Consider the following 60,779-nt stretch of genomic DNA (forward strand, 5'->3'; position numbering starts at 1 on the left):
CTTGCGGTTCTCTGCTTTCCGGATCGCTCTGCTTCGCTCTGCTTCGCTCTGCTGCTCTGCTCTCTGCTCTGCTCTCTGGGTCGCTCTGCTTTGCTCTGCTGCTCTGCTCTCTGGGTCGCTCTGCTCTGCTCTGCTCTCTGGGTCGCTCTGCTTTGCTCTGCTGCTCTGCTAGCTACCGTGGGTCTCGAACTTAAATTACAACTTCAGAATTTCCCCTTACTTATTTAATAATAATCAAAATTATAAACTTCATAATATACAACAAACTTCATAATTCCTCCATATGGTGTCCCTGCTCAATACTTAAATCTACCAATTATAACTACTTATAAACTATAAAAATTGTGAGTCGTCAAAAACTTTGCTATTTTAAAAAGAGATTTAAAACAGCTAGAAGTTAAGCCCAAACACTTTGTGATTTCAGCTTACCGTCTGGGAAATATAAAGCATTGAAATGCAAAAATTATGATTTTTGTGCGGTATTTTTTACGAAATTTTGACTTTAAAAACTCAGGAAAAGTCGAAAAAAAATTGTATCCTGTGTCCTCTATTTTTTTGTGTATAAGTGCTGTAACGAACTGTTTCTGTCCGTCTAAATCAGCGAGGCTGGCTCAGCGGCCGACGGTTCGTTGCAACAAATTTGTATGTTGCCTCACAGACACGAAAGAATGCACGGGTGGGTTTAATTACTGGCTGTGGGTATTTTATTGGTATCTTATACTTATGGGATCTTACGTTCTATACAACAATGGATCGTTTCTTCAGTTCTATACGCTCTCTCGCCACCGGCCCCTCAGGCTCCTCGCTGGTGCTGTGGCTATGCGTCCGACCTGGCTCACGCCTGATCTACACACACAACTCCGCACCCACTGAGTCGCTTTTGATCGCCTTGGCGGTAGCGGTACCTGTCGTCCCTCCTTTGGCACCTCGCAGACCTTGTTCCCCTTGCCGGGTCGTACTGCTGCCTGTTGGATGGGTCACTTTGATTCTTCCTTCGACTCTCACGTTGACTTTCCTTGTCAGTTGTTCTCTCGCACTCGCTTGTGTTCACGCTTTTTCCTCGTTGTTCGCACTCCACTGACTGTCCTCCTTCACTGTTGCCGGGCTCCTCTTATACCCTCGCTTCGACGCTAGCGTCCGCGCCTCTGCCTAGCAACAGCGGTAAATCCGTGCGCCGCTGGTAATTTTCCATCGGCCTCTTCGCTTGATTCCCTCACGTTCTTAACGGGACCGGGCTGGTGGCGTGATCTCATGTCCATACATGGACATGCGCTGGACCGCTGCCGGCCCGCTCCCGCCGTTCCTAGCCTGACGCGAGCGCCGCTCCTTGCGGGCTCCTCCATTCCCGACTCTCTCCACGGGCTCGTACCGGAGGCATGATCTCATGCCCATATATGGTCATGCGCTGGACCCCTGCCACTCTAACGGACCCCGGCTCCCGGCCGGCTCTCACTCTCTTGTGAATTCGCCGTGAATTCTCGTCTTAACCCTTACTTGGTTCCCTTCTGAGGAAACTCCATTCCTCACACTTTCCCCTTTCTTTATCAGAGGAAAACTCCCTTCGTTTTCCTTCCGGCCACCTTCCCATTTGAATTCAAGCGTGCGCGCGGGCGCGCACTCACGCTGGTTCCGGACTGATTCCTCCATTGCCCGATCGGTTCGCCACCTATCGGATCAGGTCTGCCGATGTAGTTCCGGAACCAGCCCCGTGCATGATTCTCCCGATAGGTGCGCGCTTTGCGTGCACGATAGGTGCGCGCATCGTGTGAACGATAGGTGCGCCTTTGATCGTGCTGCCAGACCCTTTTCACGTGTTGCTTCCGCTTGCGGTATCTATTGTATACGCTGGCCGGCCGCGTTTTCGCGTAAGTTTTTATGTTACTGCCCTCGTGGGCTCTGTGTACCTCGCGTTCTAACCCCACGACTAGCCCGACATCAAGCTGCCATGCCCCGGGGTAAGTTGTACTTCATTCTTTATTCTTTGATTCATTTCATTCACAAATTTTTCCCTCCCCCCTTTCATACCTCGACGGACACCTCGACCTGGTTTGCCGACGCCGATACCCGGTACCGCACCCCGCGCACCCTCACGAGACGCTTTACGCGTCGGCCGATCCGGCGTGTGCCTTCCACTGCCCGAGCCACTGCCTCCGGCCATTCTTCGATGTCCACGTGTCGCCAGCGGACATTCTCCCCCGTCGGCTCCTCCACCGACTGCTGTCTCTGCAGCTGCGGCCGGGCGACCTCAGCCCTGGGATCTGGACACGACGATTGCCGCATTAGGACAGGCCTAGCCTTGGCTGTAGCAGGTGAGGGCCACACCCACGGACCGCGCTCCCACCTCTCACCTTCCGTGTCCGCTGCCGGTTCTTTCGGCGCCGTCGCTGGCGCTGCCGGTTCCTCCGTCACCGTCGCTGCCGGTACCTCCGTCGCCGTCGCTGGCGCTGCCGCTGCCGGTATTTCCGTCGCCGTCGCCGTCGCTGGCGCTGGCGCTGCCGCCTCTTCCGTCGCTGCCGCTGTCGGTGCCTCTGTCGCTGCCGCCCCATCCGTCGCTGCCGCTGTCGGTGCCTCTGTCGCCGTCGCAGCCGGTGCCTTCGCTGCTGCGTGTGTTCCCGCTGCCGCTGCCGCTGGCTCCCGCGCCTCCGACGCCGTCTCCTCTGCCATCCTGGCCTCTGCCTGCCTCCGGTGCTGCCGTGGATCACGCGCGTTGCTTCGTGGGGCTGGTTCCTACTCCCATACCTTCCGTTCTTCCTGCGCCTCCGATGGTGCGGGTCCCGACGCCCACGTTATGTGTATAACTTGGTGGTGCCATATCATGCCATTCCTTACCGCCGTGTGCACGTTTTGTGCGACACAAATGGCCCGCACACCGCGTTCTCCGGACCACCCCACTGGGACTGCTGTGCCTCTTCCTGTGGCGACTCCTTCGGTGCCTCCTCCTGTCGTGACGACGACTGTTGTGGCGGTGAGTTCGGTGGTGGCGATTTTGGTGGCGGTGACTGCGGGGGCGTTGGCTGTTGCGTGCTCTGTGGCTGCGGCGGTGGCTCGGGATGCCGGCGTTCCCATAAGGGTGCCTCCTCACCCTGTTGGGGTCGCTGCTGCCCCGCCGGTCCGCTAAACAGACCCGTATTCACCTTGAGGAACTCGCGAGCTTCGGCTTCATGCCGCGCGGCCTCCATCTGCCGTTGCAGGGCGGCCTGTGCTTCCCGCATTATGGCCTTCTTCAGCGCCGCTTCCCTTTGCGCCTTCTCCGCTGCCTTGCTTCGGGCCTCCTCCTCATGTCGCCGCTCTTCCTCGCGTCGTCTCTCTTCCTCGCGTCGTCGCTCTTCCTAGCGTCGCCGCTCTTCCTCGCGCCGTCGCTCCTCCTCGCGTCGCCGCCCCTCTTCGCGTCGCGCCTCTGCTGCTGCTCGCCGGTTGCGCTGGTGGCCGCGCTGCTGGTGTCGCTGTCGGCTGTGCTGCTGGCGTCGCTGGCGGCTGCGCTGCTGGCGTCGCCATCGGCTGCTCTGCTGGCGTCGCTGTCGGCTGTGCTGAGGCCTGCGCTCTCCGTTGCAACGGTACCTCTGCCGTCCGTCCCTGCTGAGCTGCTGTTGGCTTTGACGTCGGCTGCGATGGCGTCACTGGCGGCATGGTTTTCATCGGCTGCTGCGGCTCCCGTTGCCCTGCAGCTTCGCGCTTCTGCTCACGCAAATAGCGCTCCGCCGATCGGATGGCGATGCCGAGGAACGCTGCGTCGCGTCGCAGCTCCTGCTCCCGTGCCCGCTTCTCCTCGTCGTTGAGCTGCATTCTCCGGAGCTCGGCTCTCCTTGGAGCCGGCTCGACGGAGACCACCACCACGTCGCTGTCTTCGCTGTCCTCCTCCTCCGTTGCTCCTGGCGACACTTCCGGCTCCCGTCTGCTTCGAGGAGACGCCCACGAGGACCACTCGCTCCTTGGGGATGCCATGGGGACTTGTAAATGGGGACGCCATGAGCTCCAACTCTGGAGTCTCGCTCCGCCGATCGCACCGCTCACCTCGCGAGGGCTCCGCCCGTCGCTGGCGCTGGATCTCGGGATTGCGGCTCCCCACACTTCTGGCTTGTTCCTCCAAGTAAATTTTCAACATGGCGTTTTTTCCTTCTTTTTTTTTCCTCTTTTTAAATCCGCGCTTACGTCTGTGTCTACCTCTGGCTCGTGACTGATCGACAGCTCCAGCCTCTGCCGCCGTCGAGCCCTTGCTGTTTTTCCCGTCGTTCCGTCGTACGGTAGTTGTTCCTGCCTCTCAGCACTGGGGCTCTTCGCCGCGTTAACCCTTCCGCGGCCGGTGGGGGTCTGCTCGCACCCGATCATACCTGATCCCACCCCCTTTTGTTTGAAGAAACTTTAAATATATATATTTTCCTTTTCACATTCCCCTCTCCACCGAACTGATCGACCCCCCCTTCGGCCCATGTGAGTACTGTGAATGTGCGCTATCCTTTAATGACTTTGGCTTCTTTTCCAGCCCATCCTGCATCCTCGGTCCGTGATGCCAATCGTCATACCTGCCCCTGACTAACAGGTCCTCCGACCTTTCGCCCGGCTGCATCATGACGATCGGCCCTGGCTCGTCACCTCATTGCCGCCTTCGGTTTGGCCTTTGGCGTGACCTCTGCCCCATGCAGCTGCTTCGGACCCGAGGATCATCCGACTCCTCGCCCGTCAGCAACGCGTGGGTAGTGTCTTCTGCCCGGCCAAGCCCGACGGTTGTAGATGACCCAGGCACCCTGGACCCCAGGACCCGGATTATCACTCCCACTTCACTGGACCCCCGAGGGTATCTCTCCGCCCGGGTCTCGGTCAGCCGAACGCCTTTGGCTTCTGGATCTCTCCTCCCGTTTCTGATTCCTTATTTTCCTTCGTCGTTTGCCTGTGGCTTTAGATCCCCAATATGTGCCGTCCGTGTATGCCTATCGCTGTCTCTACGCATCTTGCATATCACCGGTGACACGAAATCAGTGATCTGGTAGGGACCGGCATACCTTGGGGCCAATTTTGCTGCGAACCACTCGGCTGCGTTAGACAGGTGGTGCTGTTTAACACACACCTTTTCACCGACCTTGGGCTTCCAAGCTCTCTTTCGCAAGTTGTAATATCTTGCCTGATCCTGGGCTGCTCTTTCCAAATTCCGCCTCACCAGCTGAAAAAGTTCTTTCAGCTTTACCGCGTGTTCGTCCGGAGTGTTTGTCTCCTGACCCGAGCCGAGTGTTTCCTCATCGTACAACGCCTTCGGCAGCCTGGGCTCTCTCCCTTGCACTATGAATGCTGGTGCGAATCCAGTGGACTCAGTGACCCCAGAGTTCACGGCCAGCATTAACTCGGGCCACTTCTCGTCGCAGCATCTCTGGTCCCCTTCGGTGAACTGCGCGATCATGGTTTTCACCGTTCTGTTGGTGCGTTCCGTCGGGTTTTCTTGCGGCGTGTACGGTGCCGTAAACTGGTGTCGAACTCCCATCTGATCCAGAAACTTTTTAAACGCCCGACTGGTGAATTGTACCCCATTGTCGGTGATCATCACCTTGGGTACGCCGAACCGGGCCAATATTCGTTCTCTGAAAGCCTTTATCAGGGCTTCTGCCGTGGCCTTTCTCATTGGCACCAGCTCGGTCCATTTTGAAAACCGGTCCACCAGCACCAATAGCATGGCGCTGCCATGTTTTGATCTGGGCAATGGTCCCACAAAATCCGCGCACACCGTCGCCCATGGTTCCTCTGGTACTTGTGTCAGCATCTTCCCGGCCGCCTGTGCCTGACTTGGTTTGAAACGCATGCAGGTGCAGCTATCCTTGCCATCATCTTCCTGCCGCCGGCGTGACCCGCCTCCGGAATATCGTGGTTCTCCCTCATGACCCGCTCCCGTCGATCCTTCGGCACGCAAAGCTTCCAAGCTACTACTTCCTCGTCGCCGGCCCGGTGCGGGATATGCCGGTACACCCCGCCTGCCTCCTCCACATAATCTGGGAACTTGGCCGGCTCCTTTCTCATCTTCTCCTTGACCTTCTTTATCCATGAGCATTGCTCTTCGGGCTCCTGTCCAACGTCCTCCGCTCGCATACATCGCTCTTCCATGGGCTATCGAGATAGCGCGTCAGCCACCACGTTCTGCTTCCCCTTCTTATACGCTATTTCGAAGTCGTATTGCTGTAACTCTAGCGCCCATCTTGCGATTCTCCCCGGCGGGCTTTCTATGCTGTTGAGCCATTTCAATGCCATGTGGTCGGTGACCACCTTGAAGTGATACCCTTCCAAATAGGGTTTGAGCTTCCTGATGGCCCACACAATTGCCAGGCATTCCTTCTCTGTAGCCGAGTAATTCTTCTCCGCACTGTTCAGCGTACGGCTGGCGTATGAGATCACCCTTTCGCCCTTCTCCGTTTCTTGGGTGAGAATCGCTCCCAATCCATAGTCGCTGGCGTCCGTCTGTAGCACAAACTTCTTCGAGAAATCCGGGCAGGTTAGCACCGGATCGGCTACCAGCCGACCCTTCACGGACTCAAATGCCTGGTATTGCTCTGATGCCCATTCCCACTTCACCTTTTTCTTCAGCAATGTGCTGAGCGGCTGTACCATGGTGGCGAACCCTGGCACGAAACGTCGAAGCCATGAGGCGACGCCCAGATACTGGCGAAGCTCTTTCACGTTCGCCGGTGGCTTCAGCTCTGCAATGGCGGCCACCTTTTCCGGATCAGTGCAGATGCCTTCTCCCGTCACCAAATGACCCAGGTACCGCAGCTCTCTTCGGCCGAACTGGCATTTATCCACATTCAACCTTAAGTTGGCCCTTTTTAAGCGTCGGAAAACCTCCTCAAGATTACGTTGGTGCTCCTCTTTCGTTCGGCCTATAACGATGATATCGTCTTGGTATGCGAAAGCATGCGGCATCATTTCCGGACCAATAACCTGGTCCAACGCCCTCTGAAACGTGGCCGAGGCCGAATGTAGCCCGAACGGCATCACTTTCCATTGGAACAATCCCTTGCCTGGCACCGTGCAGGCTGTGAACTTCCGGCTATCCTTTTCCAGTGGTATTTGCCAATACCCGTCTTTCAAATTCAAGCTACTGATGAACCGTGCTTCCCTCAGCTGATCTAAGATGTAGTCAATCCGCGGCATTGGGTATGCGTCCTTGATAGACTTTGCATTGATTTGTCGGAAGTCCACGCACAACCTCCACTGACCAGTTTTCTTTTTAACCATTACGATGGGGGAACTATAAGGGCTCTTCGATGCTCGATACACCCCATTTCCAGCAGCTTGTCTACCTTTAGGTTGATCTCCGCCTGCATCTTAGGTTCTTAGGGTAGTATCGCTGCTTAACCGGTATCGCATCGCTCATTGTGATCGTATGCACCGCCACATTCGATACCCCTTTCATCCTCTTGAATTCCTCCAATTCCTTGGCCAGAAATTCTTCGAACGGGCGTTCCTCTGCATGTCGCGGCGCCTGCTTCCCGTGGGGTCCTCGGTCTTGAGCTCCTCATCAGCCATTCGTTCCGGGGTCTCCTCATTGGCCTCCAATACTGCCACTGACAGCCTTTCTTCCAACCGCCCTTTCCGTCGGCCTCTCGCAGGGATCACGACCCCGTGCCCCGCACAGGTCACCTCTGCTCCGACTGCGGCAATGAAATCCCAGCCTAGTACCAGCGCATCGATGACTCCTGGCATTACCAGAAGTGCCATTGAGACCACTTTGTCCCCGAACGCCAGCTCCACTTCGATTTTTGTATCGATGGTTCGACGGCGTCCATCGGCCAAACGCACCTGCTTGTCGGTTTTCTCCTCGCGCCCCTCCCCACGCAGCTGTTCCGCCAGCTCACAGCTGCAAAGCTGCTAGTGGCCCCTGTGTCGACCGTGGCCTTCCATTTCCTCCCTGCGATGTCCACCACGGGTGACTTCGAGAAGGGATTTGCCGCCTTCGCTCTTCCCACTGGACTCTCCTTCTGGAACTCTACGCGATCCCTCTCCAGAGCCTCGAACTCATCCGATAGCATCATCATGTGGTCCAGGTCCTTGCACCTAAGTGGCCTGATGAATATACGCAGATCTGGCATGCTATTCTCGCGGATGAGCTCCATCTGCTCCTCGGGAGTACATTTGAGGGGTCTCATGAGGGTCTGCATGTCCACCATGTAGTCCTTGAATGGCTCTCCCCATTTTTGCTTCCACATCAACGCTCGGCCCTTCAGCTCTGGGAATCAGATTCACGTCCAGACCGTACATATCGGCCGACCATTCGACCTGTTCCAGAAACTCCAGGGGCTTCGCCGTCCCATCGAAACGGAACGACCATTCCCTCACCTGTTTGGCTACGTTCGCGTATAGTATGCGCGACTGCCTCCCGGCCTGCGCCTCGGGAACTTCCCGCCCCTCTTCGTTGCGGCTCCTCGATGGCTCCCGCGTCGTGGTGTTCCGGGCCTCCGCTGGATCCACACTCTTTGGCCGTGGTCTACTGACGGACGGCCTCGGGGAGCGGCTCCTGTCTGGTATCGCCAGGCTTGCTATGAGGTCCTCTGCCGGCATTCTCCACACCGATGACGCGCCCGCCCCTCCCGGCAACGGCAGACGCTCGTACGCGTCGGGCCTATCTTCCGCTGGCAAGGGTGAAGCTCTACCTGCCCGGAGCTCCCAGGCCTCCAGCAGGTCTGCGCACTCTGGGTCCGCCTCGTGCTTCTCCACCCAGTCCTTAAATTGTCTCAGCATTTCGGACACGGTGCCTTCCAGTTCCAGCCCAAACTCTAGGGCACACCGGACCAGTTCTTCCTTCCTCAGGGAATGGATCCATTGTTGGCCCCTCATGGTGTATAGATACCTCGCTCAGTACCGCCCTTCCCGATGCACTCCTTTCTTTGCTTGTCGTGAGGGCCCACGTTGGGCGCCAGTTGTAACAAACTGTTTCTGTCCGTCTAAATCAGCGAGGCTGGCTCAGCGGCCGACGGTTCGTTGCAACAAATTTGTATGTTGCCTCACAGACACGAAAGAATGCACGGGTGGGTTTAATTACTGGCTGTGGGTATTTTATTGGTATCTTATACTTATGGGATCTTACGTTCTATACAACAATGGATCGTTTCTTCAGTTCTATACGCTCTCTCGCCACCGGCCCCTCAGGCTCCTCGCTGGTGCTATGGCTATGCGTCCGACCTGGCTCACGCCTGATCTACACACACAACTCCGCACCCACTGAGTCGCTTTTGATCGCCTTGGCGGTAGCGGTACCTGTCGTCCCTCCTTTGGCACCTCGCAGACCTTGTTCCCCTTGCCGGGTCGTACTGCTGCCTGTTGGATGGGTCACTTTGATTCTTCCTTCGACTCTCACGTTGACTCTCCTTGTCAGTTGTTCTCTCGCACTCGCTTGTGTTCACGCTTTTTCCTCGTTGTTCGCACTCCACTGACTGTCCTCCTTCACTGTTGCCGGGCTCCTCTTATACCCTCGCTTCGACGCTAGCGTCCGCGCCTCTGCCTAGCAACAGCGGTAAATCCGTGCGCCGCTGGTAATTTTCCATCGGCCTCTTCGCTTGATTCCCTCACGTTCTTAACGGGACCGGGCTGGTGGCGTGATCTCATGTCCATACATGGACATGCGCTGGACCGCTGCCATCGGCCTCTTCGCTTGATTCCCTCACGTTCTTAACGGGACCGGGCTGGTGGCGTGATCTCATGTCCATACATGGACATGCGCTGGACCGCTGCCGGCCCGCTCCCGCCGTTCCTAGCCTGACGCGAGCGCCGCTCCTTGCGGGCTCCTCCATTCCCGATTCTCTCCACGGGCTCGTACCGGAGGCATGATCTCATGCCCATATATGGTCATGCGTTGGACCCCTGCCACTCTAACGGACCCCGGCTCCCGGCCGGCTCTCATTCTCTTGTGAATTCGCCGTGAATTCTCGTCTTAACCCTTACTTGGTTCCCTTGTGAGGAAACTCCATTCCTCACAGTGCATAAATTTGGCGTCGTTCGAGGTATCGCTCATTAAAATCTATGGAGAGACTTTGGAGCTAAAATTCGTTAACCAAACCTAAAATATGGAAAAAATGAACAAAAAATACCTTTTGGAAGGTTGCGGGCCAAACTGCCAATTGGGAACAAAGCAAACGAAAAAGGGTTGAACATTTGGTACCTGATCGCGTTCCTTTGTTCCCAATGGGCAGTTGGGCTTTTCTAGCTGTTTCAATTATCTTTTCAAAATAGCAAAGTTCTTTACAACCAGACGTAAGATACTAGAGTTATGTGAAAAAAACAATCGCTACCTCTGAAAAAAGCTTTAAAAAAAATACCAGACTTCAAAAATTCTTCAAAAAAAAGTTCTGAATAGAAAAAAAACCAAATTTCTTTAAAAAAATTTAAAGCCCCATATCTATCAGAAAAAGTCGGTTTGGATCCTTGAGGAAAAAAAAAGTTCAATTTTGTCGAGTAGTGTTATTGGAGAGGTGCAAGCGACGTTTAAATCAAGATTCGCTAGATATATGACGACCGAGAATTTGTTTGTGCTAAAGGAAGTAACGCAGGATAACCCAACCAGCTCAGGGAGATTTCCGAAGTGGGTTCCACCCAAGGGAGTTACACGGGCCGACTCTACATTCCAGTCCGGGGAAAGTACTGCTAGTGGGTATCACTCTGTTCTTCAAGCTAATCGTAGCAGGGCAAATAAAACTAGAGCATACCTTCCAAGGTTTCAAAAATATCTGCTAGGCTGGGTCGTCGTAAGTGAATGCACAAGGCCATCTGGAGTATCACGGGTAGCAAGTGAAATTGAAGCGAAGGGTTCTAGAAATGAGCAGCTGCAAGAGCTCGTACACAAATTTTGGAAGTGCGAAGAAGTCCCTGAACCAGTCGATAAGTTCACAGAGGAAAAAAAACAGTGCGAAGGTTTTGTTACGCATGTTAAGCAAGAGGCCTCGGGACATTTAGTGGTAGCTCTGCCATTTATCCTACAATTGAATTAGGCGAAACTTTTCAAATCGCTCTAACCAGGTTCCTAAACTTAGAGAAGAGGTTGAGTCGTAGCCTATAGATACGTCTATATAGAGTCTATAGATACGTCTATAGATACGCTCTTTCTTACGGCCGATATCAAGAAAATGTTCGCACGACGTGGATTGCGCTTCACGAGAGCTGAACAGAGTTTTCGATCCGCCCAGTCAACAGCTCATTGACAACGAATGCAGTCAGCGAGGAGTCAAGTTTCACTTCTTCCCCCTGCGCTCCCCGCACTTTGGTAGATTATGGGAGAGCGCCGTGAAGGTGGCCAAAAAGCTGCTGGTGAACTGCACCAACAGTACAGCACTAAACTACGAGGATCTGTCGACGGCCATCGCACAAGTAAAAGCAGTGATGAACTCTCGGCCCTTGGAAGCGTTGACGCCCGGGCACTGTTGAAGCTGTCCATGAGCAACCATTGGAAACGCATCCTAGTAGAACACAACATGTTCTGGCGCCGCTGGTCATCGGAATATCTGACGTTGCTGCAGAAGCGAACAAAGTGGAACACTGTAGCCAACAACATTCAAATTGGCACACTGGTCCTTATTGCTGAGGACAATGCACCACCCGGACAATGGCTGCTGGGAAGAGTTGCAGAGTTACACACAGGAGCGGATGGGGCAGTTTGGGTTGTAACACTCAAGACAAAAACTGGACTCTTTAAGCGCAACGTACACAAGCTCTGCCCACTGCCGACCGATTCAGATGATCTTAATGTTGCAAGGAGCTTCCAAGGTGGGGAGATTGTTGACCAAGCTTCAAGCCCATCCTAATAGACTTGCGCAGTCTTTAACTTGGCACACTAGCCATACACGACTCCGGCGAAGAGACCTCCCCACCCAGCAATTATACTTAGCTATGGACGTACTCTTAGTAATTAAGTGTAATTAATTAAATAAGTATATTAGGTTAAGATTTATATAATTGTCGTCGGTCGTAGGGAAGATTCGATAAATAAAATAAGGTCAGAAATCAGGAAAAGTAAAAGAAAAATTAATAATATCCTGTGTTTTTTATTTTTTGTGTAAAGGTGCAATAATTATGCGTCGTTTAAGGTCTTGCTCATTGATCATACAAATCTATGAATAAACGGCTGAGCTCAAATTGATTGATAACCCTCCAAATATCACATATTATAGTTTTGATTGCCGACTAGGAAAACACTGTCAAACGTACTGATGACAACCGTCAGTGCTGAGCTGGCTGGAAATATCAAGAGATACATATACATATATTATTATATGTATGTACAGTGCGCACTTTCGGGACATTCTGTATAACTAACGCATATTTTGGGGAAATTTGCATTATTTGGGGACTGTGCTCAAAATGTTTGGGTATAAAACGTATGTTTTGGGGACATTTGTAATATCTTTTGACGTTAACAGTACAGAGGAAACCTATTGTGTAATTTATAAAATAATTATCTGTTTAAAGTTAAATAGACCATAGTTGTCGCTATTTTTTCTTTACAAATATTGATATTTTATGTGAACCGATTATTTTGGGGACAACAACTTATAGGACAAATAAATTACGATTTATCATCAAATAGTTTCAGATATTTGGTAGTTTGTTACTGTATGTAGTGTACCTTCATTTTAAACCATAGTTTAAGATCGTTAGATTCAATAAAATGTTGCTTTCTTATTTGTATATACTTGTTTTTGGTCGAAGTGGCAACGCCAAAGGTATATATACATTTTAAATTAAATGTTTATATAAGGGACATATGTATATATAAATATTTTATATTAAATGTGTATATAAGGGACATATGTATATATAAATATTTGAAATTAAATGTTTAGATAAGGAACATATTCATTTTTTTGTCAGTAGAATGATGACTGTAATGATTTAAAGTGAAGATTACTTCATAAACAAGTACCGACATCCAAAAAGAAGAAGGCTATATATTCGTAGTGTATGTATTTTTTTTTGGTGTATGTTCTTCGGTACTTTCGCCGATTTGAATAATTCTTTTTTAGTTTGAAGGGCTATACTCCTACATTGGTCCCATTACACTAGTCAACACGGCATTCTGAATCAGATCAGATCATAATTATAGCCAAAATGAAGAAATTCATTTTCAGTTGCTTTTTCCGCCTCCCCCTGCCAAAGACACGCTACTCATTCTCTTTCTCGCTGGCGTTCAGTGCGCAAACAACCCCGTGGGGAGGAGATGTAGAATATAAATGGTACATCTATAATCTATATGTTAGATGTAAGATATACATTATAGATGTAGATAACAGATGTAGCAAAAATGTAATGTGTAAACTTTTTTTTTTAATTTTAAAATTTTAAAAAATCATAAGCTCAAAAATGTATATACTGACTGAGTACGGGTATAAGTAGAGTCGCGTCCCCAGAAGCGATTCACACGTTCCTTCTCGTTTTATTTAAAGACATTTTTTTAAATCTGGTATTTTTTACTCGTTTTTTTTAAGAGGTAGTGCTTCTTTTTTTTACATAACTAAAGTACCTTACAGCTGGTTGTATTGAACTTTGCAATTCTGAAAAGCTGATAACTGCAGCTGAAAATCGGGCCCAAACACATTGTAGCTGCAGCTTACCATCTGGAAAATATTAAGCTTTCAAATTCGATAATATCTTCCCAAAGACAATATAAGTATAAGATGCGTAACGCCATACGAAATTTCTGCACACGAATTTTCGGGGCTGGCTCTAGAGCTGGCTCCAGGCTCTCTTGAAATTTTTTAGAGAGAGAGCGCTCTAGAGCCAGCCGCTCTCTTGTATGCATACAGCATACGAAGGCACACGAAGTTGGTTCTTTGCCGATGCGACAGCCGAGCCGAGTCGTCGCGACGACTGTATGTGTGCACATGCATACGTTTTTTACAGCGCTGTCGAAATATACCCTTCACTTTATAAGTGTAAGTTAATTTTGCAGGACGCTACCACCCCCAATATTAAAAAACTCATATATGTATTATATGTATATATCCCTCCAATGATAATTTCTTTTCAGATGTTATATTCGATAATAATGATATACATATATAAAAATACATAATATATTTAATACACGAAATTCCATGAATCACATCGGAATAATTGCCATTAGGGTATTCAGGATGCGACGTATTCAACGCCGGTATATAATTTCGTTTCTCAACTCGTAAAAAGGTTTCCGTCTCGAAAATCGTCCGCTTAGCACAAGTACGCACACATACGTACTTGCTGTTCTGTGTGTACTTACACATGCAAGCGGATTCTATTTTTAGATTCGCACGCTCTCAAATTTGTGCGAGCGAGATGGCGCGAATTTCGTCGCTGGCCGCAAAATTGTCTTGCATATGGCAATTGAAATGTATGAGCGTTACGCATCTTATACTTATATTGTCTTTGATCTTCCGGTGTATTTTTCCGAAATTTTGACTTTGAAAACTCAGGAAAGTCGAAAACAAATTATTTCTTAGACTGAATTTTTGGTTTTAGATATTAACATTAAAAATCTATGAACAAACGGCTGGGGTGCAGCCGGTTGATCAAACCTTTAGTGCCACACTTTGTCGTTACAATTTCTAATCATATAAAAATATCGAGTTTAAGATTATTTTATCGATGCTGGAAAATAATAATACCAACATTATTTGAGCCGACGCTAATTCACACAATGCAACGAAAGCTTAACTTCACAGAGCGCGATCGATCCTGAAAAATGTATTTTTTAATAAAGTGCCAAAAGTTCTATGTATTTAGTGACAAAAAAATTAAAAATATAAATAATGCAAAATGTTTGGCTAAATTCAAAAGCGGTTGTTTTGAAGCTGAAATAATTGATTCTTCCCGTAAGTTCATATATTTCATTAAAATTTATACTAAACATTGATTAAAATTAAAAAAAAATTTTTTCAGATAGCGAAAAAACTTTACAAATAAAATGCCGGAAGTTTAATGATGATCTTGGTGAGTTCTTTTAAAAATAAAATATCAAACATTAATATATGTGTACATTGTTATTTCGTTCAAATTTCTTGTCTGTGGGTATAAACATATATGTACAAAGTGACGGGCCCTACAATTAAAAAATCGCGCGTGTTTCTCGTCTGTCTCCGTATAAATATATGCGCACATAGATATTTCGTCCAAATTTCTAGTCTGTGGGTATAAACATATATGTACATAGTGACGGGCCCTACAAATTGAAAAATCGCGCGAGTTTCTCGTCTTTCTCCGTATAAATATATGCGTACATAGTTATTTCGTTCAAATATTTTGTCTGTGGGTATAAACATATATGTACATAGTGACGGACCCTACAATTTCAAAAATCGCGCGAGTTTATCGTCTGTCTGCGCATAAAAATATGCGCACATAGTTATTTCGTTCAAAATTCTTGTCTGTGGGTATAAACATATATGTACATAGTGACGGGCCCTACAAATTGAAAAATCGCGCGTGTTTCTCGTCTGTCTCCGTATAAATATATGCGCACATAGATATTTCGTCCAAATTTCTAGTCTGTGGGTATAAACATATATGTACATAGTGACGGACCCTACAATTTAAAAAATCGCGCGAGTTTCTCGTCTGTCTGCGTATAAATATATGCGTACATAGTTATTTCGTTCAAATTTCTTGTCTGTGGGTATAAACATATATGTACATAGTGACGGGCCCTACAAATTGAAAAATCGCGCGTGTTTCTCGTCTGTCTCCGTATAAATATATGCGCACATAGATATTTCGTCCAAATTTCTAGTCTGTGGGTATAAACATATATGTACATAGTGACGGGCCCTACAAATTGAAAAATCGCGCGTGTTTCTCGTCTGTCTCCGTATAAATATATGCGCACATAGATATTTCGTCCAAATTTCTAGTCTGTGGGTATAAACATATATGTACATAGTGACGGACCCTACAATTTAAAAAATCGCGCGAGTTTCTCGTCTGTCTGCGTATAAATATATGCGTACATAGGTATTTCGTTCAAATTTCTTGTCTGTGGGTATAAACATATATGTACATAGTGACGGGCCCTACAAATTGAAAAATCGCGCGTGTTTCTCGTCTGTCTCCGTATAAATATATGCGCACATAGATATTTCGTCCAAATTTCTAGTCTGTGGGTATAAACATATATGTACATAGTGACGGACCCTACAATTTAAAAAATCGCGCGAGTTTCTCGTCTGTCTGCGCATAAAAATATGCGTACATAGTTATTTCGTTCAAATATTTTGTCTGTCGGTATAAACATATATGTACATAGTGACGGGCCCTACAAATTGAAAAATCGCGCGAGTTTCTCGTCTGTCTGCGCATAAAAATATGCGTACATAGTTATTTCGTTCAAATTTCTTGTCTGTGGGTATAAACATATATGTACATAGTGACGGGCCCTACAAATTGAAAAATCGCGCGAGTTTCTCGTCTGTCTGCGCATAAAAATATGCGTACATAGTTATTTCGTTCAAATTTCTTGTCTGTGGGTATAAACATATATGTACATAGTGACGGGCCCTACAAATTGAAAAATCGCGCGTGTTTCTCGTCTGTCTCCGTATAAATATATGCGCACATAGATATTTCGTCCAAATTTCTAGTCTGTGGGTATAAACATATATGTACATAGTGACGGACCCTACAATTTAAAAAATCGCGCGAGTTTCTCGTCTGTCTGCGCATAAAAATATGCGTACATAGTTATTTCGTTCAAATATTTTGTCTGTGGGTATAAACATATATGTACATAGTGACGGGCCCTACAAATTGAAAAATCGCGCGTGTTTCTCGTCTGTCTCCGTATAAATATATGCGCACATAGATATTTCGTCCAAATTTCTAGTCTGTGGGTATAAACATATATGTACATAGTGACGGGCCCTACAAATTGAAAAATCGCGCGAGTTTCTCGTCTGTCTGCGTATAAATATATGCGTACATAGTTATTTCGTTCAAATTTCTTGTCTGTGGGTATAAACATATATGTACATAGTGACGGGCCCTACAAATTGAAAAATCGCGCGTGTTTCTCGTCTGTCTCCGTATAAATATATGCGCACATAGATATTTCGTCCAAATTTCTAGTCTGTGGGTATAAACATATATGTACATAGTGACGGGCCCTACAAATTGAAAAATCGCGCGTGTTTCTCGTCTGTCTCCGTATAAATATATGCGCACATAGATATTTCGTCCAAATTTCTAGTCTGTGGGTATAAACATATATGTACATAGTGACGGACCCTACAATTTAAAAAATCGCGCCAGTTTCTCGTCTGTCTGCGTATAAATATATGCGTACATAGGTATTTCGTTCAAATTTCTTGTCTGTGGGTATAAACATATATGTACATAGTGACGGGCCCTACAAATTGAAAAATCGCGCGTGTTTCTCGTCTGTCTCCGTATAAATATATGCGCACATAGATATTTCGTCCAAATTTCTAGTCTGTGGGTATAAACATATATGTACATAGTGACGGACCCTACAATTTAAAAAATCGCGCGAGTTTCTCGTCTGTCTGCGCATAAAAATATGCGTACATAGTTATTTCGTTCAAATATTTTGTCTGTGGGTATAAACATATATGTACATAGTGACGGGCCCTACAAATTGAAAATTCGCGCGTGTTTCTCGTCTGTCTCCGTATAAATATATGCGTACATAGGTATTTCGTTCAAATTTCTTGTCTGTGGGTATAAACATATATGTACATAGTGACGGGCCCTACAAATTGAAAAATCGTGCGAGTTTCTCGTCTTTCTCCGTATAAATATATGCGTACATAGGTATTTCGTTCAAATTTCTTGTCTGTGGGTATAAACATATATGTACATAGTGACGGGCCCTACAAATTGAAAAATCGCGCGAGTTTCTCGTCTTTCTCCGTATAAATATATGCGTACATAGTTATTTCGTTCAAATATTTTGTCTGTGGGTATAAACATATATGTACATAGTGACGGACCCTACAATTTAAAAAATCGCGCGAGTTTCTCGTCTGTCTGCGCATAAAAATATGCGTAAATAGTTATTTCGTTCAAATATTTTGTCTGTGGGTATAAACATATATGTACATAGTGACGGGCCCTACAAATTGAAAATTCGCGCGTGTTTCTCGTCTGTCTCCGTATAAATATATGCGCACATAGATATTTCGTCCAAATTTCTAGTCTGTGGATATAAACATATATGTACATAGTGACGGGCCCTACAAATTGAAAAATCGCGCGTGTTTCTCGTCTGTCTCCGTATAAATATATGCGTACAAAGATATTTCGTTCAAATTTCTTGTCTGTGGGTATAAACATATATATGTGTAAATAGTGACGGGCCCTACAAATTGAAGACAAGAAATTTGAACGAAATATCTTTGTACGCATATATTTATACGCAGACAGACGAGAAACTCGCGCGATTTTTCAATTTATAAGCACACCGACAAAAAATTCGCGCGATTTGAAATTAATTATTTGTCATATGTTAAATTTCATCAAAATCGTTTTTGTAACAAAAATAAAAATTTTTTTATAAATTAATTTATAATATTATAATTTTCAGATGCTGTCGAACTGACCGAACAATTTCCAGAAGTGACACGCCCAGACATTATCAAGGTTGAAGCTCTGCTAGGTATTTCACAATTCAAGCCATTTCAAAAATAAAAATTGTAGTAAAACTATGTATAATAATATAAATTTCAGATTCTGTCGAACTGACCGAACAATGTCCTCAAGTTACACGCGGCGGCAGTACCAAAGTTGAAGCTCTGCTAGGTAAGTAACAATTCATGTCATTTAAAATTATGTTCACCTTTTGTGTACATCCTATAAAAAGCAATATTAATATGTCTAGAATTTGTAAACGACAGCTAAATAATGGTTGGATATTTAAAAACAATTTACCAAAAGCAATTTTTGAATGTGCTTGTTACGCTTTAACTACATTGTTTAAGAAACAAGTTTTTAAAAGTGACGTTGAAGTTCATCATCAATCATTATTTAGCTTTCGTTAACAAATTCTAGACTATTTATTATTGCGTGTTCGTATTTTTTAAAACATTTTTTTTTAAGTTTGGTCTTACATTGTTTTTATTTTATACAAATTGTTGGAGACAATTGTATTGACGAGGCATAGTAACTGTTTTAACGTTATCAACGGCTTTGTTTCGAATAAATTTGTTTCATATTTCATTTAAAGCACATCTTATTTGTAAACCCTAAAAAGACACCTGTCATTATTCAGCATTATCGTTTTATACTGAAACTACTGCTCTTGACTTTTTGCATTTGTTTATGAAACTAACTTTAATGGACTGTAAATTTTATTCATTTCAGATAAACGTAATGGAGATCGCACAAAAACCAGAACAGTTGATGTGGCTGGATCGAAAACTATTGTTTCGTTTGTCAAGGATGTCTGTGCTTCGAGTAAGTATACCAGTTCCTTAACTTTCCAACTGCCATATATTTTTTTTACTGATTTTTAAATTTTTATTAATTTTAGATAAACTAAATGAAGACCGTGGAACAGTTGATGTGGCTGGATCGCAAACTGGTTTTTCGTTTGGCAACAGCCTTCCTAATTTTGAAAAGGATGTCGGTGCTTCCAGTAAGTATACCACTTCCTTAACTTGAAAAATGTAATTTTGTACTGATTTTTTAAAATTTTTATTAATTTTAGATAAACTAAATGAAGACCGTGGAACAGTTGATGAGGATGGATCAGAAACTGGTGTTTCGTTTGTCAATGAGAGCACACCTTATTTTAAAAACAATATCGGTATTCAAAGTAAGTGATTTTTTCGTAAATAGTATGAATCTATCAGGTATTTGTTGAATAAACTTGAACTTTTTTTTATAATTACAATATTGAACAAATTTGTGGTTTTTAAGTGTGTCCGAATTGACAGTTTGATAATTTTTATATATATATAGATTCGACGGTACGGTCAAATGACTCATTAAAATCTAATGCCCAGTCTGAAACACTTGTCTCGCTATTCGAGCCCAGTAATTTAAGCCTTAATAGTACAAATGATTTGTCTATATCGTTATCTACTGAGACCCCTGTTTATGATATAAGAAAATTATCAATTCCCATTTCTCAACAAAGAAAGAGCAAGCAACATTTCTGTATGTATTGTAAAAAGCTTCAAACAAAATTTGCAAGACATCTGCAAGTAATTCATAAAAATGAAAAGGAGGTTAAACAAATGTTGCTTTTTCCAAAGCTTCACGCAGAAAGAAAAAAATTGATCGAAAAAATCCGAAAAGCTGGTGACTATCTGCATAACACAGATCAAGCATTCAACAGTGGCACTTTAATATTAACTCGTCAAAAAAGGGCTAATTCGGGAAACACTGCCGAAGATATGGTATGCTGCAAATCATGTCGCGGATTTTTTCCAAAGTCTACCATTCGCTGTCACGCCAAAAACTGTAATCTAAAAACCGCCCGTAATATATTAAGGGATGGCCGCGTTATGACTGGATTTATGCACGAAGCAGCAAATGACATTCTGCGCAAGAAAGTTATGCCAGTGCTAAGAGACGATTTGGTGACGAGAACCATAAAGTACGACCATTTAATTGTTTTATTTGCAAATTCCGAATGCATGAAACATTCAGAGCTACAACATGATATGATACGCGCAAATATACGTTTACTTGGTCGGCTGTTACTTGATATTAAAAGTCAATCAAAAAATGAAGTAAATGAGCTTAAGGAAGTAATGACCCCCAAATATCACGACATCATTGTTAAATGCATCCGTAATGTGGCTAAGTGGGATAATGAACTCATGTTCTTCGGAACGCCCTCGGTGGCGACTAACTTAACGTCTTTAATAAAGAAATGCGCAAAAATATTTCATTCTTTTTGTATAAAAAACCTTGATATGGAAAAGAAACAAATTGTTTCGGATTTTTTAGCACTTTGGGAAATGGAGGTTCACATCGACATCAATAAAAAGGCGATTGAAGACCAGACGAAAAAAAACGGTCGACCAAAATTATGTTGCCTTCTAAAGAAGACATTAAGAAACTTTTCGATCATGTCAATAAAATATCCGAAGAAGCTCTAGCAGTTTTGAAAGTTAAATTCGATTTGGCGAAGTGGTGTTCCTTGGTCCAAAGTACTTTAGTCAGTCTTCAAATTTTTAATCGCCGTCGTGCTGGTGAAATAGAAAGGCTAACGATTGAAAACTACAAAACATCCCATGAAGCAGCTGAGAACATGGACGCGGATATTTTAAAAAAACTATCAACAAAAACACAACAAATTGCAAAAAAATATTCCCGAATCACCATTCGTGGAAAATTAAATAGAACGGTGCCTGTCCTTTTGACACCGTTTGATAAATTCTGCATTGACACTATTTTAAAATATCGCAAGGACGCTGGTGTAAAAAGTACAAATGACTACATTTTCAGTGTGCCACATACTGGTAACTTGGCTAAAAAATATATTCGGGCGTGCCCAATTTTAAAAAAATATTCTGAGGAATGCGGTGCAGTTTGTCCAAAAGCCTTGAGAGGCACAATGCTTCGAAAGCATCTAGCAACGTATACCTCAATGCTGAACGTAGAAGACGTACAAATAGATCGTTTGGCGAACTTTATGGGTCATCATAAAGATATACATAAGGAAATATACCGTGTCCCTGCTACAGTTGCCGAAATTACTGAAGTTTCTCAAATGCTCATGGCTGCTATTAATATTGAAAGTGAGGTAGAAACTGAGCAACAAAGTGAAGGTTTGTGTCTCCCCCTTTCAATGGAAAGGGGCGTATCGTTATTTCTAAATGTGTTTTGTCTTCCCGTGTTTGTCTTACCAGAATCCTTTAAATTTTTGTATGACCTAGACTTAACTTTTCAAATGATCGCATGTTTGATTTATAGTTGCATGAATAAATAGATTTGAGTTTAACCCATACGTGTACTGCTACTTATGCTAACTAAGTATACTTAAAACTATTTCTTTTATTCACAGCTGATAATCAATGTAATGATCCTGAAGCGGAAAATGAAACCGACAGTGAATCATCTCAAACACAAGGTAAAATAGTTTCTACATATTAAAATATCATTTAATACTACTTGGTTACTAATATTTGAATATAAGTATTTTTAAAATCATCAGTACAGCAAAACAGCAATTTATATAAATATCTTATCGAGTTTGCAGGCGACCCTTTTGAGGATTCTGGTTCAGAGTACCAAGAATCGAAGACTGAATCGGAATCAGAAAACGTTATTACACCTATAAAACGTCGCAGTAGTAAGTAAACTGTTACTCTTTTTAAATAGTCATACACTTTATATTGCACTTTTTTTTGCAGGGTCACCATTTGGCAAGACTAGACGTGTACGGTGGACAAATGAGGAAAGATTTGACATCACTTTGGCTCTGGGTGATGTCATGTCTTTAGAAAAGTTACCATCGCTGCAAGAGTGCAACAACATTATAAAGCGGTCTAATTATTTAAAAAGCCGAACACCAGCCCAACTAAAAACATGGATAGACAACCAGAGGAAGGCAGCTGCTCGAAAAGGAGCCAAATAACACGCTGCCAGAATTTAAAATTAAGTCACAAAGAAAAAATGTTCTCCGAGTTATTTTTGCACATTTTAGTTATATTATCTCATGGAAAATATCTATTGCAAATATTTTCGTTGGGATTTTCATATTTGAAAGGAAAAGTTATGTGAAATATTTAACACAATTTATTTGATTTATTGATAAGTTTTGAAATGAAAAATAAACCCTGATTTCTATAAAATTTCCACTGTTGTTTTTATTGCACATTTTATCACCCAAAAGCATTAGGATTTATGTACCATTTGTATTGAACCACTATTTTAGGGACTTGCACTGTGTCCCTAAATAGTGGTTTAATAAAAATGGTATATAAATCCTTATGCTTTGATTTCAGTGTGCAGTGTCCCCAAAATAAACGATAGGTTAATAATTATTTTTAAAAATGTGAAAAGGTGGCAACGCCGAAATTTTGTTCCCCAAAATATGCGTTGAATATAAAACGTTTGTTATACGTATATTCCGCATTATATGCATCAGGTATTCCAAGGACACGGTCCCATTAATATGCGTTTTGTCATATGTCCCCAACATATGCGTCAACTATAAACTTGATCTTAAGCACCGCAAAATTGCTCCAAAAGCTCCAAAATTAAAGAAAGGCCCATTATTTTTCAAAAACACACACAATAAGTGGCTCCAAAAGTCAAAATTTTTGGGTCCCCAACATATGCTCCACACATACATATATACATATATACATATATATATTATTATATACCATATTTCCACTGATTCGACAATAATTTTTTTTTGACTTTTCCTGAGTTTTTAAAGTCAAAATTTCGTAAAAAATACCGCACAAAAATCATAATTTTTTCATTTCAATGCTTTATATTTCCCAGACGGTAAGCTGAAATCACAAAGTGTTTGAGCTCAACTTCTAGCTGTTTTAAATTTCTTTTTAAAATAGCAAAGTTCTTTACAACCAGACGTAAGATACTAGAGTTATGTGAAAAAAACAAGCGCTACCTCTGAAAAAAGCTTAAAAAAAAATACTAGTTTTCAAAAATTCTTTAAAAAAAAGTTCTGCCATAGAAAAAAAAAATATCATCAAACCATTAATAAGCCCCAAATCTTTAAGAAAAAGATGGTTTTGTTCCTTGAGGAAAAATCGTGTCGAGTAGTGTAATTTGTTGAAGGGTAGTTTCATTGCCAACGAAGCTACGGGCTGTTCCCTTTAGCTTTGTCTTTACAATGGCAACGGCTTGACCGTCGTGTACTCCTTTAATGGAGTCGACTAGTGTTAGAGCGTCTAAGAAACTTTGCAAATTTTTTGCCTTTCCGTCAAATTCCGGAATTAATCTACAGGCAGTGTTTAAAAATTCTACCACTGACTGCGCCATTGTATTAGTTTCTGGTGTTCTGTCTGAAGTTCTTGAATTGGTTCTTCTTCTAACATAATGAAAATTATGGGCTTGTTAATGCAGTTTGGGACTGTTATATTTAATGAGTGTTTATCTATTAAACTTTTAAGTTTGGTCAAAATAGGCTTATAAATGTCTACAATTTCATGTTTTTGTGAATTGTCATATATGGGTTCTCCTACATGGATTAATTGTTTTATATTGTTTAACGTTTCTACCAAAATAAATGAGTGCTTATTTATTGTTGTTTTTGAGATATATGTCGTCTTATTGAGACATTTATATGATTTCTCGAAATCCTCCTTGTACTGTAATATTTTCTCTATATGTAATGACCATTCCATTACTACTATTCCATAATTTCTTATTTAATATCCCTAACTAATATTTTGTGCAGGATGTGGCTTCATTTGCACTATAGAAAGTCCTGCAGTAAGGGTACTGCAGTGCTTTTACAATTAAATTAATTTTCTTATAAATTGTGTACTTTGTTACACTGTCGGGTTCCAGTTGTCATCCTTCTCTGTGATTCCAACGATGGTACAAGAGGCGGCCTATATGCCACTCGCACGTTCTTCAGGTTCAATCGGCTTATTTGCAATGCATATAGTAATATTATTACTTTGTATTTGGTTTTGAGTAGTGCTTTTTTTAGGTGATTGGTGTTCGTGTTGCGTGGAATCTCTTTGTCGTCGTTTTTGTTCAAATTTTTCTTTTAAATGGGTCAAATACTTTTGTTAGAATATTAGCTTTTTCCCATGTGGGCGTTGGTTGTTGTTGATAGAGGATGTGTTTGAGGTAGCTTATTCTTTTCTTGTCTTTGTATAGTTGGCTTCCTCGTTTTCGGGGTGCTTTTATTATCGGTATGCGGCACAATTCAGCATCTTTTCTTCGCGTTAAACGCGCTTTATATTCCTCAATGGTTAGTTTGGACATTCCCTTTTTTTTTTTTTTTTTTTTTAACAAAACTAATATTAACCACGAACACGCACCTTTTTTTTATATTATATTTACGTCTATAAAAATACATAAATATTTGTATTTTCTTTTAATATGTGTACTTTTATTATTATTTAGTCATACAAAATGTTCTTCACTCATGTATATATATATGTTTTGGGCTCCTGGCAAGATCGCCATGTAATATAAGTGATTTTGTTGTTTTAGTCGGAGTTGCCTGTGTGGCCAGGCAACTTCGAAATATTCTTTATTTGTATATGTAGCTTAGTAGCTAAGGCTAGGGCTGCCCGAAAGGCCAGGCAGCTTCTGTTCTGGTCCATGAAGGGCATGGCCTTTTTATGCTAATTGGAATGGTCAGTGCTTCAGGTTTGACATGATATCGGCAGCAGAGCCGATCTGCTATCAGCGTCGTCGCGTCATCATCTTCAGCTTATGATAAGCACAGATATGCATACGTATGTACGTATGCATGTGCACACATAGCGGCAGCGCAGCGCCGACGAAGCGACGACGCTAACTTTGGCACGATCGGTCTATGCTTGCCGTTCATGTTTATACAACTGTTTTGTTGATCTATTTGGTAGTTCTTATGAGTGACTGCTTATACTACAAAATAAACATTCCACAGTTGCTTAAAGTAACTCGGCGGATGTCAACCAACCAGCATGCCTACACTAAAGGGAAATCGGTAGAGACGGCACTGCATTCGCTAGTAGCCACCATTTAAAATGCCCTCCAAAATAAAAAGTATGCTCTAGGAGTGTTCGTACACACATCCGGAGCATTCAACAACGTGAATACGAGCGCGATAATGGACCACCTAGAAGCGATCAACACACATCCCGCAATCAATATCTGGATAAAGAACTTTCTAAATTGTAGACCGATGTACTCAGAGTGGGGCACCACTTCCATGGTGAAAGTGCACACAGAGTCACACCTCAGAGAGCCTCAGCTCTGTAATAGAATCAACACTCAGGGAGATATGTGACTGGGCGGGACAAAGCAGGACTCAGTATCAACGCGGACAAGACGGACCTCATCCTCTTCACCAAGAGGTACAAGGTGCCAGCATGGATCCCCCCGAAAATCGACAGAACCAGGCTTACCCCAAAAACACAAGTCAAATACCTCGGCATAGTACTGGACAGAAAGCTGACATGGAGAGCCAATGTATTGGAAAGGGGGAAGAAGGCCACCATTGCGCTATATGCATCCAAGAAGATGCTTAGCAGCACATAGGGCCTATCACCTGCACTAATGCGCTGGATCTACATTTCGGTAGTGCGACCGACTCTGCTGTATGGAGTCTTAGTGTGGTGGCAGGCTACAGAAAAGAAAACCTACAACAAGCTAATGGAGAGAACTCAGCTGCAGGCACTGCTCTGCATCAATGGGGCGCTGAGGTCAACCCCAACAAAAGCACTCGAAACAATACTCGGAAGGAGGAGTAGGAGCGGGCATATACTGTACAGACCCTGAAATAAGGTTGACCTATAAGCTACCGAACCAATGCAGCATATTCCAGACGGAAGTCTTCGCCATACGGAAAGCGGCGGTGGTTGCTTGATGTACGGAACGCCAACATAATGTGGTCAACCTGTTCGTGGACAGCCAGGCGGCGATAAGATCCAAGCAGTCGTCAGCAGTCAGTTCCAGACATGTCCTGGCGAGCAGGGAAGCATTACACTACCTAAGCACGACAAAGTCAGTGCGGATCTATTGGGTTCCCAGCCACCAGGGCAACGAAGGCACCGAGACAGCAGACGTGCTGGCTAACGAAGGCGTCGGGCTGGCGAACGACAGGACTGAGAACGTGCCTGTCTCCCTCAGAACGCTTCAAAGCGATCTAGGCCAGTAACAGGTGGAAGTTTTTTTTTTGTTTTTTCAAGTGGACACCCCCCAATTCTGTTCTTTGTTATTCAATAAAATTATACAGTTTTTTTTTTAAATCTTTAGTTTAATGTTTAGGAGTTGCAACCACGAAACGAAAATCAAATTTTTGGGTAAATATACATTAAAAAAAATGAATTCGTCGGTTTTTTCAAATAATACTGAAACTTAGAAACTAGTTCATATTGATAATAAGGTATTTTTATTTTTTTTTTTAGTAACTGTTTAAATCAAGGAGTTCAGCGGAGGTTGATATATTTAGTTAACTAGTTCACAAATAAAAAAAATTATGTCATGTAAATTACTATTAAATCCAAGATAACAAAACTAGGGGGTGTCCCGTTTGAATTTCGAAAAATAAGTTTTTTGGCTGGGCCTAATGTGCACCTACCATATCGAAACCCTGGAACACCTCATATGCAGCTGCCCGGCGCTGTCAAGGGCAAGGAGAAAATAACTGGGTACCCCGGTGATGGAATCACTGGAAGAGGCCTCTATGAGGACACCAGGGCAACTGCTTGGCTTCGCGAAAATCACCTCGATCCTCAAGGACTTCGAAACCTCACAATAGTGAAGAAAGTTCATGCACCACATTGTAGAAATGTACTTTGTAGTCCAGTTTTAGTGGTGAACGTTCGGTTATTAGCTAATGTACGTTACCAGCTTTCAATTTAAGTAGATTTCTCTATCCAGATGAACACCAAGGTATGTTACTTCAGTGGTTTGTGGAATGTTGATGCTGTTGAGATAAAATGATGGGCAAGTTTGTCTGTTTAGGGCAAAGGGGATTGCTTGCACTTTTGCTCGATTACGTGTATGCGCCAGTCTGCTAGCCATTTTTCTAAGGCCACGAGATGAGATGATAAGTGTTCCATTGCTCTTGTTGGCCACTTAGAGCGATTTAGTATGGCAGTATCATCAGCAAATGTCGAAGTTGTTGTTAGGCTGTTTGTCGGTAGATCTGCTGTGAAGATGATATACACTAACGGTCCAAGCACGCTGCCTTGGGGTACACCAGCTTCAATTGGATGATATTCAGAGAGGAAATCTTTGCATCGTACTGCGAAACTTCTTTGCTGTAGGTATAACTCCAATATTCCATGGATGTTCTGTGAAAGTAAGCCATATAACCAAACGCGGTCGAAAGTGACATCCAAAAGAAGAAATACTTCAAATGCATTTCGAACTCGTGTCTTCTGGTGAAGAGTTGATATTCGGGGCTCAGGTTTTCATATATCCTGTCCAGCTCTCTATCCGGAGTATATATATCATGAGCCGGCTTCGGATCGTGTCTTCTAGTGGCTGAAAATACCTAGGGGCAAGAAGAAACTCCTTTCGGAATTCGGTCCAGGGTTTTCCTTGCATCTGGAAAGTTCTAAACCATCGCTGGGTTGTCGTTCGGCCGTGGCTTCCTGGTGATTAGAATCTCTAGGTCCGGGTCCTCGGGTTACTTTAGGTTAAGTTAGGTTGTCCCGGACGGCCCTTATGGACCTTCTGAGTGTTTTACGCGGTTTCGAAGTCCGTGAGTATCGAGGAGATTTTCGTAAAGGCAAGGAGTTCCCCTGTCGTCCTCTTGGATGCATCTTCCAGCGATGACAGTACCGGGCTGCCACGGTATTTGTTTCTTGTCCTTGAGAGAGCCGGGCATTGGCAGATTAGATGTTCCAGGGTTTCGATAGCCCCAGATTCATCACATTTCCTGCACTTGCCACTGTTGGTAATGCCTAGTTTGACTGCATGTGCTGCAGCCAGGCAGTGACCTGTGAGTATCCTACAGTCCTTCCGTGGTAGGTGCAGTAAGTAGTGGCTGAGTTTACCATTGCTCTCCTTGCACATGGTTTTCACGATCCTGCAGGTGGTGGTTTTCCTCCACCTGTTACTGGCCTGTATGTGTGCCCGCCTCTCTAGATCGCTTTAAAGCGTTCTGATGGAGACAGGCACGTTCTCAGTCCTGTCGTTCGCCAGCCCGACGCCTTACTTAGCCAGCAGCAGCAAGTGAGCTGAGTACGGTAGGTTGCTTTGATAGCAGCTTCCGGAGTCTAGCCGTTTCTGGGACTTTCTCGATATTGGAGCAGAAGATCCTCCATGAGTTTCTTTATGCACTTCGTTTTTCTTGCATGTACTCCATGAGTAGGATTTTGTATTCCTCATTGATCATCTCAACGTTCGCCTGCTTGGCGATTTTGAAGAATTCTTTGAGGTTGTTTCTTTGGAGCGATAGGTCCCGGTTCCACCAGAGTGGTTTGGTCCTCTTTTTCGTTCTCGAGGGTGGGCATGATGCGTGGTACGCATCCAGTAGTTCCTTGGATAGGGTATCCAGGGACGTTTCTATATCTTCCGGGGATTTCACTGTGCTCGGACGAGTCGCGAGCTTCGAGGTAACTGTCTTTTAAAACTTTTCCCAGTTTGTGTTCCGGGTGTTTCTATAGACAGTTATCTTCGGAGAGTGTTTAAGTTCGCACTTAAACTGAATGTACTTGTGGTCTGAGAAGAATGGTCTTTCAAAGACTCTCCAGCCAGATACCAAAGTGCTCTTTCACGTTACGAGTGTTAAATCAGGCACGTTTGAAGAGGTGGGACCTACGAAGGTGTATTCTTCTCCTACGTTTGCTACGTCCAAGTTAGTCGATAGTATAAAGTCTAGGAGTCCCTCACCTCTATCGTTGATGTCGGGGCTTCCCCACACGTTGTGAGGTGCGTTTGCGTCCGTACCAACGATAAGTTGCTGGTCTTTCCAGCTTGCTTCCGCCACTAGATGCCTCAACACTTCAGGTGGAGCTGGCCTGTCGTGTGCCATGTAGCAGGAAGCCACCACCGGGCGCCTTTCCTTACTTTCTGGCATCACCACGGTCAGATCGTCAGTGCTGTAATGAGACATAAGGCAAGCATGGATTCCCTTTCGTACGAGTTCGGCGGTCCAATCCTGCTTACCGATGGTGGATAGAAAACGTTACAATTTGAGGACTTTAATCCGGCCACAGCATTGCCTGATGCAACCCATGGCTAAGGCTATATCGGCGGGCCCTTGCTCCATGGCAAAGAGGAGCTCCGCCGACACGATTTTGCTCTTATGTAGGTTGAGCTGCAGCACACTCAACATGTCTACTTTCGAAGCCGGAGGCTGCTGTACGACACCGACTGCGGCACCGTGGAGTACCAGGTCACATGCGGCGTTCCCCAAGGCTCTGTCTTCGGCCCGACCCTCTGAAACGTAATGTACGATGCTATCTTCAAGCTACAGCTCCCTGCCGATACTCGGACAATAGGCTTTGCAGACGACGTCGCGTTGGTAGTGGTTGCCAAGCACCTCGGAGAAGTGGAGGCCAGGTGCAATCAAGCGGTGGCCGTGATCCAAGAGTGGCTGACATCAGTAGGCCTAAGGCTGGCTGATCACAAGACGGAAGCGGTGTTGATTTCCAGCCGCAAGAAAGTGGAGGTTGCGACGGTGCGAGTCGGCTCCGTCGAGATCACATCCTCGCGAGCAATCCGCTACCTTGGGGTACTGCTGGACACTCGCCTCTCCTTCCGAGAGCACCTCGAAGCAGCCAGCAAGAAGGCAGCAGTCCTAGGCAGGGCCCTGCCACGCATGATGCTGAACACGAGGGGACCCAAACAAGGCCGCTGACTCCTGCTTCAGTCAGTCCGAAAGGCGGTCATGATGTACGCAGCCCCAATCTGGGCTGAGGCGGCGAGGATCAAGTCCTACAGGAAGGGGCTAGATGCGACGCACCGGTTGGGAGCCCTGCGAGTTTGCTGCGGCTTTCGAACCATCTCGGAAGATGCGGCCCTAGTCATCGCCGGAATGCTCCCAGTGGTGGACCTAGCCGAGGAAGCTAGGGAAATCTCGTTGGAGCTCGACGTTCCCGCTCAACATCGTTCCCCGGCAGATAGGAGACGTATAAAGACGGCAGCGAGGGAAAGAAGCCTAGTTAGGTGGCAGAACCGCTGGGCCACATCACAAAAGGGAAGATGGACTCATACCCTAATTCCGGACATCAGTAGGTGGGTCAACAGGAGGCATGGAGAAGTCAACTTTTGGCTAACCCAACTCCTAAGCGGGCACGGCTGCTTTAGAAGCTACCTCCATAGATTCGGACACGACGACGACGCAAACTACCCGATGTGCGGCGTCGAGGAGACCGCGGAGCATATACTCTTCCCCTGCCCAAGGTTCGCAGAGCAGCGGTTGAACATAGGTGGAGACTCGCTTAGCGCGGGGGCCCTCACGAGCGAGATGCTTCGCAGCGAAGACTACTGGTCCCGAGTATCTGAGTACGCATCAGAGGTCATGCGAAAGCTGAGAGAGCTGGAGCGGCTGCGCAACGGCAACGAAGGAGGGGTCTAAATCGACGCGCCAGTCCCCTGCGAAGCAAAGCTTCGCGGCAGTCCCGCAGGTTTCTGGCACCACCACCCCTTTTGGTTCTTTTGGTTCTTATCCTAGGGTACAATCGTTCTTATGTATAACGGAGAGCGAGAGTTCTCCCCATGCATTACATGAAAAGAGTACCACCGCATAAGTATTAGTGCGCGTGGTCTCTGCCTGAGTCTAATGGAAATGCATGATCAGGATTAAGGGGCTTTTGAGAGGGAGACCCATCGCCTATGTGTTAGGGCGTTTAGGTTCTGCCTGAGTTCGGGTAAATGCCTGTTCAGCAGTTTTGGTAGCTGTCCGATCTGTGTTCAAGTCTTAGATCGTTACTGTGCAAAAGGAATGTGTAACATAAACATAAATTGTTTATGTCACTGCTCATATGTACGCGCTTATATATGTATTTATATATATAACAGAGTGTTACATATGTACATACATGTAAGTTGTTATTTAGGTATAGTTTTATTGATATTATATCGCGGTGCACAGGTAATAGTAAGAATAGTTGGGCTTCGGTAACTGTCTGATATCGGCTGATTTCTGCTGCTACGTTCGTCTGCTTCGGTTGTCTTCTTTCTACTCATTCTGCTGATCTTCCTCTCTGCTGTTGTTTCTCGTTCTCTTTTGCTGCTGTTACTGCTGTTCATCTACTGTTACCGCTGCTGCTCTGCTGTCACTGCTGTTAACCAATGCTCCTTCAGTGGGCCGACTTGCTCACTCCCTCTTACATTCGGTCATCCTGATTAGTCATCAGTCCCTGATGACCATGCGTCCTCGTTTTCTACCGAAAATCTCCATAGTTTCATATTATCGTTGCTCGTGGTCGTATTATTTGGTCCTTCGACGTCTGCTGCTTTTCGAACATTATAGCGTCCGCCTCGTTTCACGATGGTTATTTCGTATGGTCCTAAGAATTCGCTAGCTATCTTCCTGTTCTGCGACGTTCTGTTCTGGCCACGAGATCTCCGACTTTGTATCCGTACTCGCATTTCCGCTTTTTATCGAATTGTTCCTTGTATCTGTTCTGGGCCTGCTGAATGTTTTCTTTTGCTTCTTGTCGCATCTTCTGTCTTTCGTCGTCAAAATTATCAACCATCTCCTTTTCTATTAGCTGAAGTATATCGCTATCTGGTCCACAACGCATTTTTACACCGATCATCAGCTCAAATGGACAACGCTTTGTAGATCCATGAACAGTGCTATTAATAGCATACGAACTTATACCATTTTCCAGGTTCCTCCGACGACAATTTTGAAATAATGCTCAGAATGGATCGGTTTACGCGTTCAATTTGTCCATTGCCTCTTGGCACCCCTGTGGTGCCCCATACGTGTTCGATGTTCTCTTCCTTCACAAACTCCTCAAAACTAGAAGACGAATGCTGCTCCACGATCGCTTACAATCCGAGCCGGATTTCCAAAGATATCAGACCATTCCCTTAACTTCTTGAGAACTTCGTCTGCGCCTGTTGTTCTCGTGGGATACATCCATACGAACTTGCTGAAGCTATCCACCATCGCGAAGATGTACTTGTACTGCTTTGAAGTAGCGTCCATCGGCCCCAGGTGATCCACATGTAGAGTATGAAGCGGCTCTGATCCCTTGTCGATTTGATGCAAAAACCCTTCTTTTTTGCCCAGCTTTTTGTTGTAAATTATGCATTTCATACAGTTCCCTATGATCTGCAGTACTTTTCCTTCCATATGTGGGATCCAATAGCTCTGCTGTACGGCATGCATTGTTTTTTGGGCGGCGAAGTGTCCTGCGTTGTGAGCCTCGGTTATTATTTCCCTCTCTAGCGATTTCGGTATCGCCAGCAAATCCGTTCCTTTCACAACCTTGTACACAAGACCAGCCTTTAATTTAAAGTTGTCATATGGCTTACTTTTGAGAATTTCGGAAACTGCTTTGATCATCGTGTCCTCCTGTTGGGCTTTCTTAATTCTTGCTGTGACCTCCAACGTTACCATCATCACATCAATTGGGTATCGGCTCAGGCAATCCACATGCTTCATACGTTCTCCTGCCCTGTGTTCCACTTCGAAATCATAGTCCTGCAGGTACAGAACCCATTGGGCTACCTCACGCGGAACGTCCTTCTTGCTTAACGTTTGCTTAAAGGCGGCGCAATCAGTTACGAGCTTAAAGTTGGTTCCAAGTATGTACTGGCGAAATTTTTTGCATGCGAGAAAAATAGCTTTGGCTTCCTGTATATAGCTATGCTGTCGTTCTTCAGACTCTGACGTTTTCTTACTCCAGAATAAGATCGGATGCAATTGTCCTTCGTGCCACTGTAACAGTGCGGCTGCGAACCCGTCCTTCGACGCATCAGTATGTATCTCGGTTTTTGCATTCCTGCGATAGAGTCTTAACACCGGCTCGTTCACCAATGCTTCCTTTAGTATGGCGACCGCCTGCTGCTCCTCCAGACCTATTTTGAATTGGACAGCAGCAGATTCGTTAATGGTTTTGCGATTAGTGAATAGTTTTTTATACATACATACATATTTATACATATTCATACATAGCCAATAAAACGGATGAAAACTGCTGGCGAATTGCAAAAACCGAAAGGCGCGCGGTTGAACTCAAAGAGGCCTTGCTTCGTTATGAACGCCGTATACTTCTTGCTGCCTTCTTCCACAGGAACGTGAAAGAATCCATTTTCCAGGTCCATGATGGTGAACATTTTTGCATTTTCCAGTTTCTCTAGCACATCTTCAACGATTGGAACGGGGAAACAATCTTTCAAGACCATCTTATTCAACTGACGATAGTCCACGCAGACCCGGTTGCTTCCATCTTTTTTCTTGACGATTACTGTCCGACTGGCGAAATTCGATGATGAGCGTCGCATTATCCCAGCGTTGGCCCATTCATCGACCTGCTGCTTAACGACATCGGCTTCGCTAATGGCCACTCGACTTGGCGCATGTCGAAACGGTGCTATGTTCTCATCCGGCACGATCTTTAGCATGATCGGGCACACGGCAGTCTGCTTCTTTTCGTTAAACTCCTGAATCATAGATTGGACGGCATCTCTGTACTGCGAAGGGACGTCTATATCAGTGTTTGCTTCAACCACATTGTAAATACTTATCTGTTTGGTGTCCACAGTTTCCTCCCCTGACAGGGGAGAAAACTGATAACCTCCCGGCGTTGACATCATTGTGAATCTGGATATGAAGTCGTGTCCCAGCAGCAATTCGCATTCGACGGCATTATCGGCCACAACAAGGAACTTGTGTGCCAGACACATTCCGTCGATCTCTACTTCTGCCATGAACTGCCCAGCGGATCGTGTGATGTTGTTTCCCAGTCCTCTTAAAGTTGACGAGCTTGGTTGCAGAATTACGCCACTCATTTTCCCGAACACAGACATTTTTAAAATGGAAACATCTGCCCCGGTGTCTATGAGCCCCTTGACTTGCACATTGTTGATTTTGAGAGACTTCAGGCGTTTTTCCTCGTATGCCACGTTTACGGCAGCCGCACTCGGGCAGTCTTTCGACATGTGTCCAGTCTGATTGCATCGGAAACACTTCAATGCAGCTCGGCAATCCCTGCGTAGATGGTCCTGGGATCCACAATTATAGCAGTGCTGTTTCCTCATATAGTTGTTGTGATTTTGCCTCTTTTCGAACGGCTGTGCGTCTTTCTTCTTCAGCATCAAACCCTCATCGGCCGACAGCGTTCTTTCGTATATTTCGTACTTCTCTTTCAGCTGCTTGTATGAAGTGCATCCATACAAGGTGTACTTGTAATCCGTTTTTAACTTCAATCCTTCGACAATGTATCGAATTACCGATTCCGTGTCTATTGTCCCATGCGAAGCAATGCGTTTCATCTGCAGTATATATTCGTGAAAACTTTCATTGTTAGTCTTCACTCGCACCGACAACTGATTGTGAATTTCGGCTCTGCATAAACGATCACTCTTAAACTCCTGTATAAGTTCCTGACGTAACTGGCCGTACTCATACACTGCTATGGATTCGAGGAAAAGAGCGGCCGTACATGTCATTTTTGCTCGAGCTTGTACGTATTTTTGCTTGTCGTTAAGTCCATATGCGTCTGCGTTTAGTTCGAAGTTGTTGAACCACTGCTGTACCGACATATTTTCTCCACTGAATTCGGGAATAATTTTGGCAAAATTTTCCACTACCAGCCTTGCATCATTTTTCTTGTCAATTTCATCAGCACTAATTTTCATTGAAAGAAGTTGTACCAGCTGTTGTAGCGTCTGTGTGTTTTCTTCTATGACTGCTGCACTCCTCGCTTCATTGTCTGTGTTTTGGCGGTTGTTCCCCCATGCCCCTGATCCACTTGGGCCTTCGTCTTGCTGCATATTCTTGGCTGTTGGTGCGCTTTTATTTTGCGTTATAATTCTACTGCGCAGTACTTTTCCGGGCTGCCTGCTTGGAACGTTTTTTTCACGGTTCTGCTTTTCACTTACTCGCTGTCTAGCTGTCTCGCTTCTTCTGCTGGCGGCTTCTGAGACTTGCGGCGCAAAGCTTATCTTCTGTCTCGCTTTATCTTCTGACGGCTTGTGAGACATACGGTATACAAATTTTCACTTTTCGCTGGCAATACGCGACCGGTTGAGCCCCCAAATGTAAGTTGTTATTTAGGTATAGTTTTATTGATATTATATCGCGGTGCACAGGTAATAGTAAGAATAGTTGGGCTTCGGTAACTGTCTGATATCGGCTGATTTCTGCTGCTGCTGTTCAACGCTACGTCCGTCTGCTTCGGTTGTCTTCTTTCTACTCCTTCTGCTGATCTTCCTCTCTGCTGTTGTTTCTCGTTCTCTTTTGCTGCTGTTACTGCTGTTCATCTACTGTTACCGCTGCTGCTCTGCTGTCACTGCTGTTAACCAATGCTCCTTCAGTGGGCCGACTTGCTCACTCCCTCTTAAATACATGGGTTCACTACACCACCTCACCCGCCTGTAGAGTGTGCGCATCCTTATTCTCGGGGTGGCGCTTTTTCAGACGCAGGTAAACACTGCCCACGCCATCTTCCCGAATCTTGGGTACAGCAGGTCCTCTGCCTCCTTGCTGATCTGGATGATCGCACTCTGGCCCCCCTCATTGGGTAGTGGACTCCCAATGTGCAGTATCTTCCAGTTCGCCGTTGGCACATCAGGGTTCTGCCGCTGTAGCAGCTTCAGCTCACGGCGAGACTCTCCTTGTTGGCTAATCCTTTCGTCGATGCCTTCATCTGCGGCATCTGCGCGAAGTGCAGCCGTCCCTCTTCTACCCTCTGCTCGGCCCAGGCCAGTTTGGCCTTCTCCTCTTCAGAGAGGTCATTCCTGCCCTGCAGCCGGCCCAGGACTTTGAGGGCCGCTTTGTGTTGGGCCTTTGCCTTCATCCCCTCCTTTCTTCCTCCGACTTAGTAACCGAGAGCACGCTCTCCAGGTCCGAGTCTGTATCGACCACGGCATCTGTGCGGCTCAACTTGGAGTGAGTCGTTTTTGTGGCAGTACCATTGCAACTGATATGACCTGCTCCCGCCATATCAGAGGTGTGACCGCTGGCGACATGCAGGAGCAATCCTCTGCTCCTCTACGTGCCCGCCGGTGGTAGCAGGCACGCTTTCCATCGAAGTTTGGGTTGATATCCCAACCCTTGTTTGCTCCTTCTTCCGCTCCATTGATGGCCCAGAGGGTCCATGCTGGTTGATATTTTTCGGGGGGACCACCCCCTAGCGTTTTATGCCTACCCGCCAGGCACCTCCAGCCAAGGCCATGGTTCAGTTGCCCCAAATTTTAGTGGGGAAGACCTGGACCTGGCCTTGGCTAGACACTGCATTACCCCGAACAGAGCAAGCGGCAATGCATTACCCGATCCGGGTAATGCCCATTGCCCGGCACCATCTGGGAGGGTTCAGCTGTATGATTTTCGCCGGCCTTTAATTGCCTCAATCGAAGATACTAAGAACTATCACTGGGACACCATGATACATTCGGAAGAAAAATATCCATAAAGACTAAATGTAGGATCAGTTAAAGATGAAATTGCCAAGGTGAAAGCAAAGTATCAGGACAAGCTTCAGGCCCATCCTAATAGACTTGCGCATTCTTTCAATTGGCACACTAGCCATACACGACTCCGGCGAAGTGACCTCCCCACCCAGCAATAATACTTAGCTAGGGACGTACTCCAAATAAATACTCTACATATTACGGAGGTGCTGACACACCGCTATTTGTGTAGAGCCGTGGCTAGAGCCATGGTTTTTAATGTTTTTTTTTCAGAAGTAGTGCTTCTATTATTTACATAACTTAAGTATCTTATATCTGCTTGCATAGAACTTTGCAGTTCTGAAAAGCTGAAAGGCTGAAAATGCAGCTATAAATCGGACCCAGACACTTTGTATCTTCAGCTCAACGCCTGAAAGATATTAAGCATTCAAATTCAAATTTCATCATTTTCTGCGGTATTTTTTGCGAAATTTTGACTTTTAAAACTTGGGAAAAGTCGAAAGAAAAAATAATTCTTGGCCAACATTTTTGGTTTTAGATAGACGCATTAATTGGGCGTCGTTTAAGGTATTGCTCATTAAAATCTATGGATTAACGGGGAACCAAACCTTAAAAGTGAAAAAATAGACAAAAAATACTTTTTGGAAGGTTGCGAGCCCAACTGCCAATTGGAAACAAGCAAACGAAAAGGGGTTGCATTTTTGGTACCTGAACGTGTTCCTTTGGCATTAGACCAGCAACGGTATTTTTCAGGTAAAATTAGTTTTGATTCGTTTTGGTCAATACGTTTTGAGCAATACCTTAAACGACGCCTAACGAATGCGTCTATCTAAAACTAGAAATGCATGCCACTTATTTTCTTTCGACTTTTCCCGAGTTTTTTAAGTCAAAATTTCGGAAAAAATACCGCAAAAAATGATGAAATTTGAATTTGAATGCTCTATATCTTTCAGGCGTTAAGCTGCAGATACAAAGTGTCTGGGTCCGATTTATAGCTGAATTTGACAGCTTTTCAGAACTGCAAAGATATAAGATAATTCAGTTATGTAAAAAATAGAAGCACTACCGCTAAAAAAACATGAAAAAATAGCAGATTTTAAAAATTCTTAAAAAAAAATGACACCATAAAAAAACGAGAAGGAACGTGTGAGTCGCTTCTGGGGACGCGACTCTACTTATACCCGTACTCAGTCAGTATATACATTTTTGCGCTTATAATTTTTTAGAATTTTAGAATTAACAAAAAACTTTTACATTTTACATTTATTTGCATCTGTTAGCTACATCTCCCCTACAATGTATATTTTACATCTAACATGTAGATTATTGATGTACCATTCATATTCTACATCTCCTCCACTAGGGGTTGTTCGTGCACTGAACGCAGCAGAGTGTGCGAGCGAGAAAGAGATAGGTAGCGGGTCTCTGTCAGGAGGGGGCGGACGAACTAACAGAAAATTAATTTCTTCATTCTGGCTATAATTATGATCCGATATAATTCAGATTCAGAAATCTGGTAGATATGGGCATTCTATACGATACTGCGCTATTAAAAATGTGCCTGCCACAGATTTTCGTACTTTGTAGAGGCGGAAAGGGGCGGGGCGAAATTTTGAAATACACTTGTAGCAGTGTGATATCACATGAGCCTGGAAACCAAATTTGGTTGCCCTAGCTCTTATAGTCTCTGAGATCTAAGCGCTCAACAAGACGGACAGACAGACGGACAGACAGACAGACAGATAGACGGACAGACAGACATGGCTATATCGACTCGGCTATTGATGCTGATCAAGAATATATATACTTTATGGGGTCGAAAACGTTTCCTTCTCTGCGTTACACACATCCACTTTTACCACAAATCTAATATACCCCTTAACTCTTTTTTGAGTACGGGTATAAAAAGTCACCATTACGCTGAAAATTTCAACAACGCAATATCAGCAAAGCAAAGATGGGGTGAGCTTAAAAAACTTGGCATAGGAAACCTGAAAGCTTCCCCTAACATTACTGCTGATGCCAACGAACTGAACAGAAAATTTGTGCAATCGACCGTACCTGATGTCATGACAAACCCTTACATTGACGCCGTAACAAATACCGACTGTGATAATAGCTTTAGTTTTATGTGCGTAACTCCCTGTGATGTCCTGAGTTCCGTCCTTAAAATTAAGTCAAATGCTGTTGGCATGGATAATCAGCATCCCAAATTTAATACAATGATTTTGCCTAGGATAATCAATCATGTAACTCATATATGCAACACTGAGCTTACAACATCAAATTTCCCAGATCAGTGGAAACTGGCCAAAGTAATTCCAGTACCAAAGGCAAATAATGACTACAGGCCAATATCTATCCTGCCCTACCTATCAAAGGTACTAGAAAATCTCATGGCGCAACAAATCAATAACTACCTAGTACAACATTCGTTATTGTGCAATAAACAATCCAGCTTCCGTAAATTCCGAAGCTGTACTGCTGCCATTTTAAATGTCACAGAAAACATTAGAGAGAAACTTGACGATTGTAAGGTTACATTTCTGACACTCTTGGATTTCAGTAAAGCTTTTGACACGGTAGACCACAATATCCTATGTACTAAGTTAAAAAAATTCTTTAATTTTACTAACACTGCAGTAAAACTAATATCGTCATATCTGCATGGAAGAAGCCAAGCTGTGATAACTGATACTGAAATATCAACATTTTTACCTGTGAGATGCGGAGTACCCCAAGCTTCAATCCTTGGTCCACTCCTCTTCACCTTATATGTAAATGATCTCCCTGGTTCGTTATCCAAGTGTAAATTTCATATGTATGCCGATGATGTCCAAATGTATGTTAGTTGTCCGTTAAGCAGAATAAATGAGTGTGTATTGTTGTGTAATGTTGAACTGTCGAACGTTAGTAAATGGGCCAACTGTAATGGATTGTCGCTAAACCCTGTCAAATCTAAATGTATTATTATATACAAAAGGTTGCTCAGCACGGAAAATCTGCCAAAATTATCAATAAATAACACGCCAATTGAATATGTGGATCAGGCTGTTAATCTTGGTATCACCACAAACAAGACATTGTCCTGGAGTGACCAAGTAACCAAGGCAGCCGGTAAAACGTATGGTATAATAAGACTACTTTCCTTGACTCAGCAATTTTTGCCAAAACACCTCAGACTCTTGATAGCCAAAACATATCTAATACCCACGCTATGTTATGGTATTAAAATTTTTGGAAATTGTGATAGTGCATCTCAGCACCGACTAAAAGTAGCATACAATAATATAGATAGATATATCTTCAATGTTAAAAGGAGTGAGCACATATCCAGTTTTGCTGACAGCATCAATCAGATGAAGTTTGGAAAGACAACAGAATTCTAAAAATGTTGCATAAAATCGTTTATACAAGAGAACCGAGCTATTTATATGAAAAGCTGCGTTTTGGTGCGTCTGCAAGAACCAACAATATTATTAATATCCGTTACAAGCATGGCAATTCCGATCGGCAATTTTTTATACATGCCATTCGTCTGTGGAATCAGCTACCACAAAACCTAAAGAAAATTAGTAGTGCATCGCAATATAGGGAAAAATTAAACTTTTACATAAAAACAAACAATAGTAATAAAAAAAACTAAAAATATTTATAATATAAAAAAAAACAAACAAAAATAAAATAAAATAAAAATTAAACAAAAGAAATCAAAATTTAACATAAAAATATAAATAAATAGGCTAAGTAGGTTAATCATACCGACTCAAACCCAAACAAAGAATAATAGTTTTACTTTAACGGTTTTGTTTTGTGACTAGTGCATTAATTTATAAGAAACTTACTTGTCGCACTAGGAAATAAGTAAATAAATAAACATATAAAAAAATAAAAAGAATCCTTCGACAGAGTGCTTGGATCGTAAAAATTCAGGAGGTCTGCAGTCAGACAGTTCGATCATGTATCCCCTGCTTTAAATGCAAGCCTCGACTGCTGACGCAACTTATAGGAAATTTATCCGCAGACCGGCTCCGTGCTCTCCGCCCATTTTAATTTGCGGTGTTGCTTTTTGTGGACCGGTCTAGACGACATTGAAAATTTGAGAAAGGCCCCCATACAAGTCCTATAAAGCGGTTCGCTTAGAACTTGTATCAGACTTGACTACTGACTCTTTTTTTATTGGCTTTCCGAGGAGGACTATGGGAGGCAGATGTGAAATCTGCAAAGAGCCTACTCCTACGTGCGTTAGGCAGCGCGCTCTTGACCGACGAAGAGCTCGCCACAGTCCTCGTCGCGTTTGAGGCCGTCCTGAACTCCAGGCCGCTGGGATCCATCAGCTAGGACCCCAGCGACGGCGAGGCACTGACGGCCGGGCACCTGCTGACAGGCGGGTCGCTCATCGCCCCCCAGCACTGCGGACTCCGGACCAGGGGGGTCTCAGCTGCTTGCGGCGATTGCGACTTGCCTCGTCAGTCATGCAAACGTTCTGCCGGCGATGGTCGACGCAAGCCCGAAGTCAAGGAGGGAGACCTCGTGGCCGAGCACAACATAGCTCCAAAGGAGTGGCTCCTCGGGAAAATTATCGCCACGCACGCAGGGGAGGACGGCATGGTCAGGGTCGTCGACCTTAGGAGGAGCGATGGAGGCATTTTTCGGCGGGCCATCCACAAGTTGGCGCCGTTACCAATTTGTTGAAGCCGCGCAGGCCTTTAACGGAACCAGTGTTTCGTCATGTAATCGTCGTAGTCAATGTTTTATATTAAGATTATTTTGAATTGTTTGAGTGTTTGTTCTAGTGTAAGTAGAAGAGGGCCAGGCGGGAGCGCAATAAAAGCTCTCTCTTTCGCTCAAGGCGAATTCGCCCCGCTTTGCCACCGTAGGTTAGCTAGGCATAGAAAGAATTGTAATGAATTTAGAATATAATCGTTTAAATTGAATTCGATCGAGTGCACCGAGAACTTCTTTCGTCCCGCATTTTTAATAAAACTTTACGCCACCCAAGTATTTCGGTCTTTCGCATTTAGAAAAACTGTTCTAAATTTTCACATACGTTGCGATCTTTACCGAAAGCATGCACAAGCTAATTCAGGCATCAAGTGCTGATGTGGTACAAAATGTCAAACCACAATCGAATGATCGGAGCCAGCAATTCCCGGACGCTTACAGCAAATTGCCTTCACTATTTCGCCGACAAAAGGCCTTAGTATAATCTATAAAACGCATTCTGAGACAATTCTCAGAGGCGTTAGGACGTACATCAAGTGATTTAATAAAATCACTATGGACTCAAGCACAGGAAGTCCATTTTACAATTCACGAGGAATATGATAAGACGATAAAGGAGGATAAGACATGAAAGCCTACCTGACCTTGGAAAAAGAGGTACAAAGAGCATTGACAAAACCAGCAATAATGACGTGCAGCTTCCACGCATCAACATTCCCAAGTTTGATGGGGACATACTAAAATGGTCCCAGTTCTATGTCCAGTTCTCATGCATGATTCATGAAACAAACATGCCCACAGTACGAAAGATGTGGCAGTTGGGCTCGCAACCTTCCAAAAAGCATTTTTTGTCTATTTTTTCACTTTTAAGGTTTGGTTCCCCGTTTATCCATAGATTTTAATGAGCAATACCTTAAACGACGCCTAACGAATGCGTCTATCTAAAACTAGAAATGCATGCCACTTATTTTCTTTCGACTTTTCCCGAGTTTTTTAAGTCAAAATTTCGGAAAAAATACCGCAAAAAATGATGAAATTTGAATTTGAATGCTCTATATCTTTCAGGCGTTAAGCTGCAGATACAAAGTGTCTGGGTCCGATTTATAGCTGAATTTGACAGCTTTTCAGAACTGCAAAGATATAAGATAATTCAGTTATGTAAAAAATAGAAGCACTACCGCTAAAAAAACATGAAAAAAATAGCAGATTTTAAAAATTCTTAAAAAAAAATGACACCATAAAAAAACGAGAAGGAACGTGTGAGTCGCTTCTGGGGACGCGACTCTACTTATACCCGTACTCAGTCAGTATATACATTTTTGCGCTTATAGTTTTTTAGAATTTTAGAATTAAAAAAAAACTTTTACATTTTACATTTATTTGCTGCATCTGTTAGCTACACCTACAATGTATATTTTACATCTAACATGTAGATTATTGATGTACCATTCATATTCTACATCTCCTCCACTAGGGGTTGTTCGTGCACTGAACGCAGCAGAGTGTGCGAGCGAGAAAGAGATAGGTAGCGGGTCTCTGTCAGGAGGGGGCGGAAGAACTAACAGAAAATTTCTTCATTCTGGCTATAATTATGATCCGATATAATTCAGATTCAGAAATCTGGTAGATATGGGCATTCTATACGATACTGCGCTATTAAAAATGTGCCTGCCACAGATTTTCGTAACTTGTAGAGGCGGAAGGGGGCGGGGCGAAATTTTGAAATACACTTGTAGCAGTGTGATATCACATGAGCCTGGAAACCAAATTTGGTTGCCCTAGCTCTTATAGTCTCTGAGATCTAAGCGCTCAACAAGACGGAAGACAGACGGACAGACAGACAGACAGATAGACGGACAGACAGACATGGCTATATCGACTCGGCTATTGATGCTGATCAAGAATATATATACTTTATGGGGTCGGAAACGTTTCCTTCTCTGCGTTACACACATCCACTTTTACCACAAATCTAATATACGCCTTAACTCTTTTTTGAGTACGGGTATAAAAAGTCACCATTACGCTGAAAATTTCAACAACGCAATATCAGCAAAGCAAAGATGGGGTGAGCTTAAAAAACTTGGCATAGGAAACCTGAAAGCTTCCCCTAACATTACTGCTGATGCCAACGAACTGAACAGAAAATTTGTGCAATCGACCGTACCTGATGTCATGACAAACCCTTACATTGACGCCGTAACAAATACCGACTGTGATAATAGCTTTAGCTTTATGTGCGTAACTCCCTGTGATGTCCTGAGTTCCGTCCTTAAAATTAAGTCAAATGCTGTTGGCATGGATAATCAGCATCCCAAATTATTACAATGATTTTGCCTAGGATAATCAATCATGTAACTCATATATGCAACACTTAGCTTACAACATCAAATTTCCCAGATCAGTGGAAACTGGCCAAAGTAATTCCAGTACCAAAGGCAAATAATGACTACAGGCCAATATCTATCCTGCCCTACCTATCAAAGGTACTAGAAAATCTCATGGCGCAACAAATCAATAACTACCTAGTACAACATTCGTTATTGTGCAATAAGCAATCCGGCTTCCGTAAATTCCGAAGCTGTACTACTGCCATTTTAAATGTCACAGAAAACATTAGAGAGAAACTTGACGATTATAAGGTTACATTTCTGACACTCTTGGACTTCAGTAAAGCTTTTGACACGGTAGACCACAATATCCTATGTACTAAGTTAAAAAAATTCTTTAATTTTACTAACACTGCAGTAAAACTAACTAAAACCTAATAACTGACACTGAAATATCAACATTTTTACCTGTGAGATGCGGAGTACCCCAAGCTTCAATCATTGGTCCACTCCTATTCACCTTATATGTAAATGATCTCCCTGGTTCGTTATCCAAGTGTAAATTTCATATGTATGCCGATGATGTCCAAATGTATGTTAGTTGTCCGTTAAGCAGAATAAATGAGTGTGTATTGTTGTGTAATGTTGAACTGTCGAACGTTAGTAAATGGGCCAACTGTAATGGATTGTCGCTAAACCCTGTCAAATCTAAATGTATTATTATATACAAAAGGTTGCTCAGCACGGAAAATCTGCCAAAATTATCAATAAATAACACGCCAATTGAATATGTGGATCAGGCTGTTAATCTTGGTATCACCACAAACAAGACATTGTCCTGGAGTGACCAAGTAACCAAGGCAGCCGGTAAAACGTATGGTATAATAAGACTACTTTCCTTGACTCAGCAATTTTTGCCAAAACACCTCAGACTCTTGATAGCCAAAACATATCTAATACCCACGCTATGTTATGGTATTAAAATTTTTGGAAATTGTGATAGTGCATCTCAGCACCGACTAAAAGTAGCATACAATAATGTAGATAGATATATCTTCAATGTTAAAAGGGGTGAGCACATATCCAGTTTTGCTGACAGCATCAATCAGATGAAGTTTGGAAAGACAACAGAATTCTAAAAATGTTGCATAAAATCGTTTATACAAGAGAACCGAGCTATTTATATGAAAAGCTGCGTTTTGGTGCGTCTGCAATAACCAACAATATTATTAATATCCGTTACAAGCATGGCAATTCCGATCGGCAATTTTTTATACATGCCATTCGTCTGTGGAATCAGCTACCACAAAACCTAAAGAAAACGAGAAGGAACGTGTGAGTCGCTTCTGGGGACGCGACTCTACTTATACCCGTACTCAGTCAGTATATACATTTTTGAGCATGATTTTTTAGAATTTTAGAATTAAAAAAAAAATTTTACATTTTACATTTTTTTGCTAAATTTGTTATCTACATCTCATCTACAATGTCTATTCTACATCTAACATGTAGTTTGTACAAGTACCATTTAGATTCTACATCTCCTCCGCTAGGGGTTGCTCGCGCACTGGACAGACGGACAGACGGACGGACAGACGGACATGGCTATATAGACTCGGCTATTGATGCTGATCAAGAATATATATACTTTATGGGGTCGGAAACGTTTCCTTCTCTGCGTTGCACACATCCACTTTTACCACAAATCTAATATACCCCTTAACTCTTTTTTGAGTACGGGTATAATTAGTAGTGCATCGCAATATAGGGAAAAATTAAACTTTTACATAAAAACAAACAATAGTAATAAAAAAAACTAAAAATATCTATATATATAAAAGAAAGTCGTGTCTGTTACAACACTTATAACTCGAGAACGGCTGGACCGATTGCCATGGTTTTTGATTTGTTGGATTTGTTTCCGTCCCGAATAGCAGAATACATCTTAAAAACTCGATATGCGCAATGAATAGCTGCATTTCAATAGATTTTGATTTTTTTATTACAAATATCGAGTTTTCATTGATTTTCTTTCTCCATGTCAAACATTTGTTGTCCAATCCTGTCAAATAGTCAAATTCCCGAAAATAATACCTAAGATTTATTCTACAGTATTCTACATAAAATCATCGAAAAGGAACGGAATTTAGGGAATAAAAAATCAGTTTGGTGGTTTTATGCGAGTGCACATTTTAATAACAATGCCGCGTCCTAGAAGATCTAATCTTTCCCAGCGAAGCCGTAATGCAATTAGGCAACGGAATATCGTGAGTCAATTATATGATGGAGAACGAGAAATTGCACGAGAACAGCGACGTGTTAGTATGGAGCAAAGAAGGGCCTTAATTCGTGCTTCTCAAAGACAAGAGCAAAGAGAGGCAGCCCTTGAAACGGCTAGGTTAGAAAGGAGAAATCGTCGAGCTTATCGTACAGATGAACAGAGGAACAATCTTCTGACGCATTTAATAGAGAATTGAAACGTGAACGTGAATATGATCCACATGAACTAATCCAATCAGTTCAAACGAATGTACCTCTGTTGAATCCTAAGCAGAGGGAAGTCTATGATACACTGATTAATGCAATTGATGATGGAAATGGCGGCTTATTTTTTTTGGATGCCCCCGGTGGAACTGGGAAGACATTCCTCATGTCATTGATTTTGGCCACTGTACGTGCTAGATCCGAAATTGCGGTAGCAATTGCTTCTTCTGGAATAGCGGCCACATTGTTAGACGGATGCCGTACGGCTCACTCAGCGTTAAAATTGCCATTAAACCTTCAAACTACTGAACAACCGACATGTAACATTTCGAAACACTCCGCAATGGCCAAAGTTTTAGTAGCATCAAAAATCATCATATGGGACGAATGCACAATGGCGCACAAACGCGCATTGGAAGCACTAGACCGAACATTAAAAGATCTGCGAAATGACTCGAGATGTTTTGGAGGTGCAATGATTTTATTATCTGGCGATTTCCGACAAACACTACCAGTCATTCCAAGATCTACTGCTGCCGACGAAATAAACGCTTGCCTCAAAGCATCAAATCTGTGGCGATATGTAAAGAAACTTCAACTGTCTGTAAATATGAGAGTTGCATTGTTGAACGATCTATCTGCTGATGATTTCTCGAAGCAATTGCTGACTATCGGTAATGGCCGTGTTCCTGTTGACAAGTCGAGCGGTTTGATTTCATTTCCTCCAAATTTTTGCAATTTCGTATCATCAAAAGACGAGCTTATCAACAAAGTATTCCCGGATATCATTGCTAACCACAAAAATACTAAATGGTTAAGTGAGCGAGCAATTTTGGACGCTAAAAATAAAGATGTATATGACCTCAATATTATAATTCAAAATAAAATCGTAGGTACTCCTATATAAATATATTATTTTGTATCATTGTTTTACGTTCATCAAAGCCTAAATTAGTTCAGCTAAAAAGTAACACGACATTCATTGACTGTTAGGCGGTACGAAGTTTGCCGGGTCAGCTAGTTTATAATATAAAAAAAAAACAAACAAAAATAAAATAAAATAAAAATTAAACAAAAGAAATCAAAATTTAACATAAAAATATAAATAAATAGGCTAAGTAGGTTAATCATACCGACTCAAACCCAAACAAAGAATAATAGTTTTACTTTAACGGTTTTGTTTTGTGACTAGTGCATTAATTTATAAGAAACTTACTTGTCGCACTAGGAAATAAGTAAATAAATAAACATATAAAAAAATAAAAAGAATCCTTCGACAGAGTGCTTGGATCGTAAAAATTCAGGAGGTCTGCAGTCAGACAGTTCGATCATATATCCGCTGCTTTAAATGCAAGCCTCGACTGCTGACGCAACTTATAGGAAATTTATCCGCAGACCGGCTCCGTGCTCTCCGCCCATTTTAATTTGCGGCGTTGCTTTTTGTGGACCGGTCTAGACGACATTGAAAATTTGAGAAAGGCATGGTCAGGGTCGTCGACCTTAGGAGGAGCGATGGAGGCATTTTTCGGCGGGCCATCCACAAGTTGGCGCCGTTACCAATTTGTTGAAGCCGCGCAGGCCTTTAACGGAACCAGTGTTTCGTCATGTAATCGTCGTAGTCAATGTTTTATATTAAGATTATTTTGAATTGTTTGAGTGTTTGTTCTAGTGTAAGTAGAAGAGGGCCAGGCGGGAGCGCAATAAAAGCTCTCTCTTTCGCTCAAGGCGAATTCGCCCCGCTTTGCCACCGTAGGTTAGCTAGGCATAGAACGAATTGTAATGAATTTAGAATATAATCGTTTAAATTGAATTCGATCTAGTGCACCGAGAACTTCTTTCGTCCCGCATTTTTAATAAAACTTTACGCCACCCAAGTATTTCGGTCTTTCGCATTTAGAAAAACTGTTCTAAATTTTCACATACGTTGCGATCTTTACCGAAAGCATGCACAAGCTAATTCAGGCATCAAGTGCTGATGTGGTACAAAATGTCAAACCACAATCGAATGTTCGGAGCCAGCAATTCCCGGACGCTTACAGCAAATTGCCTTCACTATGTCGCCGACAAAAGGCCTTACTATAATCCATAAAACGCATTCTGAGACAATTCTCAGAGGCGTTAGGACGTACATCAAGTGATTTAATAAAATCACTATGGACTCAAGCACAGGAAGTCCATTTTACTATTCACGAGGAATATGATAAGACGAAAAAGGAGGATAAGACATGAAAGCCTACCTGACCTTGGAAAAAGAGGTACAAAGAGCATTGACAAAACCAGCAATAATGACGTGCAGCTTCCACGCATCAACATTCCCAAGTTTGATGGGGACATACTAAAATGGTCCCAGTTCTATGTCCAGTTCTCATGCATGATTCATGAAACAAACATGCCCACAGTACGAAAGATGTGGTATCTAAAAACAACCGTAACTGGAGAGGCAGAAAGATTGATCCGACACATCGGTCTAAAGGAAAAAAATTATGTGAGTGATACATACAACAATCGGTATTGAACCGCTTCCTAAGTCATTACACAGTTAATGACGATTCCAAGTCAGCAGAGTACATCTCTCTTTGCATAATTGTTGGTTTTCCGTCGTCGCTTCGTTGCTTTTAGCGGTGCATACCTATCGCATATATAAGTGCCAAAAAAGTGAACGCAAAGGCGTTTGAACTCGTTTTGAACTCGATTGAACTCGCGCGTTGCGTAATAATATTTAATTGTGATCGACTAGCACCCTCCGCGTCAACCGTTTTCTATAACCAAAACCATGGGCAAGAAAAAGAATAGCAGAAAGAGTGGATCGTTTGCTATGGAAAATGAAAGTGATTCTGTGACATTTGGCGCTGCTCCATCGGGCGGAAGTTTTAGTGCGAATGCAGCCAGCACCCAAGTCCCTGTTCCGGTATCTCGTATTTCCTTCATGAGACTGAAGGCTAGAGCTATTTTCGATCGGTTAGAGACCGTTGCGTCAAATGGATGAATACGACTTGCGAGGGCTGTTGGAATCATTGACGGAGCTTAAGTCAAATTTTGTTGTGGCACACACCAGTTTGGAGGATTTGGATTTCGAGTCAATGTCCAGTGAAATTCCTGCCAAATTCGACTCGTCGATATTGTCGTTGAGGACCATTCTTCGGCGCGAGCTTGGAAGTCGCTCGAGCAATAAGCATTGTTCCACATTCAACGCCAACTCTAGTGAATCGCAGTCAATCGTCATAATGTCTAATCGATCTCGGTTACCTCATCTGGAGCTGCCCAAATTCAGTGGAATTTATACGGAGTGGGCCAATTTCTTCTTAATGTTCACCGCGATTATTGACAAGGAGTCTGAGCTGAGCCCTATCGAAAAACTGCAGCATCTACGTTCCTGCTTGAGTGGCGCAGCCCTGAATACCATCAGCTCGTTGGAAATAAATGAAGCTAATTATATCATAGCATTAGACATTCTGAAGCGACGCTTTGATAATAAACGTTTTATTTTGCAGGCACACATCAGAGGGATATTTGGGTTGGAGAAGGCTGACGCATCGGTGGGCAGATTGAGGGAATTGACCGACAGAGTTACATCGCATATTCGTGCTATGGAGTCGCTTGCAAGCAAGGAAGAAGTGGCGGACTGCATTATCGTGCAGACTGTTCTTCAGAAGCTGGACAAAGCCTCTCAAAATAGATGGTAGGAGTCTTCGTCGAATCAAGAGCTGCCATCTTGGGAGAAACTGTCTGGATTCTTGGAAAAAAGATGTCGCACGCTTGAAAATGTGGATCAAGGACAAGGACAAGGACAAGATGGTCAGGTTGGCAAGTCCGGAAAAACCGTGAGTACGCATCAAAGAAAGACATTTGTAGCATCGAACGCTCCAGTTTCTTTTGAACTGTGCGAGAGTACTCATCACATGATTGCCAATTGTCAACGGTTTGCAATTCTATCGCCGAATGATCGTCGCCTGGAAGCCAAGAGGCTCTTGCTATGCCTAAATTGCCTACGAAAAGGCCATCAATTGAGAGATTGTAGATCAGGTCCCTGCCGCACTTGCCGATCGAAGCACCACACTCTTTTGCATTTCATTCGTCCAACAGAGGCTGCCCAATCTGTTCCTGCAATTGAAGCCTCACCAGCACAACCAAGTCGTAACGCCATGGTTGCAGTATCGCCCTCCTTGCCTCAAGCCTTTATGTCCCACAGTCCATCTGATGCTGTGCTTTTAGCCACTGCCGTCGTTCTCGTAAAAAACAGCGTTGGAACTTTCGTACCCTGTCGCGCATTTTTGGATTCCGGATCGCAATTGCATTTCATAACTAGTCGTCTAGCTAAGCAACTAAAACTTCGAACAACCAAATCGCTTACCGCTGTCTCTGGCATAGGAGATGCTAGCTTCCCAACAGAAGGTATCTCGGTGGATCTCGTTCTGAAATCGCGGATTTCAGAGTTCACCACTAGCATCACTGCCGTCGTTGCCCAGAAGATCACGGACCATCAACCTAGCATCACAGTTAGCACTGCTAGTTGGCCTATACCGTCGAATATCCAGCTTGCTGACCCTTCGTTCCATAAGCCACAGCGGATTGACCTCCTCATCGGAGCCGGACTTTTCTTCGAGTTGCTGTGTGTGGGGCAAATTCAGCTGGCGCCTGGACTACCGACTACCATCTAGGATGGATTCTTTTTGGTGGCGGGCACTCGGCCCTCAATAACTCGTCGTTCATCGCAACCCAATCTTCGGATGACATCAATCACAGCACTCGGCTCGATGAGTTGGTTCGTCAATTTTGGGAAGTGGAGCACATCTTTGAGCCAATCGTTAGGGCAAGAAAGGAGGAGCTGCAAATTTGGAGAAAATCTGGAAAATTTGGAGCGCAAGTTCGTGCGTAATCCAGTTTTATATTCGAAATATTCGGCATTTATGAAGGAGTACCTGTCCCTTGATCATATGTCTCTGGCTCCAAATGAAGATAGACACAAGTGCAGATAATTCTTGCCGCATCATTGTGTCATTAAAGAGGATAGCTCCACGACAAAGCTGAGAGTCGTATTCGACGGCTCTGCAGTTACCACATCTGGTCTCTCGTTGAATGATCTGCTTATGTCAGGTCCCACCATTCAATCCAAGCTGTTTCACACTCTCCTTCGATTTCGTACATTTTCCATTGCTCTTACAGGCGATATCGGTAAGATGTATATTTGCGTGCGTGTCTCAATGCCCGACACCATGCTCCAATGCATCTTGTGGAGGGACTCTGCTGACGACAATATAAAGATCTTCAAGCTAAACACCGTCACCTATGGGACTAAGCCTGCATCGTTTTTAGCTATTCGAGCTATGCATCAGCTGGCCATGGATGAGTCGTCTTCGTATCCATTGGGTTCGGAAACCATTCTACAGGACTTCTACGTAGACGATATGATTTCTGGAGGAAATTCAGTCGAGGAAGTGCTGGATATTATGCGTCAAACCACGGAGCTTCTTGCTTGTGGCAATTTTCAGTTAAGGAAATGGTGTTCAAACTCTCCTGATGTTCTTCGTGAAGTCCCTGAGGCAGAAAGGGAAAGTTTTCTGAAGCTCGATGATGGCAGCGATGTGACCAAGGCGCTTGGACTCATCTGGGAACCCCAGAGGGATAAGTTCCTGTTTACTTTTGCACCTCAAATCGGTGTTGGAAAGCACACTAAGCGTTCGGTGTTGTCAACCATTGCACGGTGCTATGATCCTATGGGATTGATTGGACCCACATTGACCAGAGCGAAAATCATCATGCAGCGCATGTGGAGAGACAAGCTGCATTGGGATGAAAGTCTTCCTCAGCCACTGGAATCGGCTTGGACTGAGTTTTGCAAGGACTTCGCTACTGTGGGTAACGCTACATTTCCGCGTTATATACTTCAACCTAAGGCAAGGTTTGAGTTGCATGCCTTTTGTGATGCCAGCCTCCAGGCCTATGGGGCTTGTATCTACGCTCGTTCGTTTAGGGATACCGCCGATGAGGTACATTTGCTTTGCTCGAAGGCTAGAGTTGCACCATTGAAAACCCTCACGGTGCCTAAGCTTGAGCTATGTGCAGCGTTCCTGTTAGCCAATTTGCTTCGCGAAATTAGGAAAATCGATACCTTCGACTGCCCGATCCATTGCTGGTCGGATTCAACTGTGGTACTGTCTTGGTTGCGAGAGGAACCATCAAAATTTAACGTGTTTGTGTCTAACAAGATTTCCGCAATACAGCAACTTACGAGGGGCATGGATTGGCGCTATGTACCAACTGAAATGAACCCGGCTGACATTCTTTCAAAGGGAGCAGCGCCTCAGGAGCTCTTGCAGTCTAGGTTGTGGATGAATGGACCTTCTTTCTTGCAAGGCGAAAGAAGTAGCTGGCCTGAACGTTGTTCGCCCGAACTCAGTCTTCCGGAAATTAGGCATCGAGTATTGCTGTCGTCTGAGCGTGTCGACATCTCGCTTTCGTTTAAGCACATTAACTCATTCGGAGTCATGATGCGCATTTTCGGATAGGTTCATAAGTTCGTCAGCAAGAAAAGGTCACCTGATCTCTCGTCTGAAGACCTTCTCAAAGGATCGCACTTGTTGTGTCGCATCGGAAATGCATCATCTGCTGCAGGTCCAGACCTCGTCTTGTGGAACACATAATGGCTGACCTACCGAAGGATCGAGTGCAGGATTCGCCTGCATTCAGCGTCACTGGAATCGATTACTGTGGTCCCTTCTATTACAAGCCAGATGGCCGCACTCGAACGCCTACAAAATGCTACATCAGCGTCTTCATCTGTTTTGCAACAAAGGCCGTTTGGTTGGAATTAGTGAAGGACCTCACAACTGCTGGATTTTTGAGTGCCCTCAAACGCTTCGTTCCACGCGCGGCATACCCCGATGCATTTGGTCGGACAATGGCACCAATTTTGTGGGCGCAAGGAACGAGTTGGAGGACCTTCGGCGGCTGTTTATGAGCGAGAAGCATCGTGATGCAGTTGATAATCATTGCATCAACAATGGCTTCAATTGGAAGTTTATCCCGCCTCGCTCACCCCACTTCGGGGGCTTGTGGGAGGCAGCAGTGAAGATGGCCAAGCAGCATTTATATCGCTCCCTGGGATCGTCACTCTTTGGCTTTGACGAGCTGCGGACATTGGTCTGCCAAATCCAGGCTGTAATAAATTCTCGTCCTCTTCTCGCAATTTCAGAAAACCCTGAAGATCTTGGCGTCCTTACACCAGGACATTTTCTAATTGGTCGTCCGCTGATGGAGTTTCCCGAGCCAGATGTTACAAATATAAACTTTAACAGACTAGATTGCTGGCAAAGAGTCGCCTGTGCTCAGCAAATCTTTTGGAAGCGTTGGAGTGAGGAGTATTTGACTCTGCTACAACAACGTGCCAAATGGCGCACACCGCAGCCATCGATCCAAGTCAACGACATCGTCTGTATAAAGGACGAAAACTTGCCGCCGTTGAAGTGGCCATTAGCACGGGTGATCGACATCATCGCTGGAGCTGATGGCACTGTGCGAGTTGCCGTCCTGAGAACACCATCTGGAACCACTCGTCGAGCTGTCAACAAGCTGTGCGTCCTACCCGTTGAGGATCCTGTTAAAAGCCCTAGTCTTTCAACGGGGGGGAGTATGTTCGGAGCAGCAGCCGATAATAGTTCTTCTTAATATCATATAGTCATATATCATCTCTTATACTGCTTATACTTATCGCTCTCTCAGTACGCTCCCGTACACACGCACATATGCCAGTACTGCTTATAGTGCATTGCTTCGCCCTGTTCTCGGTGCAGTCCAAATATTCGTCGAACGCATCGAGTCGTAGTTCACGGCCACGGCCTCAAACCCTTTGTAACCCGTCGTGAAAATAAAAAACATTTGTAAACTTAACCAACGGAGTAAATTATTGTAAATGTGGAGTCAGAGTTGCCGAAAAAGCTCGGCAGCTTCCAACAGCCCCCATACAAGTCCTATAAAGCGGTTCGCTTAGAACTTGTATCAGACTTGACTACTGACTCTTTTTTATTGGCTTTCCAAGGAGGACTATGGGAGGCAGATGTGAAATCTGCAAAGAGCCTACTCCTACGTGCGTTAGGCAGCGCGCTCTTGACCGACGAAGAGCTCGCCACAGTCCTCGTCGCGTTTGAGGCCGTCCTGAACTCCAGGCCGCTGGGATCCATCAGCTAGGACCCCAGCGACGGCGAGGCACTGACGGCCGGGCACCTGCTGACAGGCGGGTCGCTCATCGCCCCCCAGCACTGCGGACTCCGGACCAGGGGGGTCTCAGCTGCTTGCGGCGATTGCGACTTGCCTCGTCAGTCATGCAAACGTTCTGCCGGCGATGGTCGACGCAAGCCCGAAGTCAAGGAGGGAGACCTCGTGGCCGAGCACAACATAGCTCCAAAGGAGTGGCTCCTCGGGAAAATTATCGCCACGCACGCAGGGGAGGACGGCATGGTCAGGGTCGTCGACCTTAGGAGGAGCGATGGAGGCATTTTTCGGCGGGCCATCCACAAGTTGGCGCCGTTACCAATTTGTTGAAGCCGCGCAGGCCTTTAACGGAACCAGTGTTTCGTCATGTAATCGTCGTAGTCAATGTTTTATATTAAGATTATTTTGAATTGTTTGAGTGTTTGTTCTAGTGTAAGTAGAAGAGGGCCAGGCGGGAGCGCAATAAAAGCTCTCTCTTTCGCTCAAGGCGAATTCGCCCCGCTTTGCCACCGTAGGTTAGCTAGGCATAGAACGAATTGTAATGAATTTAGAATATAATCGTTTAAATTGAATTCGATCGAGTGCACCGAGAACTTCTTTCGTCCCGCATTTTTAATAAAACTTTACGCCACCCAAGTATTTCGGTCTTTCGCATTTAGAAAAACTGTTCTAAATTTTCACATACGTTGCGATCTTTACCGAAAGCATGCACAAGCTAATTCAGGCATAAGGTGCTGATGTGGTACAAAATGTCAAACCACAATCGAATGATCGGAGCCAGCAATTCCCGGACGCTTACAGCAAATTGCCTTCACCATGTCGCCGACAAAAGGCCTTAGTATAATCCATAAAACGCATTCTGAGACAATTCTCAGAGGCGTTAGGACGTACATCAAGTGATTTAATAAAATCACTATGGACTCAAGCACAGGAAGTCCATTTTACTATTCACGAGGAATATGATAAGACGAAAAAGGAGGATAAGACATGAAAGCCTACCTGACCTTGGAAAAAGAGGTACAAAGAGCATTGACAAAACCAGCAATAATGACGTGCAGCTTCCACGCATCAACATTCCCAAGTTTGATGGGGACATACTAAAATGGTCCCAGTTCTATGTCCAGTTCTCATGCATGATTCATGAAACAAACATGCCCACAGTACGAAAGATGTGGTATCTAAAAACAACCGTAACTGGAGAGGCAGAAAGATTGATCCGACACATCGGTCTAAAGGAAAAAAATTATGTGAGTGATACATACAACAATCGGTATTGAACCGCTTCCTAAGTCATTACACAGTTAATGACGATTCCAAGTCATTAAAAGAGTTGTACGTTACAACAATCGAATCCCTGGCATCACTAAAGGGATTGGGCATCAATATATCACCCTGGGATACAATATTGATTGCTGTCAACAAAAATAAGCTGGATGTCACTAACCGAGCCTTGTACGAGCAATCATTGGGAAGCTCAAAGGAAATACAGGCCTAGGACACTATGCTTTAGTTACTTCAGTTCCAAATCACACACACAAGCACACATTAACATTGCTCAATGATAATTCTTTTTCTATGGCAAGACCCAGGATATATTTTCTTTTGTCGATTTTTCCTGAGTTTCAAAATTAAAAAAAAAAATACCGCACAAAAATAATTGTTTTTGCATTTGAAAGCTTAATATTTCCCAAACGGTATACTAAAGCCACTAGGTTCTTGGGTTTAATTGCATTGCTGCATCAATTAGCTTTTCAGAATGGCAAAGTTATTTACAACCAGATGAAAGATACTTAAGTTATGTGAAAAAAAAGCTCAAATAATTAATAGTTTTCAAATATTCTTAAAAAAAACGAGAAGGAACGTGCGAGTCGCTTCTGGGGACGCGACTCTACTTATACCCGTACTCAGTCAGTATATAAGTTAACACTCCCCACCAGCCATAGGGTATCGGCAATGTTCTTAGTTATAAGAATGCTGACCCAGCGCTGGCATGGAAAGGGGCGGCAACATATTACTATGTTGCATAAACATCCGCTCGACCAACGGGGTCCGCACGAGGCGCTGGCGCAGCGAAACTGGAGACCGCTGCTCGCGCAGCGCTGCCCAGGCTGGGGGGACTTATGCATAATTATATCATTTTGTACTTTTAGTCTTTTACTCACTTTGAACCGTGCCAGTAGGCCGGAATAAAATAACATAAAACATATCCGATCTTTCTCTGCCGATGGCTAATGCCACGGCTTAAGTAACGGCAATATCGAATAATTAATTGGCGCCCAACGGGTCAAACTAAGTTGAACGCCGAGTTAACGCGAGTGTCAAAACACCGCGATAAATAAACCAAAAGTGTAAAAGCAAGAAAAAGTCATAAAAATAGGAGAGAGAATCTCCGTGAAAAATTCCTCCGAAATACTAAAAAGAAAATAAGCCAGAAAAGTGTAAAAACAAAAATTCCCGAAAAAATTCCTCCAAACACAAAAGGGAAAATTAACTGAATAATTACAACATAAACGAGTGAGAACGTTCCATAGTGCAACACCCGAATGAAAATCAAAAACTAAAAAAACAAAGAAAGAGCTGAAGGGCATCCCCTCGCTCCAATTGAAGATAAGTGCTGCCGAAAACAAAACACAAACGAGCCGAAGGGCAACCCCTCGCTCCAATTGAAGATAGATTGCAGCCGAAAACGAAGTCAAAAGAGCTGAAGGGCAATCCCTCGCTCCCATCGAAAGATCTACAAGGAAAAAATAGGCTGAAGGGCCCTCCCTCGCCACGAAAGAGAAAATATAATAACAAAATCTACACGTCTATAGGGAATTCCCTGGCCCAACGTTACGGATCCAAAACGCTCAACCGGTGCATAGTTAAACTAAACCAAACTAATCGTCAGAGTAAATATAGGCTGTAACAATGATGTAAGTGAATTGCTTGAATTTTAAATGTTTCCTGTGTCAGCCAACCTAAATCTCTGCTTAAAATAAAAGTTCACCGATAATTGCGTAAATTTTACTAGAATAGCTCAAAAAAAAAAAACAAATGGAAAAGAAAATAAAGATAAAATAAGAAGTGAAACATTTGATTCTTTAATACGGTTGTAAAAACCAGACAAATTCTTCCCCTTGAGATTAATGCTAGGGAGCGCGGTGTTCTAAGTACTTAGGGCAGTGCTACACGCAGCAGTTTGCACCATATGAGTGATAGGGAAAGTGCCGACGATAGTGACGATAGTCTAAAATCCTTGATCGAAGGCCTCCAAGCGGCAGACATTGACAAACGTACGACTCAAAGACCGCCCAACGTCATGGATCCTGCCATTCTCGCAGCCGTCGAGGCCGCACTGACAAGCCAGGCCACAACATTTGAGGCTAAATTACAACAAATGCAGACCACAATTAATCAGTTACAAGCGGCCGCGCCTGTCGCCGTACCAGAGGTAGAAGTGTACAGCAAAATAGAAATCAGGCCTGGGGTCCAGTGTGATCAGCCACTGGACATGGTGAAGTCGGTTCCAGAATTTGATGGGAAACAGGAACATTATGTTGCCTGGCGCCAGGCAGCGCTGGCGGCCTACGAGGTGTTCGAGCCCTATGAGGGTAGCACGAGACACTATATGGCTACGGGCATAATCAGAAATAAGGTGAAAGGAGCCGCGAACAATATTTTGGCATCTTTTGGCACGGTGTTGAACTTTAGAGCCATTATCAATAGGTTAGATAGTTCGTATTCTGACAAAACGCCAGTGAGCGTGATACAACAGAAGCTACCAACCATGCGGCAGGGAAATATGTCCCTCACCGATTACTATGATGACATCGAGAGGCACCTCTCTCTCATGACTAATAAAAACATCATGAAACATACGGCGGACGCAGCGAGAATCTTAAATGACAGTGCCAGGGAGGATGCCTTAGAGGCATTTATTTCAGGCTTGAGAAGAATCTTAAAAACTCCGGTTTTCTCAGCAAGGCCTAAAGACCATCCGACCGCGCTGGCTCTGGCCCAATCAGCTGAATCCAGCGAAGATCGCTGCGTTCTGGCAGCAAATTACGCCAGGGCAATGGAGGAGAAAGCCCATAGATTTAGTGAGCGCAAACCCCAGGCGCCACATCTAAGCAATGCCAAGCAATATAGGGCCCAGGACCCTTCTTCTTACAAGAGCCCTCATTATTTCAAGAGTCCGGGCACATCCAACGCCCAGCAAAGTGGCCCCAACCAACAAGCCAGAGCTCAGGGCCAAGCGGCACCTGAGCCTATGGAGGTGGGCCCTTCATCCTCCAAATTTAGACAGCCCACGGCTCACCAAAAGCCATTTGGGGCGGGTAAGCGCGACAATAGTTTTGGGAAAAAACAGAACGCGTCGGAGCGCACGTCGGGAAACTGGCGGCAGAGGGTGGAGCACATTGCTACCAGGAACAACCGGTCCTCGGCGTCATACGACGATGCGGCCACTGAGGCAGTCGCCGAAATAGAAGCCGACACCGAAAATGAATACGAGTCCGACTCAATCAATTTTTTAGGGGAAGGTCCCTGCTGCCATTCATTTGGCGAAGAGTAGCGGGGATGAAGATATCGACACGGGTGCGTCAAAGAATTTCATCAAGCCATTCAGGTGGCTTCCCGGCGTCACCCCCGTCGAATCACCGTTCCCCGTTCACTCAATTAACGGCTCTAACAACATAACGGAAAAATGTTCCTTGTCAATGTTCGGCAAAATTACCCCCTTTTTTTCTCTTAAAAACGCTAACAGGCTTTGATGGCATCATTGGCCTTGACCTGCTAACGCAGGTAGGGGCCACGCTATCTCTGAAGAATGGGACACTCAAGGTTGGTAACACAACAGATGATCCAATTCCATAAATGCGCACATGTCAACCACACCAGCGTTGTTGATATCGACGCACCGCCAGCCGTAAAGGCAAACTTCATGCAGATGCTGAAGAAAAGAAGTAAGGCATTTGCCGACCCTAACGGGTCGCTGCCCTATAATACTTCGGTCGTGGCCACCATTCGCACGGTGGATGACGAACCAATTTATTCCAAGCTATACCCCTACCCGATGGGGGTAGCTGATTTTGTCGATTCCGAGGTTAAGAGCCTCCTGAAAGACAACATCATACAAAAATCAAGATCGCCGTATAACAATCCTATATGGGTGGTGGATAAGAAGGGCATTGATGAAAAGGGCAATAGGAAGAAACGTCTCGTAATGGACTTTCGGAAGCTCAATCAGAAAACAGTGCCCGACAAATACCCAAAGCCGAGCATTTCAATGATCTTGGCAAATCTGGGCACTGCAAAGTATTTTACAACTCTGGACCTGAAATCCGGATACCACCAAATAACTTTGGCGGAGCGCGATAGGGAAAAAACCTCCTTTTCCGTAAATGGAGGGAAGTATGAGTTTTGCCGACTGCCCTTCGGTCTGAGGAATGCGGGCAGCATTTTTCAGAGGGCAATCGACGATGTTTTGCGCGAACAAATTGGCAAAACATGCCACGTCTCAGCGATGACGTAATCATTTTTTCAAGGTCTCAGGACGACCATGTGAAACACGTCGACTGGGTATTAAAAGGCTCAAGAGAAGTCGCAGTTCTTTAAAACGAGCGTAGAATACCTCGGATTTATCGTAACCAGCGAAGGCACAAGAACGGACCCTGAGAAAGTGAAAGCTATCCAGGAATACGTCGAGCCATCAACGCTTGTCGGGCTAAGATCATTCTTAGGCCTGGCAAGCTATTACAGATGTTTCGCGGCAATCGCCCGCCCGCTCTCCGACATCCTGAAAGGGGAGAATGGGTCAATTAGCAAATATAAATCTAAAAAAACCCCCATATCCTTCAACGAAATTCAAACACACGCGTTTCAAAAACTTAGAAACAT

At 44.2% G+C, this 60,779-nt stretch overlaps 2 protein-coding genes and 1 long non-coding RNA gene across 4 annotated transcripts; all 3 read left to right on the plus strand.

The window, feature by feature from the left end:
• The first annotated feature begins 18,591 nt into the window (after positions 1 to 18,591).
• Positions 18,592 to 19,573, plus strand: LOC121404374. Of its 2 annotated transcripts, none has more exons than XR_005967948.1 (3): positions 18,592 to 18,607; positions 19,312 to 19,404; positions 19,481 to 19,573. It is a non-coding gene; the product is annotated as an uncharacterized LOC121404374 (long non-coding RNA). The 2 variants fall into 2 exon arrangements; XR_005967947.1 differs by lacking the exon at positions 18,592 to 18,607 and adding an exon at positions 18,677 to 18,750.
• Positions 19,574 to 49,669: 30,096 nt separating this feature from the next.
• Positions 49,670 to 50,374, plus strand: LOC121404369. Its single transcript, XM_041593704.1, has one exon. It carries the CDS (start codon positions 49,670 to 49,672, stop codon positions 50,372 to 50,374), a length of 705 nt encoding a protein of 234 aa, XP_041449638.1.
• A 1,518-nt stretch (positions 50,375 to 51,892) lies between these two features.
• On the plus strand, positions 51,893 to 53,197 carry LOC121404370. The gene has a single exon (XM_041593705.1). The coding sequence runs from the start codon at positions 51,893 to 51,895 to the stop codon at positions 53,195 to 53,197; it is 1,305 nt and encodes a 434-aa protein (XP_041449639.1).
• The last annotated feature ends 7,582 nt before the right edge of the window (positions 53,198 to 60,779 follow it).

Source organism: Drosophila obscura, unplaced genomic scaffold, assembly GCF_018151105.1.
Source record: "Drosophila obscura isolate BZ-5 IFL unplaced genomic scaffold, ASM1815110v1 contig_194, whole genome shotgun sequence".
NCBI lineage: Eukaryota > Metazoa > Arthropoda > Insecta > Diptera > Drosophilidae > Drosophila > Drosophila obscura.

Coding starts and splice junctions, on each gene's coding strand:
- LOC121404369 (XM_041593704.1), top strand. CDS start 49,670: ATGGATGAATACGACTTGCGAGGGCTGTTGGAATCATTGACGGAGCTT.
- LOC121404370 (XM_041593705.1), top strand. CDS start 51,893: ATGCCCGACACCATGCTCCAATGCATCTTGTGGAGGGACTCTGCTGAC.